Here is a 72,089-nt window from a genome sequence, read left to right on the forward strand (position 1 = left end):
TCTGCCTTTGGCTCAGGGCATGATCTCAGGGTCCTAGGATCGAGCCCCACATCAGGCTATCTGCTCAGCAGGAGCCTGCTTCCCTCTCTCTCTCTGCCTGCCTCTCGGCCTACTTGTGATCTCTCTCTCTCTGTCAAATAAATAAATAAAATCTTTAAAAAAAAAATGACACACTGGATCAGATGGACAGCACAGATATATTCAGAACATTCCATCCAAAAGCAACAGAATATACATTCTTCTCTAGTGCACATGGAACACTCTCCAGAATAGATCATATCCTGGGTCACAAGTCAGGTCTCAAATGGTACGAAAAGACTGTGATCATTTCCTGAATATTTTTGGACCACAATGCTTTGAAATGTGAACTCAATCACAAGACAAAAGTTAGAAAGAACTCAAATACATGGAGGCTAAAGAGCATCTTACTAAAGAATGAATGGGTTGACCAGGAAATTAATGAAGAATTTTAAAATTCATGGAAACCAATGATAATGAAAACATAACTGTTCAAAATCTCTGGAATACAGCAAAGGCAGTCCAAAGAGGAATTGTATAGCAATGCAAGACCTTTTCAAAAAACAAGGAATGTTTCAAATACATAGCCTAACCCTACACCTAAAGGAGCTGGAGAAAGAACAGCAAATAAGGCCTAAACCCAGCAGGGGAAGAGAAATAATAAAGATTAGAGCAGAAATCAATGAAATAGAAACCAAAAGAAGGGTAGGGCCAAATAAACTAGGAGCTGGTTCCTTGAAAGAATTAGTAAGATTGATAAACCCCTAGTGAGATTTATCGAAAAGAAAAAAGGACCCAAAGTATTAAAATTATGAACGAAAGAAGAGAGATCACAAACACCAAAGAAATACAATCAATTATAAGAACATATTTTGAGCAACTATACACCAGCAAATTAGACAATCTGGAAGAAAGGGATGCATTTCTAGAGACCTATAAACTACCAAAACTGAACCAGGAAGAAACAGAAAACATGAACAGACCCATAAACAGTAAGGAAATTGAAGCAGTAATCAAAAATCTCACAATAAACAAGAGCCCAGGGCCAGATGGTTTCCCAGGGGAATTCTACAAACATTTAAAGAAGAATTAATACCTATTCTCCTGAAACTGTTCAAAAAAATAGAAATGGAAGGAATACAGCCAAACTTATTTTATGAGGCCAGCATTACCTTGATCCCAAAACCAAAGACACCATCAAAAAGGAGAATTACAGACCAATGTCCTGATGAACATGGATGCAAAAATGCTCACCAAAAAACTAGCCAATAAAATCCGACAGTACATTAAAAGGATTATTCACCAGGACCCACAGGGATTTATTCTTGGGCTGCAAGGCTGGTTCAACACCGGCAATCAATGTGATACAATAAATTAATAAAAGAAAGAACAAGAACCATATGATACTCTCAACAGATGCAGAAAAAAGCATTTAACAAAGTACAGCATCCTTTCTTGATTAAAACTCTTCACACTATAGGCACAGAGGATACAATATCAATATCATCAAAGCTACGAAAAACCCACACTGAATATCATTCTCAATGAGGAAACCTGAGAGCTTTTCCTAATGTCCATTATCACTGCTGCTATTCAATATACTAGCAGTCCTAGACTCAGCAATCAAGACAACAAAAAGAAATAAAAGGCATCCATATGGGCAAAGACAAAGTTAAACTCTTACTCTCTGTAGATGATATGATACTTTATGTGGAAAACCCAAACTATTCCACCCCAAAATTGGTAGAATTCATACAAGAATTCAGTAAAGTGGCAGGATATAAAATCAATGCACAGAAATCACCTGCATTTCTATAGCCCAACAATAAGACAGAAGAAAGAAAAATTAAGGACTCAATCTCACTTACAGTTATACCCCAAACTACAAGATACCAAGGAATAAATCTAACCAAGGAGGCAAAGAATCTGTACTTAGCAAACTATAGAACTCTCACAAAAGAAACTGAGAAAGACACAAAGAAATGAAAAAACATTCTACACTCAAGGACTGGAAGAACAAGTATTGTTAATATGTCTATGCTACCTAGAGCAATCTACACATTTAATGCAATCCCTATCAAAATACCATCAACTTTTTTCACAGAAATGGAACGAATAATCCTAAAATTTGCATGGAACCAGAAAAGACTCCCAAATAGCCAGAAGAATGTTAAAAAAGAAAAACTAAATCTTGTGGCATCACAATTCCAGACTTCAACCTCTATTTCAAAGCTGTAATGATCAAGAAAGTATGGTACTGGTGCAAAAACAGACACATAGATCAATGGAACAGAATAGAGAGTCCAGAAATAGACCCTCAACTCTATGGTCAACTAATCTTCCACAAAGCAAGAAAGAATATCCAATGGAAAAAAAAGATCAGTCTCTTCAACAAATGGTGTTAGGAAAATTGGACAGCCACATGCAGAAGAATGAAACTGGACCAAAAATAGACTCAAAATGGATGAAAGACCTCAATGTGAGACAGGAATCCACCAAAATCCATGAGGAGAACACAGGGAACAACCTCTTTGACTTCAGCTGCAGCAACTTCTTCCTAGACACATCACCAAAGGCAAGGAAGCAAAGGCAAAAATGAACTACTGGCATGCTCTCTCTCTCTATGTGTGTCAAATAAATAAATAAAATATTTTAAAAAATAAACTATTGGCACTTCATCAAGATAAAAAGCTTTTGCACAGCAAAGGAAACAGTCAACAAAACCAAAAGACAACAACCAACAGAATGGGAGAAGATATTTACAAATGACATACCAGATGTCAAAGGACTAGTATCCAAAATCTATAAAGAACTTATCAAACTCAACACCCGAGGAACAAATAATCCAATCAAGAAATGGGCAGAAGACATGAACAGACATTTCTACAAAGAAGACATCCAAATGGCCAAAAGACACATGAAAAAGTACTCACCGCCGCTCAGCTTCAGGGAAATACAAATCAAAACCACAATGAAATACCACCTCACACCAGTCAGAATGGCTAAAATTAATAAGTCAGGGAATGACAGATGCTGGCGAGGATGCAGACAAAGGGGAACCCTCCTACAGTGTTGGTGGGAACATAAGCTGGTGCAGCCACTCTGGAAAACAACATGGAGTTTCCTCAAAAAGTTGAAAATAGAGCTACCCTATGACCCAGCAACTGCACTACTGGGTATTTACCCCAAAAACACAAATGTACTGATACGAAGGGGCACCTGCACCCCAATGTTGACAGCAGCAATGTCCACAATAGCCAAACAATGGAAAGAGCCCAGATGTCCATCGACAGATTAATGGATAAAGAAGAGTGGTACACACACACACACACACACACAATGGAATATTATGCAGCCATCGAAAAATGAAATCTTGCCATTTGCAACAACATGGATGGAACAAGAGGGTATTATGCTAAGCAAAATAAGTCAATCAGAGAAAGAAAATTACCATATAAACTCACTGATATGTGGAATTTGAGAAACAAGACAGAGGATCATAGGGGAAGAGAGGAAAAAATGAAACAAGACAAAACCAGAGAGGGAGACAAACCATAAGAGATTCTTAATCTCAGGAAACAGACTGAGGGTTGCTGGACTGGAGGTGGTTGGGAGGAATGGAATGGCTGGGTGACGGACATTAGGGAGGGCATGCATTGTGGTGAGCGCTATGTATTGTGTAAGACTGATGAATCATAGACCTACATCCCGGAACAAATAATACATTACATGTTAATAATTTTTTTAAAAAGAGCCTTTTCCATGCTACCCAGGAAAGGGTTCATATGGTGTTGTTTTGCCTTCCTGCCGCAACTTAAAGGGAAATTTTCACAATGTCTGGAGCCCTTGAAGTTCTGCAAATGAAGGAGGAGGATGTCCTCAAATTCCTTGCAGCAGGAACCCACTTAGGGGGCACCAAACTTGACTTCCAAATGAACAGTACATCTACAAAAGGAAAAGTGATGGCATCTATATCATAAAACTGAAGAGAACCTGGGAGAAGTTTCTGCTGGCAGCTCATGCCACTGTTGCCACTGAAAACCCAGCTGATGTCAGTGTCATATCATCCAGGAATACTGGCTAGGGAGCTGTGCTCAAATTTGCTGCTGCTACTGGAGCCACTCCTATTGCCAGCCGCTTCACTCCCAAAACCTTCCCTAACCAGACCAGCCAGGCTTCCAAGAGCTTCCAAGAGACTTCTGGTGGTTACTGATCCCAGGGCTGAAGACCAGCCTCTTACAGAACTGTCATATGTTAACCTACCTACCATCACTCTGCGTAACACATACTCTCCTCTGTGTTGTGTGGATGTTGCCATCTCTTGCAACAAGGGAGCTCACTCAGTGGGTCTGAGGTGGTGGATGCTGCCAGTGAAGTTCTGCACATGCGTGGCACCATTTCCCATGAACACCCATGGGAGGTCATGCCTGATCTCTACTTCCACAGAGATTCTGAAGAGAATGAAAAGAGCAGACCACTGTGGAAAAGGCTGTGACCAAGGAGGAATTTCAGGGTAAATGGACTGCTCCAGGTCCTGGATTCACTGCTACTCCACCTGAAGTCACAGACTACTCTGAAGGCAAACAGGCGCTCTCTGTTCTTATTTAGCAGTTCCCTACTGAAGATGGAGTGCTCAGTCTGCTACTGAAGACTGGTCTGCAGCTCCCACTGCTCAGGCCACTGAATGGGTACGAACACCACTGAGTGGTCTTAAGCTTCTCTTCCAGAAAGGCAAACAAAATGGAAATAAAGTTGACGGTAAATAAACAGTTTGTAAAAGTGAAAAGTATATACATACAAAACTTCCAATTCCTTTGGAATAGACACAATACTCCATAGCTGAAACTTTACACACAGAATTAAGATTCTTCAACCATCAAGTACTGACTATGTCAAATATAAATTTTAAATTTTAAAAACATATCAACTAAATTCATCCAAAGAGCTTACCCAGAGAATTTAGATGGTGATGTTTTTTGATCAGCACATTGGTTGATTTGGGGTTTTAGTTTTTTTTTTTTCCTAATTAATGTTTTGGTCTTAGGCCTTAACTACCATATCAAAAACATTTTTTTAAAAAGGTAATTTATGGGATGCCTGGGTGGCTCAGTTGGTTAAGCCACTGCCTTTGGCTCAGGTCATGATCCCAGCATCCTGGGATCAAGTCCCACATTGGGCTCCTTGCTCAGCAGGGAGCCTGCTTCTCCCTCTGCCTCTGCCTGCTACTCTGTCTGCCTGTGCTCACTCTCTCTCTGACAAATAAATAAAATCTTTTTTTTTTAAAAAAAAAAAAAAGGTAATTTAAAGGGATGTCTGGGTGGCTCAGTCAGTTAAGTATCTGACTCTTGGTTTTGACTTAAGTCATGAGCTTGGGGTCCTCAGATCAAGCCCCGTGTCTAGCTCTGCATTCAGTGGGGAGTCTGCTTCTCTCCCTCTTTCTCTCTCTCTGCCCCCGCCCCAACTCATGCACACATGCTTGCTCTCTCTCTCTCTAAAATAATTAAATAAATCTTTAAAAAGAAAGGTAATTTATAATAACAACTGTGATGGTCTCTATTCTTTTTTAAAGATTTTATTTGTCAGACAGAGAGCGAGAGCACAAGCAGAGGGAGTGGCAGGAAGAGGGAGAAGTAGACTCCCCACCAAGCAGAAAGCCCGACGCAGGGGTTAATCCCAGGACCCCAGGATCACGACCTGAGCCGAAGGTAGACGTTCAACCAACTGAGCCACCCAGGCCTTCCATGTGATAGTTTCTAAATATATTCACAAATTCTTTAATACTCCTCCCTTCAAGAAGTGGAGCTTAATTCTTATCCCCCTGACTATGGGCTGCCCTTTGCAACTAGCTTGTAACAAATGGAATATGGCAGAAGAGACGGTTAAAAAACAGATCATAAAGAGATACTGTGGCTTCCATCTTGGTTACTCTCCAGGATCACTTGCTCTGGAAGAAGCAGGTTGCCACAATATGAGAAGCAATCCATGAGGCAAGGAACTCGGGACTCTAGCCAACAGCCACATATGGGGAACTATCTTAGAAAAGGATCTTCCAGTCACAGTCAAGCCTTCAGATGGCAACAGCCCCACCTGACATCTTGACAGCAACCTTATGAGAGGCCCTGAGCCACAGCCACCCAGCTAAGTCACTCCCAGATTCCTGACATATAGAAACTGAGATATTAAATAAATGCTTGGTGATTTAAGCTATAATGTTTGGGGTAATTTGTTACACAGCAGTAGGTATAATTACAATAAGGCTAATACAATAATGGTAGCCCTTCAAATCGTTCAAGGATTTCCTTTTCAAATTACTCATCTTCCAAATATGTTATTTATCATTTGAGACTTAAACACTGTCAGGGGTATTGTGTGCTGTGCAGCACTGGAGGCTGGCACAACCAAAGGTGTAAAGGGCAGAGGAAAAAGCTCACCAATCTGACAGGTTCTTTTCCAAGCCCCAAGGACAGCATGGGACTTGGGGGCCAGTGAGCACACCGAAGGTTCAAGAAGAGCCTCTGCTGCCTGCGGTGTCTCACCCTGCCCCATGCCAGGCACAGCTGCCCTGCCCCCAGCTGCATCAAGTGGAGGAGGCAAAGGGAGAGGAGGGTGGCATCACATGCCCAGGCCGTACCCTCCATGCCCAGGGGATGAAGACCTTACTACCATGAACAGCCACTGCCTCCACAGAAGGCCATCAGATCAGCTGCTGAAGCACTGGGGTCCTCATGATCCATGTGCATGCTGCGATCCACCACTGCATTGGGTGCTGGGTGGCTATGTCATCAATGGGCACACCAAGGCCATGGTGGTGTCTTACTCAGGCAATAGGCTGGGGTACATAAGGCATACGGTCAATCCCCACAGCAATGGACACTGTATCACCTACTGTATTACCTAAATCAGAACTGGGACATCAAGGTGCATGGCAGCCTGCTGCCAATCTCCCCAGAAGACTGGCCTATAACAACCAACATCAAGCCACTCCTTGATGGGCTGCTCATTTTCTGGACTGATCAGTGGAACCTCCATGAGGTGGAACCAGCTTATGCCACCAGGTATGCCATCACTATCTGGTATTTTGATGCCAAGGAGTGGACAGCAACCAAAGACAAGTTATCAGCTAGCATCCAGAAAGAAAGGTGTCCAAGTACCTGTTACAGCCAATTACACCCACACTGTGACCAGTCCCAGAGCTGCAAGGACAGATAGCCTGCACTGATTTCAGGAGAGCCTCTGGCCCCGTGCTGCTGGCCCAACAACCCACCAGACTCAGTGCCTGCTCCTTTTCTGCCACTGCTGCTGCTTCCAGCTTTGCCTCTGTCCTGACTAGTATAGAGGGCTCAGCCTGACACTGAGGACCAAGGAAGGGAGAGACCTCTCCTGTCCTGTGATGGGAGCTGGGATTATGCCTTGAGAAGGAGCCAGGATTGGGATCTACCATCAGTGGAACTGGGGGCCTGTGGTTTACCCTGTCTGGTTCTGTTCCTCTCAGGTATGGAGAGCTGGAAAGAGCCACTGCCACCTCCCACCAGGATGCAGGCTTGGAGGTTGAGATGCATGGCCTCTTGCTCGTAAAGCATTGTTGGTAGAGTATCCCCAAGCCCCTTACTCCTCCAGCCCAAAATGTGAAGTGACTCTCCAACCCCTATGGCCACGGCACCTTTTGGACTACACTGTCACTGCATGGGCAGGATAAAAGGTGCTGAGGAGCATGGGTGTTAAAAGTCCTATCAGCCAAGAAAAAAAAAGTTTACCCCAGAGCTGGAAAAAAAAAAAGACTTAAACTTTGTGTACAAAGAAAATTTGTCAAACAAATGTGAATCGTGTAAAGTCAAAAATACTCATGGCAACTAAAAGAAAAAAACCATTTACAGATATGACTAAGATGATAAAACGAGAAATAATTTCCTTAGCAGTAAGCTAAATATAAGCACGCAACCACATGAAGAACAGAAAACAGAAACTCTTAAATGAAAACTGAAAGAAGATGTGCAGGAGACTCCTACTTCTCATCACAAGCTCCTCTGTCTACTTGATTTCTTACCATGTTCATGTATATCTTCAAAAGCAAAAACAGCAAAGTGTATGCACTCACTTGCCACTGTTAGCCAGCTGCCTGAACTCCTTCACTGTCATGGCTTTTTTCTGGATGTTGTATTGAGTGAAGAGTCCAGACTGCCCAGTGACCATTTGCTGAATCGGTGCTGGAATAAGCAAATTATCAATGTCATCATAGCACTGCCGTGGCTTCCATTCCCGAGGAGGAATCACCTAAAAATAAAATAATAAAATAAAATATTATCCAGAAAATATTCCAGGTAGTCATTTAGCTTTGATATTCCAACAGAAGAGAAGTGAAGAATTTCTCAGCATTTCTGTAACAAATGTGTAGAAGAACTATGAAGATTCAGAGTAAGGGAAATGCCTTGTATTCTCCTAAATATTCACCTTACTGATTTGATTTTTTTAACAACAAAATTTATTTAGCATTATTCCAAACAGTACTTTTATTAACTTATTTTTTAGCTGATACTAGTAACCTCTCAATTTTAAAAGTAAAATTGAAAGACACACAAAATAACTTGAAATTCAATCATGCTTATATTAATACAATAAAAAAATAAGCAAATATATGTTTAGTCAGTATTTTTTTTTTAAATACCTCTCACACAACATGGCAAATCGCAGAGTGGTGTGCTAGTAAATGTTTAACAATCAGTTTTCTGGGAAGGTGGAGAACACCTTGAATTTGTAGCTCTCGCCTGTTTCCATGATGTAACTACACCCATCATGGCTAATTTGAGCTTACCAACATGTCATCATTGAACAGGAAGTCGAAAAGAGACATACATTATCAATGCTTTTGTTCCCATATGAGGTTGTTCAGCACACCACTCTTTTCCAACAGTATTTTTTTTTTTTTAAGATTTTATTTATTTACTTGACAGAGATCACAAGTAGGCAGAGAGGCAGGCAGAGAGAGAGGGGGAACCAGGCTCCCCACTGAGCAAAGAGCCTGATGCGGGGCCTGGATCCCAGGACCCTGAGATCATGACCTGAGCCAAAGGCAGAGGCTTAACCCCCTGAGCCACCCATGTGCCCAATTTTCCAACAGTATTTAAACACTTAATCATTAACAGTGAAAAGATCAATAAACAGTATGACCAAAAACATATACGCTTATGATTAAAAATTAGAAGGGACAAAGTTATCAAGTCATGATTTATAGATGGAATATATTCACCTTTAGAAACTGTTTCAATTTCTTAAGAAAAACTTTAAAAAATTAATTGCAAAATATAGATAGCACACATCAATAAATGCATGATTACAAATATGTAACTGTGAATTATAAAGCTACACCAGAGTACCTCTATGTGCCCTCCAAACACATTTATCTCTTGCCCAATCACAGCATTTATGGTATGCATTTCCCTGCTAGGGTTTATATGGCTTTTTTGGGTGCCTGGGTATGCATCCCTAGCACCGGTTTTTAAAATGAATGGAAATATAATCATCCATATATACATATCTTCTTTGAGGTTTATCTTTTGTGTTCCACTCAGTATTTTTCTGAGATTCAAATATGATGGTCTATATAGCTGAAGTTCACTGATATTCACTCCTACTGTACTCCCTCATACAAATATTTATTCATAAATGGGGAACCATTTAGTGCTCACTTGTTTTTTTCTGATTATTTTGTTTGTTATTTCTGATTATTCTGTGATTTTGCAAATAACACTGCTATAATATTGTTGTGTGCATTTTCTGCTGCATATAAGCACACCATTCTCTAAAATAAACACATATCTACGGACACTCCCAACAGTGAAATTATTGGGATGCTGGATATGTATAGATCAAATTTAACAGTTATTACTAAATGTTTGTCAAAATGGTTGTACCATTTCACATTCCCACCAGCAATGTATGCAGTCTTTTTCTTTGGCTCCCCATATTCATCATTACTTTGTATTGTCAGTCATTTAAATTTTAGCCTTTCCTAGAGGTTGTGTAATGATAGTCAAGTGTAGATTGAAAGAATATGAAAAAAAAAGTGAGCTGTCAAGTCTAAAGTTAATTTAATTTTCATCAGCGATATAGAGATATTTCACATTTTACTTCCACCAAGGTATGTTAGTTTAAAATGAGAATAGATACAATCATATTATATGCTGTTGAAAACACATACTCAATACTTTAAAAGAATTTGGATAATTGTAACAAATGCATATGGATAAACATACCAAATTGTCTTCAGGACATATTGAAAGGGGAAAAGGTTGTAAATACTAACTTGCTCTTCATCAGAAATAAGTGCAAATAATCCAAAAAATTGAAACATGGATTGATTCAGGCTGTTGTTTAGAAACAAATATATCTATAATCAAAATTAATATTATATTTCGAGTTCAATATTTTCCTATCTGTGAAAAAAGTTTTGTAGCAATTTTCTTTTCTAAATTTAGAGAAGCAATGAATGTAACAAATTTATGAAAATTAAACATTATCTTTATAAATATTTCATGTATGTGTTCATTTATTTTTGATAAAAGTGTTCAGACAGAACTTTAAAAATTTGTAAGTTCAGGTCTATAATAAAAATCTTATTTTTGGACTGTAATTTTAAATCTCAGATTTTCTTACATAGGAAATAGAAGCACAAGATACATAGGACTTTAAAAGACTCCAAAATTAAACTTTTACATACAATGACTCTTTAACTGAAGGAAACCCATTCCTCCTAAAGTTTACCTTCTTATTATATCAAAATAAAAACAAACATTTTATTTTACATCACCATTTCCCCAATCCCAGCCTGCACCCTATACTCAAAAGAAAATTTCTGACTGAAACCTGTAGTTGCCCTACTTATCTTGAAATAAGTTGCTATTATCACCATCTAAATACTGAGGAAGAAGGAATAAGAGGAAGAGCAGTGCATCTTGTAATCTTTCTTCACACCTGGAGGACATAGATCACTGTCTATACTCTCCAGGCTATTCACAAAACTATGTAACGTGCATAACCTATGGCCCAGGACAGTCTATGTCCAGATTACTGTCATGTAATAATTTTACCCACTTCATATGTAATAAAGTTTCCTCATAATCTTTCTCCACGAAAACAATGTAAATTTTACATTTAAAGAGACTGTGATCTTCACCTTGCCAACTTTACAACTACCTTTTAGATAGAAAGTCTGGGGTCAAATCTCTCACTATGGAAATAAAAGTTAAATCTAAAGTATAAATCTTAAAAAATGTTGATAAAAGAAAAACCAAGACAGACTACAATCTAAGGCCAAAGTCACTACTACTGGAACTACTCAACCCTCTTCTCCAAATCATAAATTAAGAACAATTCATTAAATGGTGCATTAACAAAGAGTCTCATGGGTGGCTCTGTCCCCAGGGCTTACTCTCAAAGCAAACTAGCAGCATTAATACAGTTTTGATTTTGACAACTTGATTTGGTGCAATTTTATACATTTGCTCTTGCTGCAAATTCCAGGAAAAAAAGGCAAGTAGGTGAAACTGACTTTATGTGACTTAGTGTGAAAGGTAACAAAAATGGCCCAAAAAACCCACAAGAAACAAAAGAAAACAAAACAAACAACAACAACAAACAGTTCATTGTACTCCTAGTAGAAGCAAAAGAAAATTATCACAAGACTGAATAAATGAGTATCTCCAACTTTGTCAATAAATCTCATTCAAAAAAAAAAAGTCTGGGGCATCTGTGTGGCTCAGTAGGTTAAAGCCTCTGCCTTCAGCTCAGGTCATGATCCCAGGGTCCTGGGATAGAGCCCTACATCCGGCTCTCTGCTCTGCAGGGAGCCTGCCTTCCCCTCTCTCTCTGCCTGCCTCTCTGCCTACTTGTGATTTCTGTCTGTCAAATAAATAAATAAAAATCTTTAAAAAAAAAAAAAAAAAGTCTAGACTCAGGTGTGTTTTGTTCAACATTCAGAAAACTAACTGTGGTTCTCATTAACTTCATTCTGTTACAGAATGCCAGCAGTGGCACAGGTGTACCCTTGGGAGGATGTGTGCTGCTTTCCCTTCTCATGTTACTAAACGTGCCACCCTACCACAGCACACTCCATAATCTCAGTGGAACATAGTAAAATCTATGTTTTCAAGGAACAAAAGGGGAAAAGAGCAAGACAAAGGGCTGCATTCAAAGCCCAGAGAAGGGGACAACCAGTTACCCCCAACTTTCCTCCACTCAAATAAAGCCCAAATCCTTGCTACCCCACTGCTAGTTTATGATCAAAATTACATGTGTTAGATAATCCTGAAATGATAGTCTCTTCAACTCAAAAATGATTTTTCTCAAAGGGGGCAGTAGGGGGATGGTTTTCCTCCAGATCAAAGATACTGAAGTGCTGAGGTTCCAAAAGTGGGTTCTTTAAGAACTCAATAAATAGGGGCTCCTGGGTGGCTCAGTGGGTTAGGGCCTCTGCCTTCGGCTCGGGTCATGGTCCCAGGGTCCTGGGATTGAGTCCTGCGTCAGGCTCTCTGCTCAGCGGGGAGCCTGCTTCCTCCTCTCTCTCTGCCTGCCTCTCTGCCTCCTTGTGATTTCTGTCTGTCAAATAGATAAATAAATCTTTAAAAAAAAAAAAAAGAACTCAATAAATAAGTTAAACTAAGGATCCCTCATCTGAGAAATTCATTATAAACTTCTTAACTTTTCTCTTTGTTTCCTCTTTTATCTTCCTTTTCTGTCGCCCACCCCTAATAAACTTTCACTCAACTTAATATCCCCCAAATTTTAAACCCTTCCTAGGCAGGACTTGAACCATACACAACAAAATGACAGACCTCAGGGGACAGCTAACAGCACAGTCAAATTGGGTTATAAGATGCAGGAGGACTTGAATACTAAAACACCCCTGCAGTTCTGGGACTTCTCTCCTCTGATATCTGCTCTTAATGCTACTGGACATCCCGCTGGATATGGGAATTCCACGAAGAACCCATGACCCAGCCACAGTCGAGCAGGCTCTGGCAGGGCTCAGGATTCATGAGGTAATGCTGACAAATCTACAGAAACCCAGATTACAAGCTTAACGTTTAGAATAATAAAATGAAGTAAGTACAATAAAACATACTCTTCTGAGGGGACTTTTTTCCGTCCCTCACCCCTTAGCCTCTTACGAAGTAAATTTTTAATTGAAATATATTTCCAGGGACGCCTGGATGGCTCAGTTGGTTAAGCGTCCAACTCCTGATTTCAGCTCGGGTCATGATAATCAGGGTCATGGGATGGAGCCCCTTGTCAGACTCTGCACTCAGCATGGAGTCTGCTTGTTCCTCTCCCTCTCCTCCCCTCATTCACACACTATTTCTGAAATGAAAAAATCTTCTTTAAAAAATTGAAAAAGAAATATATTTCCATTATACATGGAATAGTAATCCATCTCAGGTTGTGATCAAAGGATGAGTTATATAGATTATCTCTCTTTCAAAGTTCTAGCTTTGGATCTATGGGTGCAAACCCACAGTGCAATCTTCAGTGCCTTACTATGACCCTCAGCATATCACAACAACCCCTGACAAGACTCCCCATTTCCATTCTGTCAGCACTTTTCCCAGTCTGTCCACTCTGTCTCCCCGCAATATTCATTCTTCATGTAGGAGCCATTGTGACACTTTCAAAATAATGTCACTGGGATGCCTGGATGGCTCAGTTGGTTAAATGACCAATTCTTGATTTCAGCTCAAGTCATGATCTTAAGGTCCTGGGATAGAGAATGCCCTGTGGCTCCTTGCTCAGCAGGGAGTTGCTTAAGGATTCTCTCCCCTGCCCCTGGCCACCTTCCCCCTCCACCACCGCTGACTCATGTGCACCTGCACACTCTCTCTCAAATACATAGCTTTCAAAAAAACAGAACAAAACAAAACAAAATAATGTCACAAAAATAACAAACACACAAATAGCCATCATGTCTTTCTCTCATCTGCTTTAAGCCCATCAATGATTCCCACCGCACTTCAAGTAAAACCCCCAAGGCTTACTAAGCCCAAGCAAGCCCAGGATGATCTGGCCCCTTCCAGGGCTCTTACCTTACTTACCAACCTCTTCCTCTGCTCACTGAGCCCCAAATTCACAGACCACCTTCCTATTCCTCCCACACATGAAGCTCAGGTCAGCCTTCAGGCCTCTGGACTTGCTATTCTCTCTGTCCCCACATCTTGAAAAAGTTGGTTTCTTTATATTCTTTTGGCCTCTGCTTAAATGTCCTTATCTCACCACCCTAAGAAGCTACCTCCAGAATATAAACTCAACAGGGGCAGAAATGTGGTCTTTACTATCCCATCTCCCAGGACATGGCAGTACCCGGTATGTAGTAGGCACTCTCCACACTTGATAAGCAAGTAACTGAAAAGAAAACAGAATACACAAATCTACAGAGAAAGAAAATAGATTAGTGGTCACGTACAGCTGAGGGATAGCAGGGAACAGAAAATGACTGCCAACGAGTACCAGTGAACTGTACATTTTAAGTGGCCAAATTGTACGGTATGTGAATTATATTTCAGTAAATCTGTTATATTTGTAAAAGGGGAAAGAGAGACAGAAACAATTAGAAGGAAAAGAGGAGGGAGAGAGAGGGGAAAGGGAGGAGTTACGTTCCGGTTAATAACGGTCCTCTATGAGAAAGTGACGAAAGCTATGAATACTCTCACCTCTCTCTGGAGACCATACATGGATCTCTTTAGTTTCTAGAAGCCACATGTCTTTAAAAAAAAAAAAGAAGAAGACGAAGAAGAAGAAGAGGAAGAAGAAGCCCTAGAACACGACCTAGCATAAATAGTTAAAAGGAAAAATAAGACAATTATTCTTTGAAGATAATAAATGCTCTGCATGAATTAATGAAAACAAAATTTGCGAATATTCTCTGGAATAAACCATTTCCCATATTATGAAGACTAAGAGCAAAAACGAAAGGCCAAGTGATTGTTCTTAGTTTAAAGGATGTGAGGATAATCACCTTTGCAAGACCTGCTCGATGGGCTCCTTTAGACTCCATGTATGCGAGGTATTTGTTGAACTCCCGGAACTCCTCCATGGAGGGTCTGAAGGTCATGATCTTACAGCTGGGGTTCAAAGGACTCTCCACCTCGGCCACCTCCATGATGGCTGGGGCAGTCTCTGCAGAGGAGATGATGCAGTCATCAGCACTGAATTACTGTGTGCTTAAGGCTGGTGGTCATTTCTCCCAAACAGCATATAAGCACCCCAGTCCCAGCAGAAACTCTTCTCTTTTAGTTACTTACCATTCTCATTAATACCCCATTAAGGAGACTTCCTCATCTCTCCCAAACTCTTGGGAAAAGAACCTGTTTTGAGCCATTCCTCCTCCCAAGTTCCTATTCCTGCATTCAAACACTGACCTGATTATATCGCTCACCTCTTCAAAATCCTTCCTAGTGAGAATGAATTTTCTAACTTTCCAAGTTTACAAAAGGTATTGTTCCTATGTACCAGTTCTGAAACAGACTCTCTCACACACACAACTGTATAAAGGCCTAACCTTTGATGAGTAGTGAATGGACAATGCCCAACATCCCCAGCACAGGATTTTTAAGTGTCCTAATATGCTTTCCTATAATAATTTACAAGCTACCCATTCAGCAAAACTACCAAGTACCAGGCTAAAATACTAGAGATAGAAAAAAGGGTAAGATTTGTCTTCACCATCCAAAGTTACTATCTAGAGGTGGAACAGACTTCAGTACAAAACTGTACACAGGCAGAGGTAATTAACTCCACCTAAATTACTCCAAAATGACTTCAGAGTTAAGACTTAGTAGAAGGTATAGGGGTTTGCCAGATAAGAGAAAGAGCATTCTGAGCAGTGAAAATATCTGGAAGTATTGTTGAAGACAGAATTTAGTTTGCCTAGAGTTCAGAAAGGAAGGATTACAGGATATCAAAGTAGAAAAATAGGCAAAAATATGAACTAAATCTTGCTGACAATAACCAGGATGATTCCCTCAATATGTACTGAACACTTCAGACATACAGAGTGAAAAAATTAGTAAGAAGCACTGGCCTGCCTGCCCCAGAAAGGATTCCTATCCCCATCCCACTTCTAGAACCAATAATGTACCTGGTATCTGACAATCCAAACAACAAATAGTCTCAGAACAAAGCTCTTTTTTTTTTTAATAAATTTAATTTGCCCGACAAAAAAAAAAAAAATTGGGAATAGATGGAATACATAAAGATGAAAACATGCTATGGGATAATAAGAGGTTAAAATGGATCAGGGCTACAGATAAAGACATGATCATCATTCATAAAGGTTTAAATAAGCATTCTCTCACAAAATACATGTGAGAAGAATCAAATTAATCCTGCCACCCACTAGGAACTTAAATATAAAGGAAAAAATCTGCATGGAGGGGCGCCTGGGTGGCTCAGTGGGTTAAGCCGCTGCCTTCGGCTCAGGTCATGATCTCAGAGTCCTGGGATCGAGCCCCACATCGGGCTCTCTGCTCAGCAGGGAGCCTGCTTCCTCCTCTCTCTCTGCCTGCCTTTCTGCCTGCTTGTGATCTCTCTCTGTCAAATAAATAAATAAAATCTTAAAAAAAAAAAATCTGCATGGATATAGATAAGTTAATACATGACATAAAATATTCTATATATATATTTTTTTTTAATTTAAATTCAATTAGCCAGGGAACCTGGGTGTCTCAATCATTAAGTCTCTGCCTTTGGCTCAGGTCAGGATCCCAGGGCCTGCTTCTCCCTCTCCCTCTCCCCTGGCTTGCGTTCCCTCTCTAGGGGTCTCTCTCTCTGTCAAATAAATAAAATCTTTAAAAATAATTAAATAAAAATTAGCCGACATATATTACATCACTAGTGTCAGATGTAGTGTTCAGTGATTCATTAGGTGCCTATAACACCCAGTGGGGTAACTGGGTCATGGGCATTAAGGAGCACAAGGGTTCTGATAAGCACTGGGTGTTATTCTGTATTCTCTTTGCCTCAGGGAGGAAGCATGCAAAAGAAAAAACCTTCCAGGCCACCTCCCCACCCACTTCCCTTCACACCTATATAACAGATGTGCATGCCCAATGCTGGGTTGCAGGATGAAAGTTTGACCTCTATACAAGACACACATAATCCTTTAGAAGCACCTAGATCAAACCTTTACCTAACTATCATGGCCTTGTCTACCACTACAGTCTGCATTATATTTTAAGCTCCAACAACGCTCACTGATTTGTGCTTCTCAAAACAAGTAGAACCCTCTGTGCCTCTGCCTAAATCATTCCCTCCCATCAGGGCAGCCTTTAACTGTCTCCTCACCTGGCAAACTCCTGGCCACTGTTAAGATTCTCAATCCTACCCAAGTAGGCCTAGGTGAACCAGCCTTTGTGTTTTGACTTCCCACCCTATATTCCTCATAGTAGTTGCCTATCACAGTGGTTGGCACTTCTGACCATACACTGAACTCTAAACTCAAGGGAAAAGCAGGCTGTCTCTGTAAACCCTAACTTCCAGTCTGAGATCCAGCCTGGTTTGTAACATCTGCTATAATAACTATTTGCTAACTGAATAAAGAAATAAATGCCAAAATGTTGAAATATTTATACAAAATGATACCAAATGCAGGAAAAAGGAAAGCACTGATCTCACACACAGAAAAGTTACTTAGAAAACAGACTCATTGCTTGACAGGTAAAGAATAATCTGAGCAGTGAGAAAGGAGAAGCTCCCAGACTACCTTTGTAGAAACATTTGGTACCTGGAAGGCAGCTTTACTTTTACCCTGGCCAAAGAACAAGGGTGTCATGCATAGCTCTCCCACAGAGGAAAAAAACACTAAAAAAAAACTCAAAATCCATCCAGTCTCTCGAAGAACCACTACTGAATGCCTAACTGCTGAGTAGGCATTCAGGAGGGAATGAAGAGAAACCCTAACAGGAGGGGAGTGAAGCAAACAATAAATAAGTCAGAAGCACACTGAAGAAGAAACCAAGGAGTAGTTATTTTATATAGGGTAAGTGAAGAAGCATTTCAGATGCCTGAAGGAGGGAATAAATCATGCAGATAACTGGAAGAAAAGCATTTGGACTAAAGTAACAGCAAGGAGTGTCTTGGGCTCTTCGAGGAATAGGAAGGATGTAAGTGTGACTGGAAGTCATAAAGCAAGAGAGTGGAGAAAGGGAAAGGGAGAAAAGGAGTTTGGGGGAAATAATCTGGGACTCTTCCCCTTCTTATACATTCTCATTCTTGATACTTTCAAGAAGATGACAGTGTTTTCTAAGGTAACTCTTCCAGAGGATTTTAAGCAGAGCACTGAGCAGGCTCATCATTCTGACTATTGTATCAAAGACAAGGTTGGAAGCACAGAGACAATTTACACCAATCCAGGCAAAATAAAATGGTGACTTGGACCAGAAGTGGGCAGTGAGAAGTGGTCAGATTGCAGATACATTCAGAACAAAATTTCCTGATAGAAGTGAGAGAAATGTGCAAGTCAAGATTTCTGGTCTAAAATACAAAACAATGGCTCTGACAAGAAACTGATGCAATGAGACTGTTAAGATATGCAGCAAATTAGTAGCAATCAGAATTAAATATCTGCCCTTGACCTAGTTTGCTAACTTGTCTGTGAAACATACTTTGCCTCCTCCTCCTGTCACTATTCGCTGATAACACAAACTGAGTTCTACCTACAAATCAGGTACATACACTAAAGACCTAGTTAACTTATGTTTCAGACCCTTTTCAATCTATAAAGTTAATATATGATCACTATAAAATTTGAAATATGCTAAAATTTCTAAAAATTTAATGTTAATCCCACGACCCAAATCTTTGCCAACATGACAGGCAAAAAAAAAAAAAAAAAAAAAAAGTCTATTGTTAAGTTTCTTTTTTTTTTGGACATTAATAACCGTTTTCATTTTATTTTTGGGTTGCCTCCTTATGTTCTCTACCCTTAAAAGGTGGTTTATAAGTTCACTATTCCTTGAGTTTTTCCTAATCCACATTTATCACTATTAAGCCTAATCATGGTGCTACAATCAAATTCCCAGTCACCCTTCTTTCTTTTACCTTTAGTTCTCTGAAGCAGAAGAGTAGGTTCAAAATGCTTTTGCAGTGTTTCCTACTCAGAGAAAGACTTATACTTTGGGGAAAATATACCTGTGATTTTCAGCTGGAGGTGATGTAATTAATAATAATTTTTTTAATGCCACACCTCTTACAGACAGTCCCCAAAGTGAGTGACAACAGCTGATGACAACTTTATTGTTTTGCTTCTAGAGAGCGAGTCGTCAATGATTTTTCAGACCACCTAAACCAAACAGCCAAATTTATAGTAAGCACCCTAAGAATTTTTTCTTAATTAAAGATCTTTTTCAGCAAGTGAAGGAAAGTGTAACACTAATTCATACTTATAGAACTCTCCCAAGCTTCTGTTCTGAAAAGTTGTACTTTATCATGAAGGAAAAACATGTGCTCTTTTTATCTTAATCATATATCTTTATTTGGCAATTGAAAAGAAACTGAAGTAATGCTTTGCTGCTAAATGTAAATCTATATCCTATATAACTTTCCTGTGTACACTTATATTTCCAAATTGTGTTCTCTTATTTAAGTAATTTCTGCGGAAAATGTAAAAACACATGATTCTCATCTTAGGATTACTCGTTTCTTAGACAATGCCTGCCACAGAACTGGTATGCACTGCTTATGGCCTCTGAAGAGAATACTTAAGGATCAACTATAAAGTACAACCCTGGGAGATAAAGCACTCACCATTTAAGCAGATAATATATTAAGCTAAAAAGAAAATGAACCAAGGCACGATTACTAGCTATGCCAGTGTTAGATGAGAACATTACCCCCATGATTCCTCATATGGACCTGCTGGAACCCTGGAGGCCGTCCTTTCCAGTCCTCACTCACTCCTACTTCCCCTACAGTGAGATTTTAGAAGAAACTGTCCAGCCAAGGCCCAGATGTTACAGATATGACTACCTTGCTCTACTTTCAGTAGAGCCAAGTGCCACGTCCACCAGAGTGAGGGCTTGGACTTTGCCTGAGGTAGCTGGAAAGCTGGCATTTCTATTCCAACACTGTAATTCACCCAGTTTGGTCTCACAGTGAGTCAATAAGCTTCTTCTTACATAGTGCTCAGTCAGGCGTTGTTATGAGTTTAATTGTGTCCCCCAAAAAGATGTGTTAAAACCTAAGCCTTAATACAGGTGAATATGACCTTATTTGGAAGCACAGGTTTTGCAGATGTAAGCAAGTAAGATGAGATCATGTTCAACACCTCATCCAATATGACCGGTGTCCTTATAAAAGGAGAAGAGTCAGAAAAAGAGGGAAGAATAATGTGAAGATGGAGGCAGGCAGACGATGTCACACAGCTGCAAACCAAGGAATGTCAGCCAATACACAAGGCTAAGACAAAGGCACAGATCTTCCCCCGGATCCTTCAGAGAAAGCATGGCCATGCTGACACTTTGATTTTGGCTTTCTACCCTCTAGAACTGTAAGAAGATAAATTTCTCTCATTTTAAGCCATCCAAGTTTGTGGTTAGTCATTATGGCAGCCCTAACAAACTAATACCGACATCAGGGATCAGACTGATGGGACCCTGGTAGACGGCCACATTCTCCAACCCCAGCTTCACCAATACTAAAGCCTGTAATACTCTGACCTTCCATCTGACTCCATCTTTCTCAAATGGGTGGGAAAGTGGCGGAACACTCTAAAAATGCCACATTAACCATTAGCATGTCTATCCAGGAACTGAACCACAACAGGGTCATCTGGCTTTAAAGCCTGCCCTTTTCTGTCATCCCAGGACTTCACAGGCCTGGATCCCTAAAATGAAAATGAAGACAGCAAAGAAAAGCCCTCAGCCTATTAATCATTTTTTGCCTGAGCTAGACTCATTCCTCTCCCAAAAACCCGGGCAGCTCTTCTTGAATCATCTTGGTCCCATTCAACCTTGCTTCACCAGCCTACAGAGACCAGAAGTAAAAATGGGAAGGTGGACTCAGGGAGATAGTTCTGGGACAGAAGAGCCAAGGCAACAAATGAATCTGTACAAAACTTTCTTTTATTGCACAGATAATATATGGGTCCCAGGAGAAGGTTTCTAAAGAGAGATGATCCAAGTAAACATCTAAATTCTCTCCAACAATCTGTACCGGCCAAATCATAATCCTGATCACACCCCTCTTACACCCTTAGTGGATGGGAACAGGCAAAAGTCATCCTCCTGGGCAAGGCTTCTCCTCTTGATCACCAAAGATCTGGCAAGATTAACAGATACTGGAGCACTGAGGCTGTCATCTCCTCAGACTTAAGTATGCAATAGAGTGTGTTGGAACCATTAAAGCTGGCAAGTATTCACTCTTGGCCCCACCTGGCAAGACATTCCTTTCCAGGGTCACACTATAGCCAGGTCTAGACTTCAGTGGGTCAGGAGAAGAAATTTTCCTTTCATGAAATGCTCACAATGTAATTAATTCTAGTTGCAAACCCCAAACTTCTCAGCACTAAATCTTACAGCATATAACATCTAATTTATATGTCCCCTTCAGTCTTGCAACAATTTTTCAAATGCACTGAGTCAGATATTAATTACATATGTCATTTCTTGGTTTTCCTTTCTCTATCTCTTAAACTTCCATAGTATCCATTAATAGGGGTCTGGCTGAATCCATGTATTACTTCTGACAACACAGTATAGGCAACATAAAAAGAATGAGAGAGATCTCTAAGTAAAGATCTGGAGTGATTTCCAAATTACACTGTTAAATTAAAAAAGCAAAGTGCAGAACAGTTTATAATATTCTACTTTTTGTATAGGAAGCAAGATCAAACCCATAAAAATGGTTACCTAAAGGGAAAAGAAGACGCAAGTAAGGAAGCAAAACTTCTATGAGTATAGCCCTACATATAGTTTTAACTCTGAAATCATATAAATAATTTACAAAATTAAAAAGAAAAAAAAGACCTCAAAACTGAAAAACAAGCTAATTACATAATAAGTCAGTGGCATAAGCAAACAAGGAAAAGAACTGCTTAAGTAACTGTGAGTCAAAGTGTTTAGGCTATAGATTCTAACAGGATATATTTTGGGATATAGAACAATTTTTAAAGATATATATAAATTGTATTTATTTGTCAAATTGTTAGTAGTAATATTATTGGTATTGGGTCTTTTTTAACTATTACAAGTATACTATAAGATACAGCAAATAAGTAATAATGCTAATGTCATTGGGGACCAAGATTTTCATTATAAAGAGATACCAATATAAAATTCTTGATTAAAAACTTAATCTTTCACTAGAATTAAAACAGCAATATGAACTCAAGATTTTTTTCTCTCAAAATATTTATCTCCTAGTACTGCCCACTTAAAAAGGCATGGAAGTAATGACAAGACAGTAGCAAAAACTACACTTTGCACAAAAATTATGGTCTCTAAATACCATATCTCAATGAAAAGAACCAGGGATCTTTGTAGAAAAGGCTGGTTCCAAGTTTGGGACAAGAAATATATAAGATGTGTCTAGAACTTGTTTGTGCCAGCAAGCTATCAAAGACTACTGATGATACATATCACTTCAAAATTAACATCACTACTAAGAAAATTAGATATCATGTTCCTCCTGATAAGATGTACTAAGAAGGATACATCTACTTATATGGCTATTCTACCAAAAGTAAATAATTTATATCTAATCATGAGGAAACATCAGGAAAGGCCAAATTAAGTGATATTCTTACAAATAAGAGGTTATACTCTTCAAAAATGTGAAGGTCATAAAAGACAAAAGATTAAAAAGTAGTTCCTGATTTTAAAAAGACTAATGAAAGATGTGATCCTTGGATCCTGGACCAAAAAACAATTTTTTTCTCTTTTCCTATGCTACAAAGAATATCATTGGGATAAATGGTGAATCTGAAAAAGATCTGATCAGATAATAGTGCTGTGTCAAATTAATTTTCTGATCTTGATAACTATACTGTGGTTAGAGAATGCTAAAAAAATTTTATGTTTTTAGGAACATAAAATGATGTGTTTACAGTTAGAGGGGCATTACATATATAAGTTACTTTCAAATGGTTAAGAAAACATTATGCACATGCACACACGCACACACACACGAAAGAATAAATAAATAATAAGCATAGAGAAACTATAACATTTAGGAAATCTGTATGAAGTGTATGGGGAACATCCTGTTCTCTTTTTGGCAAATTTTCTGTAAGTCTGAATTTATTTCCAAATAAGTCAAGAAAACAAAAACAACTAATGGGAGTCATATCAAAAGGACATGGGAACTTTGGAGAAAACAGTCACAGTGGCCCCAGGCAGGTGTTAGAGTCTGAGTGGATGAAGAGAAAATCCTGCAAGCACAGCAGTAGCAACACTAGGAGACCGGATACATACTGGCCTATAACAGGAGCCAAGTTCTCCCCATTGGAGAAAGGAATTTACAGATATGGAGGGGGAGGAAATTAGAACTGACCTTTGGTAATAGATTAGAATTTGGGAGCACAGGTATAAGCTCGCAGTGTGTATGTATGTATGTGGGTAGATATGTGAATGTGTATACATACATGTCCATGAATATGTACAGATACTTCCTTAGCTCTGCCCACTGAGAGGTCTTGGGAGCTGTAATACCACAGTAACAATGAGCTCTCAAATCTTGGTTTCTAAATACCACCATCCACTGAAAGGAATCAGGGCTTCTTGGACTGATTCCAGGGCTGGTGAGAGAAAGTACAAGGTAAACCAAGAACATCTTGTTGTGTGCCAGAAAGTAAGGAAACACTCAAAAAACAAAAGGGAACATGTCTAAGGACATAAAAGCCAACCTGAAAGGGCTTCCATTGGCTAAATCTGGGGGAAAATGAGCATCAAAATAAAGGATAGTAATCAATATAATCAATTAAATAAAATAAGAAACTATGAGTCCACAGTGAAGTAAATATAATAAAAAAGTTATTAAATCTGTAAGTATATGATATTCCTTTTTTAAAAAAGCATCATTCACCATTAGAATATATCAACATACTATTCCAAAAATGTATAAATAAAGAGAAGGAAACAAGCACTTATCTTGCTTTTTCTGGAACAACTGCTATTTTAAAGTAAAGAACTGATACCAGAAAGTTCTTCTTTACAGAAAAATTCCAACTAGTAAATGTAGTAAAAATGACAGAATTATATCATCACCATTTTTTTTTACAATCCCTAAAAAATAATCTAGGGAAACATCATCACTGGCTGCTAAAATCATGAGATGACAAGTTAACAGGAAGCTTTATAATGGAGGAATCAGGCTCAGGCTCATTAATCACTGGAACAGACAGACATGACTTGAAGCAATGGAAAATACATAGCATCACCTATTAATTGTTTTTACCTTAAAAAAGTAAATCTGAATCTAAACCAACCCATTAAACCATTGACTCTTATCACCAATTGTCAGGAAATAAGGAACAAAGTAAATACCACCACAGGAAAATAATGTGCCAAATCTGGAATATGAGACAGCCTTCATTCCAAATGCCAATAGAAAAGAAGGAGAGTAACGTAAGGGTTGGGAGCAAGGGACTGTTACAGAATAAAAAGGACATCATACATATGAACAAAAACTATATGCATCAACAACTGTTCACCAGAAATTTTTACAGAAAAGCAATAGAATAATGTAACAAAGCAGGAAAAAATAAGATTAAAAAAAGCAAAAACAAAGAGTGTGCCTTGCTGGCTCAGTCAGTGGAACATACAGCTCTTGATCTTGGGGTTGGTCCTGAGTTCAAACCCCATGTTGGGCGTAGAGCTTAATTAAATTAAAAAAGAATATTATAAATGAGCAGTACAGTAACTAGAATAAAGAGTCTTCAATATGCTTTATATGTATGTATACACATAACTATATTGTTATAAACCTGAGAATTTATGTCCTCATTTGAAGATTTTATTTATTCATTAAGGAGGACACAAGTGCACAAGCTTGAGCAGGGGGGGATGGGCAGAAAGGGAAGGAGAAGGCTAAGGACAGAATCTCAAGTAGACTCCCTACTCAGCAGGGAGCCCCACCCAGGACTTCATCTCAGAACCCTGAGATCATGACCTGAGTAGAAACCAAGCGTTAACTCAGCTTAATCAACTGAGACACCCAGGTGCAGGGAGAACATCCTCATTTAAAAGGCATGAACTAGAACATTGAAACTTTTAAAGTCAATGCTTAAGACTTTTTCTAACTGCCTGCCTTATTATTTTTACCTTGCAAAGTTCAATGGCAGAATGTCAGAGTTCTTTTAACAACAGTCTGATTCCACTAAATAGGCAACTATTAGAAAATGGGAGGTGGGGGAGCGCCTGGGTGGCTCAGTGGGTTAAAGTCTCTGCCTTCAGCTCAGGTCATGATCCCAGGGTCCTGGGATCGAGCCCCACATTGGGCTCTCTGCTCGACAGGGAGCCTGCCTGCCTCTCTCTCTGTCTCTGCCTGCCTCTCTCTCTGTCTCTGCCTGCCTCTCTGCCTACTTGTGATCTTTGTCTGTCAAATGGATAAATAAAATCTTTGAAATAAAAAAAAGCTTTAAAAACAGGAAAAGAAAATGGGGGTGAAAGACGGGGAGACAGACTCTACATTCAGTCATATCATGTGCAACAAAATAACCACCTAATTGTTAGAAATCCTACTATCCTTTGCCCTTGGGATAAAGTTTCCATTCATCTCTACTAATAACATGATCACAATCATATTGGTTTATTAGTCCATGCCCAAATCCTTAGGCTGAAGCACTAAACAAAAAAATCACTATAGCCAATAATAGTTACTTAGCTTCCCAGCACTTAAACTAAATTTACATCATAAAGGTAATCTCAACCAAAGAGAATAACATTTTATTAAAAATTACTCTTGGGGTGCCTAGGTGGCTCAGTTGGTTAAGCGTCTGACTCTTCAGCTCAGGTCAGGAACTTAGGGTCCTGAGATTAAGCCCTTTGTTGGGCTCTGTGATCAGCAGGGAGTCTGCTGGGAATTCTCTCTCTCTCTCTGCCCCCCTCCGCTCACTCTCTCTCTCTCTCCCTCTCTCTAAAATAAATAAATCTTTAAAAACAATTACTATTACAACAGGAGTTGAAGAAAATCACCTTGTATATTTCTCTCAACTACCCCACTTAAGCAGCCAGGTAGAGGAAAGATCATACCTTAGAGCCAGATGGAACTGGGTTGTTGTCTTTTTTAGTAGGCACCATGCCCAACGTGGGGCTTGAACTCATTACCCTCAGATTGAAAGTTACATGCTCTATAGACTGAGGCCGCCAGGTTCCCCAAGAATTGGATTCTAATCCCTCCTATCTATCTCCCCCTCTTAATGAGTGACCTCTGGAAAGTTACTTGAACTAGACCTCTATTTCTCCATCAGTATAATGGGATACCACTCCTCCCCCTACAGCATTGTGATAGGGACTCAGTAAGTAGCTAAATATAAGAGACTAGTACATTGTCAGGTTATATAGCAAGCACACAGATGTTGGCTTAAAAAAAAAAATATTCAAATTAAATCCCTTCTATTACCTTCTTCCCCACTGCTTATATACATGCTCAAATCTCTCCCATGTAATTTTTTAAAAGATTGTATGTGTTTATTTGAGAGAGAGAGCACAAGCCTGTGTACATGCAGTTGCAGAGGGGACAGAGGGAGAGAGAATCTGACCCGTCACAACCTGAGCTGATACTAAGAGTCGGCTGCCAGACCCACTAAGTCACCAGGTGCCCCTCCCATGTGATTTTTAAAGGTTCTCTGTACACATTCTCCCCCCACCCAGAAAGACTCCAGCTACAGCATTCTCTCTCCAACCCCTCATAGACAAACCTCAACAAAGAACAGCCCACACTCATTTTGTCCACTCCATCTATTCTGTCATTGACATCTCCACCCACCAGTGTGCTGAAATCACTCTGGAAAAGTTTGCCAGTGACTTTCTAACTGCTTTATACTATATGTTGTCTTTAGTCCTCTTATCAGTCTCTTTGCAGCATTTAAAACTGGATAAGCCGTCCCTTAGTACAGCTTCTGTAGACTGGGGAGAGGAGAGTGGGGAGGTGGGAGGACAACAACACACATACACCATCCTCCACTCACTCTATTTCAGTTAACTCTACCCTCCACCCTGAACTTCCTTCTGTGCTCCTCCAGAGCTAAACCCTTCAGTACTGATATACTACAAGATTATTGCTATAGTTGTCTTTCCTTTCCACCAGACACAGACACCATGGGAAATTTCATCCAACTATCCTTATCAATGGCTCAGAAATACAAAACAAGGACCTCTCTCCCCTAAATCCAAGTCCAATAAATCTAAGCACCTACTAGGCAGAGCCATTTGGAGATGATCCTCAAACTCAACAGAGACAAAACTGAATCCAAAAGTTAATAGGGATAAAAAGGAACCTTTGCTCCAAAATCTGCTTCTCTACCCAACAGTGCCAATCCTGGTTCATTCAATCCATCCATGGTCCTGCACCAATCCTCAAAGAGCTTACAAGTGCAAAAGAAAGCAAGTATACAGATGGCTCTAATACCACAGGCCAGGTACTGCAAAAAACGGAAGCACACAACACCACCATGGCCTTTAGAACAAGAACAGAAGAATCCAACCCTTTAACAGGGTAAAGGGTAGAAGGGGAAGCAGAAAAGGAGAGCATCCCCTACACAGGCCCTGACCTCCACTATGTGGCCTGCATCAGAATCCCAGGAGCCATCCTCAGCCCTGCCTCACCACATCTGTGTGGGTACCAATTATGGTCTATGTGACCTCCTGAACATCTTTTATATCCATTCTCTAGTATTTCCAAAGTTACTATCTTAAATCAAGCTTTTCTCCTTTCTTTCCTAAACCACTCCTGTAGTCTTTGCTCATTTACTCACCTTTAGTTCAACTCCCTCAATTCTCTTCTATACATCCACAAAAACACAAAACTTTCCTTTTTTTAAGGAGATTTTATTTATTTATTTGAGAAAGAGAGAGAAAGAGCAAGCACACCAGGCAGGGGAGCGGCAGAAGGAGCGGGAGCAGTAGACTCCCTGCTGAGCAGAAAGCCTGCCTTGGGAATCAATCCCAGGACCCAGAGATCATGACCCAAGCCAAAGGCAGACCCTAAACCAAATGAGCCACCCAAGAGTCCCCAGAACAAACTCTCTTGACACAAAATGGATCATGCCATCTTTATTTTATTTTTTTTTAAGATTTTTCTATTTATCTGTTTGAGAGAGAGAGACCGAGCGAGCATAAGCATGAGGCAGGGCAAAGAAAGAGGGAGAAGAGACTCCCCACTAAGCAGGGAGCTGGATGGGGGGCTCGATCCCAGGACCCCAAGAACATGACCTGAGCCAAAGGCAGATGCTTAACCAACTGAGCCACCCAGGCAACCCATACCATCCTTATTTTAAATCCCTTAGTAGCTCAGTACTATTTCAGCATGGAAGCTACCTCCATGATCTAGCTCCTCCTTCTCCCCCCAGCCTCAAAGATCCCTTTGCCTTGCCTGAAACCTTTGCTTCATTCTAACCAAAGTTCCCAATTGGTGCCAAGCTATTTCCCTCCTTCAGTGTACTGTACAGACTTATGTGTCATATGTATGACACTACTGAGTACTTCCTGTGAGCTACATATCTACAAAGTACACCCTCTTATTTAAACCTAATAGCTCAAAATAAACAAATAAACCTAATAGCTCCATTGAAAATGACCATAAATATCTTTATGTCACCAATAATGAAGACTAAAATGCTTGTACAGGGACCTATAGCAAGAGCTAAGGACAAGATCTGAACCTAATCTGAGATTCTAACACTTATATTTGTAACTACTGCACTATTTTCTTTGCCTTTCCTCAGTAAGTTCTAGCAAAATCCATCTTTCAAAGTTTATCTCACATGTAGACTGCATTATGAAGCCTTTCCTGGCAACACTCCCTACAACTAACAGTGTCATTTCTTTAATGTTCTCCTCACCCTCTTTCCATATATACAGTCATCCCTCATTATTCCTGGATTCAGCATTGGCAAATTCACCTATTTCCAAAATTTATTTTTAACCCCCAAACCAATAATGGTGGCATGTGTATGGTCATTCACAGACATGCACAGTGTTGAAATACTTGTATCACCCAACAAGCACATCCCTTCAGCAGAGGTCAAACAAGGCAAAAATATACCTTTGCAGTCTATTTAGTGCCAGTGGTTTTTGCATTTTTGTGCTCCTACTGGTGATTTAGCTGCTTAAAACAGCCCCCAAGCTCCTAAGTACAAGAAAGCTATGATGTTCCCGATCACAAACACACTTTGTGACATAACTTTAGGCATCAGTTATATCACTGCTGGCATGAGTTCGGTGTTAATGAATCAATAATTATATATTAAATAAGGTATCTTTAAAACAGAAACACACAGGGGCACCTGGTGGCTCAGTGGGTTAAAGCCTCTGCCTTCGGCTTAGGTCATGATCTCAGGGTCCTGAGATCGACCCCCAGATCAGGCTCTCTGCTCAGCGAGGAGCCTGCTTCCTCCTCTCTCTCTGCCTCTCTACCTACTTGTGATCTGTCAAATAAATAAATAAAAATCTTTAAAAAAACAAACAAACAAAAAAAAAAAAAGCAGAAACACACATAAGGGGCACCTGGGTGGCTCAGTGGGTTAAGCCTCTGCTTTCAGCTCAGGTCATGATCTCAGCGTCCTGGGATTGAGCCCTGCATGGGCTCTCTGCTCAGCAGGGAGCCTGCTTCCCCTTCCCCCTCTGCCCGCCTCTCTGCCTACTTCTGATCTCTCCCTCTCTCTCTGTCAAATACATAAATAAAAAAAAATATTTAAAAAAAAAATAAATACACATAAAACAAGGTGATACACAGATCATTTGAAAAAATATGTGATCAAAGCCTCATAGGCACCTAATCCTACATTTCCCTTCAGAGCAATGGTTCAGTATTCACTAATTTAGTATTCTCAGTGACTTTACAGAACATAACTACCACAAATACTGAGAATCAATTATATCTTAGCCCTTGTAATGAGACCATTCACAAAAAGCCCCCACCCCTCAGCCCATGGAAACCATCTTCCTCCCCACCTCAAGAATTTCTCCCACTGACACCCAGGAGTCCAGGCAGTCAATGCTTCATACTGCAATTGACCTACACTCTCCACTAGCTCAATCACTCCCCCAGGAACTCAGAATTGGAGAACAGATGAAGCCCTGAAGGGCTGGGGCAGCCAAGGTCCTCCTTTTGCATAAACAGAAAATGGCTGAAGGAAGGACATTAGCAGATAGAAGTATCATACAGAGAATACACAGCCTGAGAGAGAGAGATGATTTGAAAGGGAAAAGGAAAGGAGGGGAAAAAAAAAAAAAAAAAAAACAAGCCTGTCATGCTAAGCATAATGCAAGTCATAAGGTAAACACCTGAAGAGTCTGCATCTTCAAGAGACTAGATAGTCTGAAGAACTGAAAGCTACACTGCAACAGGCGTTCCAGATATGATTTAAATTTTTCCAATGAAGAATGAAGAGACTTGAATTCAGAAGTAGGCAGAGTGTGGAAAGAATTGGCGACCACAAGGTATTTTTCTTGCTGGAACGGAGCTAGCACAGGTAACTTAGCTCTTAAGAATAGTCCTACCACTGGGCGCCTGAGTGGCTCAGTGGGTTAAGCTGCTGCCTTCGGCTCAGGTCATGATCTCAGGGTCCTGGGATCGAGTCCCGCATCGGGCTCTCTGCTCAGCAGGGAGCCTGCTTCCTTCCCTCTCTCTCTCTCTGCCTGCCTGTCTATTTGTGATCTCTCTCTGTCAAATAAATATTTAAAATCTTTTAAAAAAAAAAAAAAAAAAGAATAGTCCTAGCACTATTCCTGATCTCTGTATGAAAACTAAGATGGCATGTTCATGGAACAAACAAATGCAGCAGCAACTTCAACTTCCTGCTCCCCAGATTTCTGCCACGGTGCTATGATCCCAGACTACGATTCATCAGTTTCCCATTTGTAGCAGAAATGGCAGCTCTCTGGGCAGCACCTCCAGCAGTGATGTTCTGGGAGACATCCCATGGGATGAGTCCCTCAGGACCCAGCCAAGAGCCTGCTCTCCAACTTTCAACAACTACAGGATCAAATCCCTTTTTACTTAAGTTAAGCAGGGCAACAGCCATTACCTGTAATTGAATCATGGCTGATGAAATTATCAAATATAAACCAATAATAATGATGAATGGAAAAGAAACCTGATATACAAATACCAGTAAATCAAATGAAGGTTTTATTCATACCTGTTTGCCTTTTGAGTAATCCTTTCTAACCACCAGTTCCTTGGTGCATCTTCTTAAAATTAATTTGAATGACTCAAAATTCATTTTGTAACATTGAGTAGAAATTACTGAGCCATTAAACAAACTAGCCAGCCACCCAGAGCTACTTACTCTTACTGGCCTACTATAGGAGAAGCTCCCAATAACCTACTTAACAAATTTACCAGATAAGGGATACATACTATATATTCTCTCTGAAAAACACCACTGCTACAAAAAATACAACACAGTGGAGACTAGCAAACTCTGTTTATTATGTCTAAGTACCAGTTAAACTACAAGCTTAGCAATCAAGTGTTTATTTGCAATCCAGTTTATGCCACTTTTGCCAATTATCTGATATAATTAAATAGATGAAGTGTGAATACAACAGTGTTATTGTTTCTATAAGATTTAAGTTGAATCTTTTGGAAAGATCCAGTAAAATGAAATGACATTTTTAAGGGGGGGGGGGGGGGGGGAGAGGGAAGAGGGATGTCAAAGTGTGGGAACTACAACATAAAAGATTAGGGGATAGAGGGATTTGTAAAATCTAGGATTCCAGTTCATATTACTTCAAGTGTTTAACTCTCACTCTACTTAAAAAAAAAAAAAAAACCACCAGAAACTGAAAGTGGTAGCTGCTGTATTGTAGATGTGGTTTATGCCAAAGAGGAAATGCAGGACTCCAATCTTTATTCAGAGAAAAGGGCTCTGCCCTACAACAAAAGATAGGCAAATGATTGTATAAGTTTGTTTTTTTTTTTAAGATTTTATTTATTTATTTTACAGACAGAGATCACAAGCAGGCAGAGAGGCAGCCAGAGAGGAAGGGAAGCAGGCTCCCTGTTGAGCAGAGAATGCTGTGCTATATCCCAGGACCCTGGGATCATGACCTGAGCCAAAGGCAGAGGCTTTAACCCACTGAGCCACCCAGGCGCCCGATTGTGTAAGTTTTAAGTAGAAATAAAAATAATAAATGTGTGTATCGTTTTTTATGATTTACATCTTTAACAAAAATTAAAAACTATTCAGTACCTTGGGAAAGAATCATTCTGTGTACTTTAATAATGAAAAGACAAAAATTGTCAAAGTCCTTCCCTGTGGCTAAACATAGCTCTTTCCCTTCTTTCTTCCATACTACCAAGCCCTCCATTTCTGCTTTAGGAGAAAGTTAAATCAGTGAAGGAATGTAATCTGAGTTAAAGAAAAACACAAATTTTGCGGGTTTATTCTTTTATTTGTTGATAGTGTTATCTTTTCTAACTTTTCTTTAGAAAAAATTTCAGGGACACCTGGGTGTCTCGGTTTGTTAAGCCTCCAACTCTTGGTTTCCACTCAGGTCATGATCTCTGTGTGATGCAATCAAGCCCAGCATCAGGCTCTGCCCTCAGCAGGAGCCGCTTGAGATTATCACTCTCCCTCTCCTTCTGCCCTCGGCCCCTCCCACCAGGCTCGCTCTCTCTCTCAAATAAATAAAATCTTAAAAAAAAAAAGAGAAAGAAAGAAAAGAAAAAGAAAGAACTTCAATCTTATAGAAAAATTATTGTACTAGAAAACAATTTAAAAGCCTGTATACACTTTACCCAGATTCATCTATTAATCTTCTACCCTATTTGCTGCCTTATCAATTTGCGTTCTCTCTCTCTCTCTCTCTCTCTCTCTGACCCACAATTTGTTTTTCTGAACCATCTGGGAGTAAGTTACATATATCGTGGACCCCTAAAAGTTTTAATGTACATTTCCTAAGAAAAGGGGTCTTCTCTTACATAGAGACAGTGAACTTTTTAACTCCAAAAAATTTACAGACACAATACTTGCATCCAATTTCTGTGTTCTAATTTTGTCAAGCAACTAATATACATGATACCCTTCTTTGCCCTCTAGTAGGAAATTCAGTCTAGAATTAGAAAATGCATGTGGAAAAAAAAAGAAAATACGTGTAGCTGTCATATCTCTTTAGTATTCTTTCATGTAAGAGATTTCCAGAGCCTTTGTCTTTAATTTTTTAAGAATTCAGTCATTTTAACATTTAAATAGAACATGTATTTGTTTTAAGTAGAACATTTTCCATTTTGGTATAATTTTTTTTTAATTTTATTTATTTATTTGACAGAGAGAGATCACAAGTAGACAGAGAGGCAGGCAGAGAGAGAGAGAGAGAGAGAGAAGCAGGCTCCCTGCTGAGCAGAGAGCCCGATGCGGGACTCGATCCCAGGACCCTGAGATCACGACCTGAGCCGAAGGCAGCAGCTTAACCCACTGAGCCACCCAGGCACCCAGTATAATATTTTTTAAGCTGAGAGTTTTTCCTTTTGTTACTGGCATATAAAAATATCATTAATTTTTTAAATTAATCTCATATCCAGCTACCTACTTATAATCTCTTTTCCAATAATTTGTCTACAGATTCATTAATGATTCTTTGTAGACTATCATGTGAAAATTATCTGAGAATAATGCTTTTTTGTTATTTCCTTTACAATATTCTTTTTATTTCTCTTTCTCATCTTACTGACCTATCTCAGACATCCTAACGCTATAGAGAACTAGTGACAGGGGAATGTCTTAATATACAGGGAATGAAGCACTACATCACTGTTAATGTTAAGTCTTAGTAACCCTCAAACTTAGGAAACCAAACAAATTCAATGTTCCTAACACTGGTAACAGTAAGTCCACTAGCCTTCTGAAAACAGGAAGGAAAATGCTCTGGTTTTTCATAAAGTTCCAGCTTTTATTCTTAGAGAATCCTTTCTACTTTGTTGATGTTTTTTGGATAGTAATAGTAGTAAGTTTTCTTTGATACTTTTTATTTTAGGAAATTAAAAGTTGACTGAAAAAAGGAAAGAAAGGCCTATGTCAGTTCAACTGATTTTTTCAAATCCATAAGTCTGGGAACCAGTAAAATACATGATCTCTGAGTCCTTTATGGCCCCAGTGTTATAAGTGAGAGAGACAAAGGAATAAAGTGTAGAGTGATGTAAGGCACTAATTATTTACATTAACAAAAATCAAGTAACTTAAGTTCAAGTCTTTATTTAATCAATACCTTTCTGATTTCTAAGCTTTTAACTGCACCATGCCCCCAACTTCTACTTAAATAGATAAATCTTCAAAATGTAACATTCTTACTGAACCATTCTCTCAGTAAAAATGGCTTCCAATTGCAAATCACTGTAACCTCAACACGTGATGTAAAATTAGTCCCATCCCATCGTTTTCTTTGAAAGCATGATTCAGATCTTACTACCTACTCCTTCTATCTAAATCATTCATTCCTTCAAGTGATGTTCTGTTTCTATAGCTAAATAGAAAGATTAATCAAAGAAATTGCCTAATAAAATCACTTAACTTCAAGGACCTGGAGACAATAAGAAAGAAGAAAAAACAACTCACTTATCTTAGGTTAAAATAAGAGAGCCATCTCAAAATGCAAAACACAGGAATTGACTCCTGAAAGAGCCACACCCACACCACAAAGGTAACAGAAGAGATCACAAAGTCGTCCAAACTCTGCGCATGAATCCCTAAAGAGGTATCCAAGGCAAAGCAAAAGAAAGATCTCTCTATTACTTAAAGGCAGTGGCAGCAAACAGCACTTAACATATCAATCAAAAAGATAACAAACTTGGGGTACCTGGGTGGCTCAGTCAGTTAAGTATCTATTCTTGATCTCAGGCTCTTGAGATGGAGCCCTACTTCAGGCTCCACACTGAGTGAGGAGTCTGCTTTTCTCTCTTCCTCTACTTCTGCCCCTCCCCCCCACTCATGTGTGAGAGCTTGAAATACTCTCTCACATCCTCTCTAAAATAAATTTTTGAAAAATCGTAACAAACTTAATCAAAGTCATATAGTTTTGAAAAGATAATTATAGGCATAACTGAGATTTTGCTATAGTGATTAAATAGGCAGGAAGGGAGAAAGGGAGGTTTTGGATGCTTGAAATATGCTTCCATCTAACTCTGGGTACAGAATCTAAAAGCAAAAAGAACTCCTCCCAGAATAACTGCCTACTTTACCAAAATCAGAAGGAAAACGCCAACAGTAATAAAGATTGTTCAACTGACCAGGAATTCCTTCCCCTTTGTCAGAAACTGAAAATCCAGAAGGCTAAGAAATCCTAGCAAAATTGACAATACAAGGCAGTATGTATCTCGGAGCTAAATTCTAGGTACAAACATAAGTGTTCTAAGAGTTCCTAGGAAAAAGAAAAGACTACAGATGGGCACTGCAGGAAAGGGCAGAGTGAAGAGGTGAGTGTGAGACGGTCAATGTGTGAAACCAGCAATGTCTGTATTTTTATTCGTCACAACCAGAGGACTGCTACTGGCATCTAGTGGGTATAGACCAGGGACACTGCTTAACATACAATGCGTAAGAAGACACCCACAACAACAAAGAATTATTCAGCCCTGTCAAGTGTGCAGAGGTTCAAAAACTCTGCCATGGGGCCTAAAGAAACCATAGTATATGTTCAATAACAGACATTGTATGACAATGTTCACAGTAGCATTTTTATAACAGCTAAATATCAAAAGCAACTAAAATGTCCATTTACAGGAGAATCAATAAATAAGAGTATATTCAACCAATTCACAGCAGTGAAAATGAAACAAATGAACAAACCAAAGCTATTCTCAATAATAAACATATGAACCTCAGAAAGTTTAGTCTTAAACTACTCAAAGCACATGTCTATTTTTACAAATCCAAAAAATAAAATTTAATCTCTTCTTAAATGATAAATGCATATAAAATAAATCCATCTTTCTAAAGCATGGGAATACTGGGTTGCCTGGCTGGCTCAGCTGATGAACCATATGACTCTTAATCTTCAGGTTGTGAGTGTGAGCCCCACACTGGGCAGAGAGTTTTAAAAAAATAATAAAATATTGTTATGTGAGATCGAGCCCTGCACCAGCTCTGTGCTTAGCAGGGAATCTGCTTGGGATCCTCTTCTTCTCCCTTTGCCTCTCCCCGCATAGGCAGGGATTCTTATAAATCTTAAAAAAAAAAAAAAAAAAAAAAAAAAATTAGATAAAGCAAGGGAATACAAACACAAAAATCAGGACAAGATTGCTAAAGGAAAGCAGACGGGATAGAAGAAAATCAAGTAAGTATATCTGGGTGAATCCATAAGACTGTACCATGTCTTTTGTGCACCTCAAGCATAAAATAAAATTTTTAAATTGATGAGACAACCAATACAAGTGATAAATTTCTGAAAATACCTAGTAAATTGAAATATACTTTCAATTAAACTACAAAACTTTAACTTCTATGCTAAAACTATTCTTTAATACAACCTTTCTGTAATACCTAACAATTACTTCCAGCTTTTCATTTTGATAATTCCATATTTTTGTATAAATGTACCAAATAGGACCTGCATGGCCAATGAAGACTCAACACAGGGCTTCAAAAGTTGTTTTCTAACTATATTTTGTGACATTATTTTAATTGAAAGTCTGTGATTGGGTTATGTATTTGTATTCAAATACTTAAAACGGCAATAAATTGCTTCGGTCTCCTCTCCTTAGTCTTACTCTGTTATACCACCAATAACATAACTATATAACTAAATATCTTTAAATTTAAAGATTAAATGAGCGAACACTCAAGTATGGCTCCTTCGGTAAAATAACTGACTTTTAAATAATCATCAATTATAACACCCACAATGATTTTAGCATTAAAAGGTAATTTGTGGGGCGCCTGGGTGGCTCAGTGGGTTGGGCCGCTGCCTTCGGCTCAGGTCATGATCTCAGGGTCCTGGGATCGAGTCCCGCATCGGGCTCTCTGCTCGGCAGGGAGCCTGCTTCCCTCTCTCTCTCTGCCTGCCTCTCTATCTACTTGTGATCTCTCTCTGTCAAATAAATAAATAAAATCTTTAAAAAAAAAAAAAAGGTAATTTGTGTAAAAAAATCATTTGTACACTAGGATAAAAATCTTCTCTAGCTGTATGAACTATGCATCCTACCAATACCCTTTGATATGGGAGGAAATTTTTACATAAATGCATCATTAACAGCAGAAGAAAAGAAAATTTACAAACAGAAGTAATTCTAAGTAATAAATCTTTTTATCTAGAAAGTAGTTTGTAGTGTTTCATAAAAGCAATTTCTCACATTGCAATGCAAGGAAATTTCGTATCAGATCTTACTATTTAATTGTCAAAGGTACAGAGAATATAGTCAAACAAAAAAAAACTCAGTAAGTATAAATGCATACACTTTTGAAGTAAAAAATAAATTCTAAATATGGATACTACATGGAATCATAAATTACCTGATAGACAATGATCACAAGGCAGAGAAAGGATTATCATGGCCTTAAATTTATTTTTTAAGAATGGAAAATACTAATTGTTTTAATTCTTTACTCCTGGACTCTTTCTAAATCTAACTATTTTAAAGCCAAATATAATCTCTAACCCGTTATATCAATAAAACATCTAAGCATGGAACAAGAAAATGTTTGGTGGCTTAGTGGATTAAGCCTCTGCCTTCAGCTCAGGTCATGATCCCAGGGCCCTGGGATGGAGTCCCACATTGCACTGGGCTCCCTGCTCAGCAGGGAGTCTGCTTCTCCCTCCCCCTGTTCTTGTGCTCTTACCAGGCACTCTCTCTCCCGCTCCCTCTAAAATAAATATATTTTTTTAAAGATTTTATTTATTTATTTGACAGAGAGAGAGATCACAAGTAGGCAGACAGGCAGAGAGAAAGAGGGGGAAGCAGGTTCCCCACCAAGCAGAGAGCCCAATGAGGGGCTCGATCCCAGAACCCCAAGACCATGACCTGAGCCAAAGGCAGAGGCTCAACCCACTGAGCCACCCAGGCGCCCCTAAAATAAATATTTTTAAAAAGTTATGAAAAATTTAAAAATCATTTTTAAAACATGCAAATTTGTATCTGATTGAGATTCACGACCTTTATGAAAAGAGCTAAGAAGAGAAACTACAGAATTTTCTAAAATTTGAGTTATAAAAGAAAACTTCATTCCCTATTAATGCCAACTTTAGGAAAATCATGGAACTATACTAAAATATGGGTCCAGACAGGAGCAAAAAATTATGCAATCAATGCCAACTAACATTTCTGCATGAATAGGGAAAAAAAAAAGACTGTTCTCCTATGACTGTGAATTTAGAAACCTCATTTGTTTTCTAAATCCCTATTATTATGCAGGGTGATTGATAAGGACACTCAAAACAGCCAAACTTGCATTGCACATTAATTGTGAGTTCCTACCAAGAAGTCTGCCAGGCTTGGATTGTCTCCTCCCTTAGAAGACCTGGGAAAGAGGAAATGCTCCCTGGCACAGGCAAGACCTACCGGAATCTCCAGGTTCCAATACCCAGACTCCAGCCACCTATTGCAGCATAATGACAACCACAGGCCTGCGTCACCCACTGCGCACCCCAGGACCCCGTGGAAAGCTTGCTGGCCAGCCCCTCACCTGGACTTTCGGACTGTACCACCTGCCCCATCCCTGGAACAGATAAGCTCAGTGCCTGCGATGGAACCCATATCAACTACCATCAGCTTTACAGTGAAGCCCATTTCACATTTACAACTGAGATTACCTACACTATCTATCAGAAAAACTCATGAGAAGCCAGGTAAGTCACTTATTACTATTTTCAAGCATAAGATGTCTAAAATTTGAAATATTTTGAAAACACATTTAAATTTAATTTTGTATGAAAACTTTGAAGTTATTTCTAAAGATTCATAATCACATAAGCCATACATAGTATCAGCTATACTGAGAGGGAAGAAAAAAGGGTTGGAAAATATCAACACACAATAATCTGACAGTCCTTGCTTATTCCATTATTAATGAATGCAAGGAACACTATTTTAAAGAAATGTGACAATTTGCACATTTTTTGGTAACTACCTGTCCAAAAAAACAAGCTTGCTGGAAAAGGATTTACTATATTCTCATCCAGTATGCAATGTTGGCATAGTACCTTGCATTGGTATTTGTAAATCATTTATTCTTTTAATCTTAATACCAATACAGGGTTTCTTTAACATTCGAACTGCATCTATAAACACATGAAAGTATTTTCAACATTTCTTTAGATGAGTTTACCTTTCTTTGAAATCTCAAATACTTAACCAAACTATAATAATCACAAATATAATCATGATACGAACACAAAGGAAAATCATTATGTTACCCCATGCTTCTCCTTGATTTAAATTATGATTTTAATAAATATAAGACCAAACCCTCATTAATGTTCATGAAAATAAACTCATCACATTTTGTTTGTTTGATTCATAACTTTTCTTTGTTGTTTACAGCCTGGTCTTTTGCAGAGTAGTATGGGCCATCTGCACGAACTCTTTCAACAGTATTATACTAAAGATGATCCTCACTGACAACTCTTTGAACACTGAAATCTTATTAAATGAATCTTTTTAAAAAACTGCATCTGTTTTGGTTCTTTATTGTGCTGTAACATACGATACTTCATTTTCATTCTTACTAGTTTTCTGTGCTATTAGCCAGCTGTGATTATTCCCATTTGAGAGATGATGAAACTAAGGCTCAGAAATGGAAATCACTCCCCTGAAGTCAAACAGCAAGTAGATGCTATGAACTGACGCACATTTAGTATCCCAGACCCCAAATATAAATGACCTCTTTGCTAGGCTCTTCAGCTACCATAATAAAGCAAACCAAAAGCCCACTAAATAAAGAATAAACTTGCAGTACCAAGCCCAGATGGTTTCACAGAATTATGCTCAATGTTTAAGAAACATAATCCAATGTTATTTAAGCTATTTCTGAGCACAAGGGGAAAAAAAAAAGCTCTAAAGTCCTTTAAGAAGCATGCCTAAATGGGTAACAAAACTTGAAAAACGGCCCAAGAAAACTGCAGAACAATTTTAAGAGTACTGACGAAAATTATTTTTTAAAATGAGGAAGCAGGCAACCCTCTCAGGCCCCCTTACTCTTCAGGTGCTTTGTGCTATTGCTCACTATCACTCAACAAACTTTGCTTTGCAGCCCACCACAAAAAAAAAAAAAAAAAAAAAAAAAAAAGAGGAAGCAAAATCCAAAAGCACATTAAAATAATAACCATGGGCACCTGGGTGGCTCAGTTGGTTAGGCGACTGCCGTCAGCTCAGCTCATGATCCTGGAGTCCTGGAATCAAGTCCCGCATCAGGCTCCCTGCTCAACTGGGAGTCTGCTTCTCCCTCTGACCCTCCCCTTTCTCATGCTCTCTTTCTCTTTCATTCTCTCTTTCTCAAATAAATAAAATCTTTAAAATAAAATAATAAAATAATAAGCCATGACTAAAAACTCATTCCAGAGTACAAGAATGCACCAATACTAGTATATTTGTTATATAATTTTTGTGTGTGTGCATGTATATGTATGGATTAATATACATAAATGTGTATCTGAACATACACATATTCTCTAGCTTGGTTCATTGAGAAGGCACGGGAGCAACATCCCAATATCAATAACCACCTAGATCCTGGCTTCTAAATATTTGGGGTAAGAAAAGTTCAAGATGAGCCTGCATATCTCACTGTGCCCAAAAGGGAGGGAATGCTCAAAGAATGATAGGACATGTCAAAAGCAAACAGAACCAAACATAAAGGATTCCCATTGACCAAACCTATGACAATTTAAGTGTCAATATAAATAACAATATTAACAGATTATAACTCATTGAATAGAACAGGAAACCATAAATCCTAATTGATAAAAATAAATTTAAATTAAAACTTAAGCAAGTATTTACATAGTTTTTCAAAACAAAACAAAACAAAAAAATAGAGAAGCACAGAAGAGTCTAGCATAGAAGATCTTAAGCAATCAAAGTGAACATTACCAATACCAAAACAAAATGAAATTGTGTACCACCTGATAAGATGTAATAAAAAGAATAGAGTTCCGGGGCACCTGGGTGGCTCAGTGGGTTAAAACCTCTGCCTTTGTCTCAGGTCATGGTCTCGGGGTCCTGGGATCGAGCCCCACGTCGGCTCTCTGCTCAGCAGGGAGACTGCTTCCTTCCTCTCTCCCTGCCTGCTTGAGATCGCTGTCTGTCAAATGAATAAATAAAATCTTAAAAAAAAAAAAAAAAAGAATAGAGTTCCACCTCTGTGATATTCCTGCCAATGATGCCTCAAGATTCTAATCACAAGAAAACATTAGAAAACAAAAATTAAGGGAGAGTCTATAAAATAACTGGTCTGTAATTCTCAAAGCTATCAATATTATGAAAATCAAGTGGGACAACTGGGTAGTTCAGTGGTTAAGCATCTGCCTTTGGCTCAGATCATGATCCTGGGGTCCTAGGATGGAGTCCCGCATTGGGCTCCTTGCTCAGCAGGAAGCCTGCTCCTCCCTCTGCATGCCACTCCCCCTGCTTGTGCGCACTCGCTCTCTCTCAAGTAATGAAAATCTTTGAAAAGAAAAAAGAAAAAGAGGGGTGCCTTGGTGGCTCAGTGGGTTAAAGCCTCTGCCTTCAGCTCGGGTCCTGATCCCGGGGTTCTGGGATCAAACCCCACATCGGGCTCTCTGCTTGGGGAATCTGCTTCTCTGCCTGCCTCTCTGCCTACTTGTGATCTCTGTCAAATAAATAAATAAAATCTTTAAAAAAAAAAAAAGAAAGAAAGAAAGAAAAAGGGAATCAAGGAAAGACTAAAGACTACTTGAGAATGAAGGGATGCTTAAAAGACCTCAGAACAAGAAAATGTAATTCATCATTCTGGAATGGATACTTTTGCTCCAAGAAACATCACTATTACAATAGTGATATATTAAAAAAAAAAAAAAACTAAAGATTGGGTGAAAGTACTTATTGGTGGTAACTTCTTGATTTTGATGGAAATATTGTGGTTTTATAGGAAACTGCCTTTTTGGAAATATCCATTGAAATACTGAGAAGCAATAAAGCATGAAGTTCTTTGTACTATAACTGCAACGTTTCTAAAAGTTTGAGACTGTCCAAAGTAAGGTAAGAAAATTATTTTTAAAATAAAATAAAAAGGAATAAAATTTAAGAAAATATGCAAGATCTGTGTAAAAATATTTTTTAAATGTCCTTTCTAAGGACTTAAAAGAACATTTAAATGGAAAGGCATACCATATTTCTGGGCAGGAAAAGTCAGCATCTGAAAGGTATTTCTCTAAGTAAGTCCAAAAATGAAAGACATTCCTAATAAAACTATCAATAGCTTCCTGGAACTTGACAAATTGATTCAAAAGTTAAATATAATGAGGGAAAATAAACAAGAACAGCCTGAAAAGCCCCAAAAACATGTTATAAAGCTTCAACAATTAAAACACTGAGGTTAAAATAAAAAAAAATAAAAAATAAAACACTGAGGTAATGGTACATAAATAGACCACTATATAGAAACAGAATCAAGCTAAATGACTTTTAATATTGCACTGGTTAAATAAATTATGGTAGATGCATAAAATGTAATTACTGTGGGATCATTTTAAAAATGAGCTCTACATATATTCGTATTTTTAAAATCACATTCGAGGGAAGCCTGGGTGGCTTCATCGCTAGGCCTTCAGCTCAGGTGGGTCAGGATCCTGGAGTCCTGGGATTGAACCCTGAGCCCAGGCTCCCTGCTCCGTGGGGAGCCTGCTCCTCCCTCTCTCTCTGCCTGCTCCTCTGCCTACTTGTGTGTGCTCTCTCTCCCTCTATCAAATAAATAAATAAAATCTTTTTTAAAAAATCACATTCAAGTTACAGTATTAAATGAAAAAATATTCAGAACAAGTATAGACACCACGATTTGTATTAAAAAATGTATACATATACATATACAAGCTTTACAGAATATCCTATATAGAATATGTAAAATATCTCTGAAAAGCCCTAAAACTGTTTAAGCAGTTAACCAAAATGAAGAAACTGGCTGTCTGATGGCAAAAGTGAGAATATGCAATTTTTACCTATTTATATCTTCTCTTTTTTTAAGATGTACTTATTTATTCGAGAGGGAGCATATATTGGGGAGGTGGGGGGAGCCTCAGAGGGGAAGAATCTCAAGCAGTCTCCCTACTAAGTGAGCACAGAGCCAGGTGCAGGGCTTGATCTCATGACTCTGAGATCATGACTTAAGCCAAAAGCAAGAGTCCAACACTTAACCCACTGAGCCAGCCACCCAAGCACTCCCCCATTTATATCTTCTAAATTGTATATGTTTTTGTATACTTTGCATTGCCCATTTAAAATAATATTTTAATATACATTTATACTATAATGATTTTAATAATTTACCTATCTCAGGTCCAAATTCCTCCTACTAATGCAAGCTGCCCTGAATGTTGAGAGTTCTCAGTAAAGTGCCAAATATCAAGGTGATAGTTCCTTTTGAAAGTTAAATTAAAAACAAAATGGGTGAGATAAGCAGCCTGGGGGGGGAAAAAAAAAAAAAGACTGTACCATCAGACTTCCCCTCAAAGGAATACATGTGTGCTTTCTAAGTCTCTGATGCATTTCCAAAACACAACAGAAGCAACAAGGCTAATGTTGAATCAGAGACAAATACCCTTAGGACTGGTATTTAAACAAATGTCTGAGAAACTAGTTAGAAGAAGAAGATAAAGACAGAGCCAAAATAAAGAATTTGACTTATTTAACCTCATTCAACAGGAGAAAATGTACCTGCAGGAAGAATATTCTGATGAGAAAGGTGAATACTCTCAAGGGTCAGAGAAGCCCCACAGGTAAAAACTAGTTTAGATTACTCCCCAACGGGGGCACCTGGGTGGCTCAATCATTAAGTGTCTGACTTTGGCTCTGGTCATGATCCCAGGGTCCTGGTATAGAGCCCTGCATCGGGCTCCCTGCATTGGGCTCCCTGCTCCGTGGGGAGCCTGCTTCTCCCTCCCCCACTCCCCCCGCTTGTGCTCCCTCCCTCAATGTCTTTCTCTCTCTCTGTCAAATAAAGAAATGAAAATACAAAATAATTAAAAAAAAAAAAAAAAAGATTACTCCTCAACACTACCCATGTCCATCTGCTGGGATCTGCCTGTCACTAAATGATGTGCTTTCCCAAGAAGCAAGACTTCCTAGAAAGAGCCCTGAAGAATGGACAAGCATGCTTTGTATCCAGGTCCTAGTTCTTATGAGTCTAATTACGGAGTGACACTGAGAACATTAGTCCTTTAATGCCTGACATGGTCTAGATCAACTGGCAAAGTTCAGATTTCTGAAATTCCCATGCTAAAAATGAGAAGAGAACTATGAAATCTCCTAAAAGCACTATCACTCACACACACAAACACACACATCCCCCCACCAAAAGTCCTATCTGTCCAACAAATTGTCCATACTTAGACATTTCTAATTTCTAAAGCTTCCAATTCCTTCTCTAGAAAATAGTAAATCAATAGTTGGTATAACTATTTTGTATGGCTATCAAATACATTCAAATGCATAATTTACTAAGGTTTGAATGCTAAAACACTGAACAATTTCAAACATAGGTTTCGAAAAATTTACTGATGCGTGATGATTATACATTTAAACTATCACTACAGAGGTGCCTGGGTGGCTCAGTCTTTAAGCCTCTGCTGAGGTCATGATCCCAAGGTCCTGGGATAGAGCCCCTCATTGGGCTTCCTGCTCGGCAGGAAGCCTGGTTCTCCCACTCCTACTCCCCATGCTTGTGTTCCCTCTCACTGTCAGATTAATAAATTTTTTAAAAATCTTTAAAAAGGGGCACCTGGGTGGCTCAGTGGGTTAAGCCTCTGCCTTTGGTTGGGTCATGATCTCAGGGTTCTAGGATTGAGCCCCACAACCGGCTCTCTGCTCAGCGGGGAGCCTGCTTCCCTCTCTCTCTCTGCCTGCTTCTCTGCCTACCTGTGATCTCTCTCTGTCAAATAAATAAATAAAATCTTTAAAAAAAATTTTTTTAATCTTAACAAAAATAAACTATCACTATATGTTTCCTTCGATTTTGTTTGTTAGATCCCACTATAATTCAACAAAGTTAACAGAAAGAAGACATCCCTGCATAATCCCTAATTCATCCAAAATCCTTTCTATCCCTTTAATTCATGCCACACAGCAGGATGTAATAAGGGATATTAGGATTTTCCAAATTATCATGCTATGGGCAACCATCAGTTAAACATTCATTATCAACATGCATAAGTAGGGCATGAAAAGATACAGTTCTATTTCAGCAATAAAGATGAAAAACAAGGTAAGCTTTAATAATGTAGACAGGGAAGAAAAAAAAAAAAAAAAAAAACAGACCAGGAGAGGAAACATGGATCACTGTGCAGTGGAAGACTATAAAGATTGTGAAGGCGAAATGCACATCCCACTTTGACAGGGGTCCCCAAAACACAGCCACTAGAAATCTGGGCTCTATCCAGCATTTAATAAAGGTATTATTTTTCCTATTTTCAGTACCTAAATTAATGTACAGGAAATTTGCTTTTCAACTAGTATCCCTAATTATAAATGCAACAATGCTCATTCTAAAAAATCTCTAAGAAGGAAAATAAAAATTACCAGTAATTTCACTATCAAATTAGCATTCTGGTGTATTTTCTCTAACATATGTACATTTATAAAAACACAATGAAACACAACTAGGGTCGTGTGATGTATAAAATTTTGTATAATTTTCTTTCACTAAACATAAGTTTGGAATAATTCTAACATTTTCAAATATTCATCCAAGATACAAATATCACATCACAGTGTGCAGTTAAATAGCCCTTATGCTAGATATTTAGGTTATTTCTACTATTTTGTTAGCAAAATAGATAAGAGATCAGTATTTCATTGATGGAGACCAAAGAGCCCCAAGCCTTCCTTGCAGAGGTTCTGGTGAAGTGAATAAATGAGAACCACAGATCTAGTGATCAGCTCTTATCTACTGAACATGACGTGACATCCTTACCAAACCAGGCTCCTTAGTTCAGCCCTTCACAAACACTTGTTTGCCTTGATCCCTTTGTTACCATTTTTGGAATTTTGTTTGGTTTGAAACAAATTGAGAAAATAAAAGTGATTAGAGGCCAGCCTTAAAATCCAGTGACTTACCACACACCTGCAGTGAGCTTTGCCAAATAGGGTAGAAGAGTATTGGCTGTCTGTGGCCTAGAGAAACCTAGAGGACAAGATCTAAGGTAGAGTCTGACTTGGATTTTTCTCAACCTGACCTTAAGCAACTCTCCTTTGAGACCAGGCCAGAATTTCTAAGCAGAACTAGCTTTCAGGGATATAATAGGAAAGGTATAGGATAGCTATACGCACTTGGACTTCCAATCAGACAAGAATTAGAAAATAGCAATTGTGTTTCAAAAGGCTGGGGAGGACTTAATGTAAACGAAGCATTCTCCTCATGTGTTGTTCATACTGCAGCCTGCAATCCTACCCAATCTGGTGGATTATATCAATATTTTTATAATATGTGATATGGAACAAGACAGAAAATATCAGAGTACAGCACAGTGTACAAAGCAGTATCCTGGACTTATAGAAGTGAATGAAAATACTTGGGTCCCTGCCCTTGTAGAATTCTTACAGTCTAGAAACTATCAAATAATCACATAAATAAAGAGCAACAGTGTAATTAAATATTCACGCTCAAAACAATCCTTTTCTTGAAACGTTGGGAATCACTGATCTGTTGTATTCATTGCTATATGCTTAAGTGTTGTGGGAGGAAACAATTAGGGAATTAAGATAGATTATCATTAGGAAAGCTGATTTAGATTGGAGGAGAGGTGCATGTGACAGGTCAGGATTCTTTAAGCAAGTATATGCAAGCAGAGACTGGAATGATGTACCAAAAAGAAAGTGGGAAGAAAGTCTGACAGAAAACAGCACCTTCAGCAAGGGCCTGTACACTTTAAGAAAAAGAAAAGCCAAAAGCCAACGGGCAGAGAGGAAAACTAAAACCATCTAGATAAGGTTTGGAGGTTGCTTCCTTCAGACAGGAAGAGATAATGCAGGAATTTTAAGTCTCCCCAGAGCAATGAGAATGATCCAATTTGCATTTTAAAAGATCATGAATGGAGCAGAAATAGGAAGGAGTCTGGAGTGGCTACTGAGATGATGCCAAGCAGAGACTAGAGGACAGATCTAATATATATTTTGGAAGCAGAAATGATAAGGTTTGGCAACAGTCTGGATGTGATGAGGGCTGAGAAACCATGAGATACCTGGGATAACTCACTGGTTCCCCCAAGTGAGCAGTGAAATGGGATGAGATCCATGAGAAACCCAGAGAAGCAGTGCTGAGAGGAAAGATTCCAGTTCACCTAGTTACAGTTAACAAGTAGAGATGTCAAATTAATAACTATTACTGGATGGAGATCTAAAAAAAGAAGTCAGAATCAAAAGGGTTTTATGACACATGATTCCGCTCTGTAAGTATTTACCCTCAATAATAAATAACACAAATGCAAAAAAATCTAAAATAAATTTTAAAGATTCTATGTAGCAACAGCTTATAAATACCATAGTAGCTGAAGCCACAGTGTATCTGAAAATGTAGAGCAACAGTGTAACAAAACATTCATACTCAAAATAATCTTCTTCCAGGAAATGGTAGAGAATCACTTGTCTATTGTGTTCATTTGCTGTATGCTCCACATCTAACATAGCACATGACACACAGTAGGTGTTAAAATACTTACTGAAGAAATATACCCACTATTAGACAGAATAAACTACCCAGCAAAAATAAGACAGTGCAAATAACAAGTAACTGTGCAAGGAAAAGCTCTGTACTATGAAGCATACAAATGTGATAGAACAAAGACATTTCTCAGGGAAAAAGGAAAATGAGTTATTTACACTATCATAGCCTAATAGTATCAAAGCTAGATTCTGTTCCTAAAAATCAGCTTAATTTCAATACCAGAAATTCCATCACTAGACAACCAATGGTAAAATATGCTCACCATTCCCTATCATCCCTAGATATGAGAAAGAATTAAAATGTAATAAAAGTTTGATATTTAAAGCTATAGTAAAATCTCACCTAGGTTACTAAAACAAGAGATTAGAAGGAATTTTATTAAAATAAAAATGGCACTTACTGATGATTTTTCTTTATTCTCTTGTTCACAAAAGTCATACCGATACATAGAGAATTCAGAAAATGCACACAGACACAAACGAGAAAAATTACCCATAAGTTCATCACCCAGAAGTAATTAACCACTTAAAACATTTTGCACAGAACTTCTTCTGTGCATACATGGTGGTAGAGAGTAAACAGTAATCCACAACTAATCATATAATTGTTTAAGACTATGAAGGAGATTACAAAATGCTGCTATAGCTAGTGTACAGTATAGAGGGGAGACCAACTTGAAGAAGTAACAACTGAGCTAAGTAAGCTATCTGAAGGATGAGATGGAATTAACCAGAAAAGAAGAACAGGTCAGGGTAGCAGTCAAGGTAGAGGGAACAAGAATGTGAGCAAGATACCAGCCCCACCTAGCCAGGAAATGGGGGGAAAAATTTGGCTGGGCAAAGCCTTACTGAGAGAGCTGAAAGGACTTGATTCTCAGGAAAAGAAGGATTGGATTGTTCCAAAGGGCATGGAGGGTGGGGAAATGAGAATCTTTGAGGGTGTGCAATACAATACTTTAAAGATAATAACACAATATTTTAAAATTTATATTTTAGTTTCCACAAAACCTTCTAGATTGGTAGCAAGTGAAGAAAAACAGTGACTTTAACTCTTGCACAACTCCCAAAAAATTCATATTAGAAATGGAGGTGGGCAGAGGAGTGAGTGTGTGTGTGTGTGCGTGTGTGTGTATATAAAATATAAAATATATAAAATAAATTTATATTACTTTAAAAGACCAAAAGACCGGCATTAGACACTGAGTTTAATGATAGTATGGAATACACCTGTTTTATCATCTCTAATAAATATATAACAAATTAGTATCAAGGGAATAATAATTTGCTGTATGAAGAAAAACTGGCTAACATAAAAGGATGATCTTAAAGACACCCAGACAAGAAAAAAAATCACTATCCATAGGACAAAGCACCACACAGAGACTTCTGGCCTCCAGAGAAAGGGACCTGGTGGTGGAGCAGAGCAGGTCCCTCAAAGGCCTGGAGAGAGTATCCCTCAACCCTAACTACCCATTCTTCATCCATCTATTCACTCAAGAAAAAGATTTAACCCAGCAATTCTTACTAGGCATATATCCAAGAGTAAAGAAAATCACACATACATACTAAAACTAGTTTGTGAATGTTTATAGCACATTATTCATAAAAGCCAAAAAGTACAAGCAACTCAAATGCCCATCAACTAATGAATAAACAAAAAGTGATATATCCATACAATGGAATACAAATCAGCCATAAAAAGGAATAAAGTACTGATAGATGCTACATGATGGATGAACATTGAAAACATTATGCTAAGTGAAAGACTCTAGTCAAAAAAACCCACTTATTGTATGGTTATACTTACATGAAATGTCCAAAACAGGTAAATTCATTGAGACAGAAAGCAGATTAGTCACTGGTTGGGGCCAAAGTAGATAGGAGCTGAAGAGAAAGGGACAATAACTGCTAACTGGAACAGGGTTTCTTTGGAGGTGATAAAAAAAAGTTCTAATATTGATTCTGATGACAGTTGCACAATTCCATGCAATACTAAAACCACTGGATTGTAAACTTTAAATAGGTGGATTATGTGGTATGTGAGTTATATCTTAATAAAATTGTTACTTAAAAAGAAAGAGGATATTTTATTTTAGCACCCCCAGGAATTATGGTAAATTGCTAGAAATATAGCAAAGGAAAAAAAAAAAAGAACCTGTTCTCAAAACCCTAACATTCTAAGGGGGGGGGGGGGGGCCGGGGGACACCAGTCAAGATACAAAGACAAAACAATGAGAAAAAGAAAGAAAAGAAATCACAGACTACCCAAGTTTAGTTAGGCACCTAACTTAGGCCTGGGTGGTTCTGGTGTCAAGAAGAGAACTCAAAATACCAGATTTTCATCCTTTATTTGAAATTTAAATCTAAGTAACCTTTTAAAAATTATGTACCTATTCAGCTTATTAAAATCTTCATTCTTATAGAAAAGTTAATAATGGATTTTTTAAAAGCATTTGTGCACCTACAAGGTTTAAAACATATTTTTAATTTTAGACAAGCAACCAATTAAAATCTGTTAATAAAACGAAACAAATCTCCAATTTAAATTGTATTGTACCACCAAGTTCGTGGAGTGTTGTAAAGATTGTATGCAAACTTTTCATAATGCCTTAAATTGGGAGAAAGAGGGCCTAAAAAAACGGAATAGCCGTGTAATACATTCCAAAACAAAGCATGGGGGGGGGGGGGTTGGGAGGAGACCAGCAAGGCAGAATTTGAGTAATGATCATAAAGGAGAACTAAGTGTTTCATGGCAAAAATGGACCTTTAAGAATTAAAGCCACTAATTTCCAGCCACAACACTTAGAAATTATATTAGCAACTGTTACCATAGAAACGGTGAAGCCGAATTTCCCAAGATGAAAAATAAAAATTCCAGCACATTCAAGGGAGTGAAATAGGTCAAAACTTGGTCCGAACGTAGGTGGAACTGAGCCTACCATAAACTGAACACCGAGATAGGGTGAACCAACGCCAACTTCTAACCCACATTTCCAAAGCAGGTCTTGATAAACCGCCTTGCGGGTAATTTACCAAGTTTAAAAAAAAAAAAAAAAAAAAAAAGTTTGTCCTCTCTACTCCTGGAGCAGAAACCTTACAAAACCTTCCTGAGCAACGCCCACAACCAAAGCCAGCCCTTGCAGACCTGCACCGGGCAGTGTAGGGCAAGGCTGGCTCCGAGTTCACCCGGAAAGCATCTGAATCTAGCCCCGTTGGTTTCATCGGCTCGCCTGGAGGAAAAACCCAAGCTCGAACCCGGAGCTTCAGCCTGCCTGACTCCCCGCTTCACATCCCCACCCTTCGCCACGTCCCGCGCGTGCCTGGCATTCCACGCGGAGCGATCCAACTCATTTATTAAGCTCCCACTGTCTACACCGCATCGTGGTTTCAGGCACTGCAAGAAGAGATGGTCCCTTGCCGAAAAAAAACAAAAGAGCAGCAAGGGGGCTGCGGACGAACCCGGGGAGTGGCTGCCTGCCTGCGGCGAGATGTTCTGGAGAGGAGCCCCTGCTTTCACCCCCCGGGTCGTGACAGTTCCAGAGAAGAGACGGCACCGAGAGCGAAGCAGGCCGTACCTCCCTGGAGTCCCCCGCAGACCAGGCTGGAAGGGGAATGGAAAGGAGTCGGCATCTCTGGACCACCCGCGCGCTCCTCTGCCCGAAGGAGGGGGACCAGACTTCGACCCCTGGGAGAACGGCGAGCGCGGGGACCGAACCCCCGAGAGGGCCGGAGCGGACTGTCACTGGCTCCCGCCTCCCTCCGCTGCGACTATGGCCGGCCACTCTCTCCCCAGCATGACATCGGCGGCGGTCGTGGACCCAGCGTCTCCAGCGCCGCGTCTCCGCTGCCCCGACCGCCGCACCCCCAGCGGCTCGGAGCAGAGGGGAGCAGTGCCGAGAAGACGGCCCGAGCCCCTCCCCCCACCATCCCTGTCGCCCGGAGTCCGGAAAAGCGGTTACCTGGCGCGCGGGGTGGACCGGGATACCACCCAGAGGAGGAAGATGAGGAGGAAGAGGGTGGCCTCCGGCCCAGGGAGATTTGGGAAATTTGGAAGACTTGTTCCGCACTGGGTGACAGCTGTTCGCTGCGCACGCGCACCGGACTCCACACGCCTGATCACTCCGCCGCTCCTCACCCTCCCGTCGAGAGGATGGGAGGCAGCGGCGAAGGCGCGCGCACAGAGCCTGCCGGCTCTCCCTACGCGAGGGCGCGCGCGGTGTCACGTGACCACTAGGGCCCGACACTCAGTGGGTCACGTGAACTTCTAAACAGTTTAAAGATGCCTGGCACCTTCTTGCTTTGGGATTAGTCTTCCTCGCTGTTCTTAATGTAGGTTTGCTGTGGTGCATCTTGTTCTCCGGGGAGGGGTATGCCCACTTTTTCCCAGACGGGAAGACACTAAAGAAGGAAGGAACAGGTGCACAGAACCTTGCCCGGAAGTGCCTGCCGGGTTCCCGCAGGGCTGGACCTGAGGGAGTCCACGCGCCACACGTCGTCCTGTGCCGCGACGCGGGCCTATGGCGGCCTCCGGCGCGCGAACGTCAGAGTGGCGTTGCCATGGGTGGGGCTTCGGAATGCTCGGCTGAGCCTGGCTAGGATGTCGGGACTCGCTGCTGGGCAGCAGTGACAGCGTCTTACTCACCGGGGCTCCTGCGCCTCCCAACAACAATGGGAGATCCCTAGTGTGCCAAGGGGTCCACCGATACCTTTTAGCAAGCAACTCCCAAGCAGAAGTCCGTGTTCTTTGACTAGAAGAGCGAAACTGTTCCATACTCCCAAGCACCTAGGTGGAGCCCATCCAGGTGTGCGCTGGAGCTGAGGGGAACCAAGCGTGGCCACAATAGGAATCAAGGCTGGGGAAGCTCTCAAAAACTAGGGATTGACAGCAGTTTGGCCTGAACTGTAGTAACAGAAAGTGCAACTGTCTCCGGATCCCTGAACGTACTTAAATTAGCTTGCTATTTCTTGTTACTACGGTGCTGTAACTCCGCCATCCAAGGTGTCAGAAGGAACCGCATAGACCTTTTAAGCCTTTGTACTGCCAAAAACAGATGGTTAACACCAGATGTTTTGCAAAGCTCAACAATTTTTAACTTCCTACAGAGTACCCAGCTGGGTCCCTTGTAGCGTTTCCCCTAACGCCCTCTTAGCTAAGACTAGGCAGATCATTACACTTCTGAGCACCCGTGGACTGTCTAACGTGCTGAGGTTCCTATTACAATCCACTGATTTCTCCTTTTTAAAGTATCTCAGCAGGTCCACGTACCACACCCTTGAAGTCTTTTCTCCCTGGGAAGAGCATATCGAGGTCAGATGAAATGTGATTAATTAAGTAAGGCTAGTGTGATTATTGGGCCACCACATTTATTTAGTTATTAAATTAGAAACAAGGTTTATGCTCTATTACCCATATACACGTCTGACCTTGCCTAATAAATATACTCAACTAGGAATTCTCCAAATGTGTATACTATGAGGATTCCAACCGTCCTTACAAGTCAGTTGGATATGCTAAAACAATAAATATATAACCCAGCATTTATTTAGAGCTTACTATGAGCTTGACACTGTTTTAAGTGCCTCACAAATATTAACTAAATTTATCCTTATAGTAATTCAATGGGGAGTTATTGTTATTATCTCCTTATTTTAGATACTAAAACTGAAATATACAGGTTAAGAAACTTGTCAAATAGCTACTAAAATCCAGGGTACTTAGGAAGCCATATGCTGTATCAGACTGGCAACCTGGTACACCAGAATAAAAAGTCTGGAAATCTGAATTCCAGTCCCTTTACAGTTTGCAGATGTATGATGTTAAACAAATAACATTTGTGAAACACAGTAAATCAAATTTGGAGGCTTTTTTAAACTGAAAAATTAGAGTAAAATACTAGCCTTGCTGACTTCAAGCATAATGAACATCAAGGAAGATAATGTAAAATGCCAAAACACTTCAAAACCTGCAAAGCACTGTTAATTTATTAGAGACAGTTTTGGGAATTGAACTGAAAATCAAATGGATTCATGGCACTGTTGAGTCCCTAAAGTATCAAATATCTGTATATTGTGAATTACAATAATAATTAACATTCTAGCCATATAGTAGATTAACTTATTTAGATCCAGTTAAAAACTCCAATTGCAATAAGATGGGAGTTGTATAATGGATACAAAGATTTCCCTTGAAGCTTATATGTTATGTGAACTACTATTTAGATCACTTCAGAGATAATAGTTGTAAACTTCTTTATGTATAATGCAGCAAACTGATACACTACAAAATTATATCTAATATAATTAAATTATATCTAATATCTAATATTGAAGTCCATTCAACTTCTGCAAATGTAAGGAATTAAATAATAGTAATGCTCATTAACATTTATATTTACCCTATCACATATGTATGTTATTTATACAGGTATAATACAAATCACAACCAATAATTAGATATTTAGATGATGTTTTAAAGAGTCATGGTGAACAGGAAAGGAAGTAGCTAAAAAAATCAGAAACCTTGGTGTCTGTTCTTCTCTATGTCCTGTGCTGTGAGTTTAGGCCAATTTATCTCTTACCTGGATTATTATATAATGGGTTAATATTAAATAATTCTCCTAATGCTATCTCTACCTCCAGTGCTTCTTCACCTACCCCGTTCCCTTCCAACTCACCTTCTATAGTGTAAGTCAAAATTATCCTCCTAATGTAAAAATGGAATCATGATTCTACCCAACTGAATCACTTCATTAATTCCTCATTATTATCAAAGATTTTTAGACTTGGCTGAGAAGAGTATGGTGGCCAAGGGTATGCAGATAGACTTTGAAGTGACTCAGGCATCCTATGTAAGCACAATATTCAGTCTGGATACTTTTTTTTAATATAAGATTTTAATATATGTGTTTGTTTTAATATAAGAAAAATACCTAAATTTTTTAATTTAATTTAATTGTTTAACATAAGAAAAATACCTAAAATTACTTGGCAATTAAGTTATTTAATTTTCCTACCAAAGATCTGAATAAAATTAAAGGGGAGATATGTCTACTTCTCCCTGGGTCATTGCCCTAAATTTGCACGTGTATGTGTTTGGGAGGGTGGGTGTCAGGCGAACAGGTGAGGTAGTTTATGGTTTTCACATCAAGGAAAACATTGGAAATGATTTATGATACATGAATCATAACACCATTTGAAAACTATTCATTTTTAACAAATAAAAGTAAAACAATAAACATAAGCTGAAGATGCAAACTCTGCATGTAGTTGTTAGTTTCAATCCTCATTTTTATTATTGCCATTTATTATTATTTATACTATGTTTTATGGATAGTGATACAGATATGAACAGGACAGATGTGAAGTTGCCTTCATTGAGCACACAGTCAAGCCAAAATGAGAACCAACAATACACAACCAAAACATGGCTAAAAATAAAAAGACAGAAACATCAATGGAAATACAGATATTATATGCATCAAAGACATATAGAAGAAAATTTGTAGCAGCATTAATTGTGAAGTCCCAAATTGGAAACAACCCAAATAGCCATCAATAGAATGAAGATATAAATGTTGGTATATTTATACAATGGAAACAATGAAAATAAATGAACTAGTGCTATCTAAAATTGTATGGCTAGAATGCCTGGGTGGCTCAGTTGGTTAAGCAGCTGCCTTCAGCTCAGTTCATGATCCCAGGGTCCTGGGATCCTGGAATAGAGTTCCACATTGAGCTCCCTGCTCAGCAGGGAGTCAGCTTCCCCTCTAACCTTCCCTGATGTTGATGCTCACTTGCTCAATCTCTCTGTCTCTCTCAAATAAATAAATAAAATCTTTTTAAAAATAGAATGACTAAATATCACAAATACAGTGTTAAGTGAAAGAAGCTAGACACAAAAGAACACATGCTCTATGATTCCATTTATATAACATTTAATGATAGATAAAATTTATCATATGATGTTAAAAGTCAAAGTAATGGCTACATTCGAGGAGGAGAAAGGGGGCAGAGCAACTGGGAGGGAAAAGATGGGGAACCTCTGGGATGTTGGTTATGCTCTACTTTTTTTACCTTGATGATAATACTTGTGATAATTCATCAAGCTGTATACTTATGATGTGTGCACTTTTCTCTTTTATGTGTGGCATTTAAAAAACTTTTCAGGGGCACCCAGGTGGTTCAGTGGGTTAAAGCCTCTGCCTTTGGCTTGGGTCATGATCCCAGGGTTCTGGGATCGAGCCCCGCATCAGGCTCTCTGCTCAGTGGAGAGCCTGCTTCCTCCTCTCTCTCTGCCTGCCTCTCTGCCTACTTGTGATCTCTATCAAATAAATAAATAAATAATCTTTAAAAATAAAAATAAAATAATAAAATAATTTTTAAAAAACTTTTCAAACATTAGCATGTTAATTTTTGTATTTTTTCATATCAACTTTCTTACTCACCTTTTGACAAATGGACCACCCAGGTTGATTTAATTTGATAAACCAAAAGGTAAAACTTCCGAACCTTCCCCCCCTCCTTTTCCATAACAATTTTTGTAGTATTAGAAGTGGAAAACTTGAAGACAAAAACAAGTGGATGGGAAACCGAGCTCCTTTTTCCTTTTGGTCCTATTGACCCATAAGATTTTAAGTAACTGAAAAAAAAAAAAAAAGAAAGAAAAGAGAAAAGAAAAAGAAAAGAATGAATTTCTGTAATTGAAAGGGGTTTTTCTCTTTTTAAAAAAATCTTTATTTCTTTCAGGCAGGCATTTTCCTTTTTTTAATCAGAGTTGTCAATAACTCAGAAAGAAATGTAACACTCCATTACAATAATTTTATTAGGATAAGTAATTTTTTAGCTTTTCCAGCCATGTTACAAACATACTAATATTTCAAATCCTTTTCAGCTGCAGGCAATTGTTATATTAAAATTGAAAAATATAAAGCAGACGATTTTGTAAATATTTTCTTCACCTTAGTTTGCTGAAATCATTTCAGATAGTAAAGAAGGCAGCAGGTCCATTTATAACAATTTATGACAGCATATGATAATGCCATCTGTGTGTTAACCAATGATGTTAGTGTGTAGACCAGAGGGTTTACTGGGGAGAGGCAGTGGCTTACACGTGGAAGCCCCAGGACAAAATTATCTGGAGTACTAAGTAACTTATCACATACTTAACCATTAAATGCCTTATAATTTCCAGTGTATTGAATCAGTGGATTCCAGAGTATTAAACCAATCTATAAAGAAGACCTATTAATTATCTCATTCAACTTTTATTAGAATGTGCTAGGAGATATTCTCATATATTCTCATATGAATTATAGAAAGGAAAGTGTTTATTTGGCGGAGAAATAATTGTGACTTCATCCCATTCAGAATCAAAACAAATTCTAATGGTTTTTTAATGCATGCGTATACTTTGTTAAATTTTTTCAAAGGTTAATTCTTACTTCCCATAAAAAATTGATTTGGGGTCTTTAGCAAGTTAATCTTAAATGAAAGACAGGTTGCTCTTGTTTAGGTGTTTAACTATCTTTTAAGTACTTACTACCACTTCAGAAAATTGGCATTACCTGCTCAAATTGAACATACGCATACCCTGTGACCTACTGTTTTCCCTTCTAGGTATATACCTAACAGAAATGCATGTATATATGCATCAAAATACATATTAAGAGCAGCATTCTTTGAAATTACCAAAAACATATTGCCAAAGATAAAAGGTTGAAGTCAATGTTTATAGCTTTAAAACCATGGAACAAGGCCATTATTTCAGGTAGAGGCCAGGTATATTTATCTCAGGCCTGCAGTGGAGGCCTTCCATGAATAAGGATTGAAGTAAAGTTTTATGCTCACGAAGTGGAAGAAAGGTGGTTCAAACTGACCAGGAGGAGACAGAAGTCCTGCTGGTAGTAGTTTGTGATGGGCATACCTGAGAAGGGTTGGGATTAGTAACCAGAGTCTACCAAGCTAACCATTGTGAGGGATGAGGAGGAATTTTTTTGGACACTGATCAATACTACATCAGGGTTCCGGAAGCACATCATTTCCATTAATGGTCATAGGGTACCCGTAATTTCACAAGATATCCTTCATCACCAAGGGGTACTACACCCCTCCACCCTTAAGCAATGAGCTTAAAAGATCCCTTCACTAAGGGAGACATGAGCTATTGTATTGCTATTTTTTATAAAGTCTCTCATTACAATAGAAAACAAAGCACTTGACATCTTGGGAATGAAATTAATGTATTAGTTGGAAAGAGACCATAAAATGTCTTCTTGGAGTTGCTTTAACAATCCTTGACTTCCAGAGTATTACCAACTTCTTTTTACTTGTTCCTTTATTAATTTCTGTCTGGCTTGCTTCATCTCTCCAGCAATAGTTCTTTGTATCACAAACAAGGATCCTTTATCATGGGTATTCTTGTGCAGAATAAAATGTTGCCATATATTTTCATATCCTACAGTTCACCTCTATTTTATTGATTTACTGATTTTAATATTTTCCTTTCTCTGTACCTGACTACTCCTAATCCTTCTTTTCCGCTCAATTCCTTCCAGTAAGGTATTCTGTCTGATGAGTGAGTTCACTTCTCAGCTTTGCAATACATTTTCTAAGGGTCTTGCACTCACTGCAACTAACAAGTACTGTGTGCCACCTTCCGTAAGTTCTCTTTCAATCATGCATAATTGACATCTATCACTCACCTAAAGTTGTAAATGGTTTCTCTCCTTGAACTAATGTTAATGCAGTTTAGGCCTTTGTCATTTCCATTCCCTGTTGTGATAAAATGCAAAATATGATGGCAAATTCCTCCCATGATCCTACGCAATATGACTTTACTCTTCCTCCTATCAAGAGGTTGTTTATTTCCTAGAATCTGGGCTGATCTTGTGACCTGCTTTGGTCAACAGATTGTGGCAGGAATGATGTTATGTGACTTCCAAAGCCAGGTCTTAAGAGACACCGCAGCTTCTGCTTTCATCTTATAATGCTGCCCTGACACTATCATATAAGGATGCCAGTTTAGCTTACTAGAGAATCGGGGATCACATGTAAAAGAACTGAGGCTCCCAATGGATAGTCAGCAGCAAACGCCAGACATGTAAATGAGGTCAACTTCCAGCCCAACCACCTTTCAGCTGAATGCAGGAAACACCAGCAGATAAACTTTCAGCCAACTCAGAAAATCGTGAAAAAAATAATAAATCATCAATGCTTTTTTTTTTTTTAAGATTTTACTTATTTATTTGACAGAGAGATCACAAGTAGGCAGAGAAGCAGGCAGAGTAGCAGACAGAGAGAGATGGAGAAGCAGGCTCCCCGCCAAGCAGAGAGCCCAACGCGGGACTCCATCCCAGGACCCTGGGATCATGACCAGAGCCGAAGGCAGAGGCTTTAACCCACTTAGCCACCCAGACGCCCCTAAATCACCAATGCTTTAAACCATTAAGTTCTGGGGTTATTATGTAGCAATAGATAACTGATAGAACTGTCTCCTCTTTGCCTTTCTCACCTTGGTGATTCCCTGATTCTCCATTATCTAATTCAGAAAATACAATTTGGGGGTACCTGTGTGGCTCAGCTGGTTAGGCATCTGACTCTTTGTTTCAGCTCAGGTCATGATCTCAGGGTCCCAAGTGGGGCTCCGAGCACAGCACACAGTCTGCTTAAGATGCTCTCCCTCTCTTCTGCACTTCCCTGTATTCATGCCCTCATTTTCTCTCTAATAAATAAATAAATAGATAAAATTTTTAAAGAAAATACAATTTTATTCCTATTATTTTCTTCCTCAGTTTCAGAATCAATCTGCATAAGACAATTATTCAAAACTTTAGCATCATAACTTTTATAATCAAGAGATTATTTCTTCTGTTTCAGAGACCTCAGGTACACTTTCAGGTTTTCCTGAGCTTGACATTTTGATCATTCCAACTTCCCCTTCCTGTAGCATGACAGGGCCCACACTTAACTTTCTCTTCAATAGTTAATAGCTTCATTAAGAGCTATCTTATCTCTACGAGGTTTAACAATTTTTTTTCAATATTTATGAACTTTTTGTAAAAACTACTTTATTTATTTGACAGAGAAAGAGCACAAGCAGGCAGAGGGAGAAGAAGAGGCAGGCTCCCCGAAGAGCAGGTGGAGCCCAATGTTGGGCTCAATCCCCAACTAAGATCATGACCTGAGCTGAAGGCAGTTGTTTAACCAACTGAGCCACCCAGGTGCCCTGGCTTACCGAATTCTTACTCATTATTTTTCTATGAACTTAAAAAGCTTTTCTACAGATTTCTTTTCATTTTCTTCTTAGTTTACACCATAGCAAGCCTTTTTTTCCCACTGGCTTTATATTATTTTTTCAATGTTTCTTGATTTTAGCCAGCAATTCATCAGAATGCTTAGATGCATTCTTATCTTGTTGGCTGTTCTCTTCAAGTGAATTCTTGTTTGTGAAGATTTTGTTGATATTCTGACGCCTTTTCAGGAATTTGGGTTTTTTTTCCCTCCAATTAAGTTTATTCTCTTCAGCAACTAATATTACTAGGTATGTTCTGCTCTTTCTCTTTTTTGGGGGGGAATGAACAGCCCAAAGGCAAATGTTATAGCAAGAAGCAATGAAGACAACACCCGAGAGCACTACTTGTAAATTCCACAGGTCACCACTATCTAGATTGCTCCAGCAGTGCAGACCCTGCTCTGGGTTCCAAAGGGCTCTTGACTAAATTGTTGAAGGGAAGGCCCTGTTTCTAAACTAATTTTTGGAGTAGTGGTTCTTAAAGTTGAGAGCAAAGACTCTCAGAAGTCAGCAAGATTAAAAAATTTGTCTTACTGTCTTTGTTTTGGTTTTGGTTTTTTATTTTCCTTGAGATTTTATTTATTTATTTGACAGAGAGACAGCGAGAGAGGGAACACAAGCAAGGAGAGTGGGAGAGGGAGAAGCAGGCTCCCCACTGAGTCTAATCCCAGGACCCTGGGATCAAGACCTGAGCCGAAAGCAAATGCCTAATGACTGAGCCACCCAGGCGCCCCTAAAAGTATTTTCTTAATAATACTAAGATTTTACTTGCCTTTTCCACTATTATTAACTCTCATTCACAGGGGAATTTTCTGAGGCTACAGTTAGGAGTGATTTCACTTCACTTCACTTGGGAAGGCTAATAGAATGTGTGTTTCTATATTATCATGTTTAAAATATTTGTCTTAAAATCTAATATAAATATTGATGAATATACTCACAAAGATAGTTTTCAAGAGTGTTAAGAGGCTCCTGTGACAAATACTTTGAATGCCACATGAGTAACAAACATAGAGTAAGAAAGACTAATTTTCCTTAACTCTCAACTCAGGATATTCCTTTAACAATAGATCCCTCCTTGAGGTGCCCACCTTTCCTTCCTTTGTGTGTTTTTAAGGTCCAGAATTGCTGCTGCCAGCAGTCCCCAGAGTAGGCTGCTCCAGGCACACCAATGGGGTCAAAGGAAAAGGGGCAGTGAGGGGCAAGTGTAGGAAAAGGAGGGGCTGGTCTCTCTGCCCTGGGCTAGGGCCACAGGGTCCCTCCTCCCCTATCCTCCCCAATCTTCCTGGGCGTTACCACCTCTCTGCCTCCTCCCTGCTGCTGTCTCAGGGTCTCAAGGACTCTCCTGCTAACCCTCCTTCATGGACAATAGGGATTGCCTTGCAGGGGCGGGTAATGATGTAGTGTGTCTGCTTATTTTTAGTAAAATAAAAACTGAGAAATTGCTTTTCTAATTGCAGGAGTTTCAGTAGTAACTCCAAATAAGCATTCCAAAAATGATCTCAAATTCTGCACAACTGAGGACTCTGGGGGCAAACAGGATTGAAGTACACCACTTAGAACCTATCCAGAGCACTAACAATCGGGCTGCTTGCACAGTTAAAATTCCTCTGGAGTTTGTGGCTGGCTGGCCCCTTTAGTGGATCTGGAATCTCTTAGTGGATCTCTGATAAAATAAATAACCCACCCATTTTTTTTTCCAACAAAAAGAGGGCTTCTGTAGAATTTTCAGCTTTTTCTTGAAGTCTTCTTACATTATAAGGTTTTTCTTTAATTGCTCCCAAATATTAACATGCAAAGAAAAATTCCACTTGAACACTATTATTATACTGGCATGGGCCTATTTATCAATGACCTATGAGCTAATCCTTGCTAAGGAAACAAAGTACACACACACACAATAAGAAAAGAAAAGAAACAAAGCACAGTTATAGCAGAAGAGACTGACACTTCACAGTTTGCTTTCTTCCATTTTCCTGCACTCCTCTTCCCCAGATCTTTTGCCAAATATTCTCTATTCATTTCTCACTTTGCAAAAGTTAAGCTGCTCCTAGTCTTTCAAGGAGGTCACATGTGGACTAGATCCTGAGTTCTTCTATGTTTCAAAATAAGTTTTTCCAAAGACTGTCCTTACTGAGACAGCAGAAGTCGGCCTGCTTCCCCACTCCCCTCCTAGAGGTGACATAATCCATTAGGTGAAGCCACTCTTTTAGTGGTCAGACTTGGAGAGGATTTCATGTTAATGAGTCTCTTAGCTACTAGGTCCACCCCCAGTAGTCAGATGAACAAAGATTGGCCACAGAGTCCATATAGAATACAGAAAATCTTGGATTTTCTCTTGGTCTAGCTTCCTGTTAGTAAAAAGTGCAAACAACAAAATAAAATAACTGTAAGAGTAAAGATGAAAACTCTAGGTAATCCTTGTCACCAATTAACTCAGTAAACAGATATAAAATGAATAGTCAAGAAGCCCATGATAATTGTATATGAGGTAGGTATGGCTTGCCTGCACAAATTACCACAGTCATGCCATTGAAAAGGCAGGAGCCCCCACCACTGACAGAACCATTTCTGTCGACCTAATTTCATTAGCTATACTTTACATAAGAGGATTAATTATCTAGCAGCTGTATTGTTTAGTCCTCTTGATCCCTTGTTATTTTCATATTGGGTAATCCCTTGTCAACACCATTTTTTCTACAAGAATGTTTCTTGATGAAAGCTATATCCATGTTAGATGCTATTTCAGCTTCACTAGTCTTTTTCAGATCTGGATGTAGCACAGGCTCAATAAAACCACTAGGCTATATGTTCCAAAAAGGCTAATGTCATGAAAGACTAAGAAAGATTGAAAAAGTGTTCCAAATGGGTGGCTCAGTGGGTTAAGCATCTGGGATCAAGCACCGAGTCAGGCTCCCTGCTCAGGGGGGCTAAGGGGGAGCCTGCTTCTCCCTCTCCCTCTGCCCCTCCCCCAATTCATGTTCTCGCTCTTACTCTCTCTCAAATAAATAAATAAATAAAATATTTAGGGGCACCTGGGTGGCACAGTGGGTTAAAGCCTCTGCTTTTGGCTCAGGTCATGATCTCAGGGTCCTGGGATCGAGCCCCACGTCGGGCTCTCTGCTCAGCAGGGAGCCTGCTTCCTCCTCTCTCTCTCTGCCTGCCTCTCTGCCTACTTGTGATCTCTGTCTGTCAAATAAATAAATAAAATATTTAAATAAATAAATAAATAAATAAAAATAAATAAAATCTTTAAAAAAAAAAAACCTGGAGGGGCAGCACCTGGGTGGCTCAGTGGGTTGAGCAGCTGACTGGTGATTTTGGCTCAGGTCATGATCTCATGGGTTGTGAGACTGAGCTCTGAGTCAGGCTCCCCGCTCAGTGGGGACTCTGCTTGAGATTCTCTCTCCCTCCGACTCTGCCCCTCTTCCTGCTCATGCATTCTCTCTAAAATAAATGAATAAAAATCTTAAAAATAAATAAAAACTACAAAAATAAAAGAACTGGAAAAAAACACCTAAAAAGATATATACCAATTTACATTCCAAATACCTTTTCTAGAAGGCCCTTTAGTTATACGTATCAATATCCCTAAAAATGTGCATTGCCTTTAAACCAGCAATTCTACCTTAGGCATTTTTTGTAAGGAATCAAGGTAAGAGTCAATTATGGTTATGAGACCTTATCCTTCCATTATTTTAATAGCTAAACATTTTTTTGAAGATTTATTTTATTTTTTATAAAGATTTTATTTATTTGACAGAGAGAAAGAGGGAGATCACAAGTAGGCAGAGAGGCAGGCACAGAGAGAGGGGGAAGCAGGCACCCTGCTGAGCAGAGAGCCCGACGAGGGGCTCAATCCCAGGACCCGGAGACCATGACCCAAGCTGAAAGCAGAGGCCCAACCCACTGAGCCACCCAGGTGCCCCTGAAGATTTATTTTAGAAAGAATTAGCACATGCACACACACGCACACACACACACACACACAAGCAGCGGGGAAAGCCAGAGGGAGAGGGACAGGGAGAGACAGAATCCTCAAGCAGACTCCCTGCTGATTGCGGAGCCCAATACAGGACTCAGTCTCAGGACCCTCAAAGACCCTAAGTCGAAATCAAGAGTTGGCTGCTTAACTGAGTGAGCCACCCAGGTGCTCCAATAGCTAAAATATTTGAACAGTAAATGTTCAGAGTTTTGTTCTGACTAAATATAGAATTCCATGCAGCCATTACAATTTTGCTTAAAAAAAAAAGCTTGCTGTAATGTATAATATTTAGTGTCACAAAAAACACTAGCCAATATACTATGTTAAAGAAGAAGTAACAAAGCAATATCTGTGTTTCAACCTTTATTTGAAATTTGTACATACTTACAAAGAACAAAATTTTAGAAACACAAATACCCAAATTTTAACAATGGTTCCTCTCATATGTTAGGATTACAGAGATTTATGTTTCATTTTAGATTTGTGCTTTTCCATCTGCCTTCAGCTCAGGTCATGATCCAGGGGTTCTGAGATTGAGCCCCACATCAGGCTCCCTGCTCAGAAAAGAGTCTATTTGTTTCTGTCCCTCCTCTCACTTGTGCTCACTCTCTTTCTCTCTCTCTCTCAAATAAATAAAATCCTTCAAAAATAAATATTAAAAATGTGTTTTTATTTTTCAAAATCTCTGAATTCCATATATATTACTATGGTGATTAGAAAAAAATTATCCCCATGATACTCTGTGATATGGGAGTTTGTATGATGGTTTCATACTTCACACAGTTAATGATATAGGGTTGCTTTAGGAGAAAAAATATTAACATTGTTGGTCATTTCATGTAGTAATGGATGTTTAACAAATATGCATAAGTTCATTTGTATAAAAAAAGACACAGTGAGTTCAGGTTCAGGGTGAAAAGGAGTAAATACACTCTACTATGTTTCCTCCATTGATCTAACTGAAAAAACGTAGGTAGAATGTATGGAATAGTCTGAGGACTATGAAAAGTAAATAATACCAAATAATACCAGGAATTGGGAAAGAACAGAAATCAGTACCAAAGAACTGAGTTGAGTTTGCTTATCACCTGCCCCTCCCGGCCCCTACAATTACATCCCCTGAAGCCGAGTCTCAACACAGCCCCAAACCAGGAAAGGCTTGTCTATGTGGACAGAGATAGCTCTAGAAGTCCTCTAGTTTCAGCTAGTGAAGAAGGAAAGAACGCTCTTAACAATGACAAGTTGCAAAAGGCACCTAAAACCCTGAGAGAGGTGAAACTTGCTCTCCAGTTGGATGATATGTGGTCCGAATAGATTGGAACAAACCACTGTTGCTTTTTCCTTTCTCTCTCTCTCCCTCTCTCTTTCTTGCCAGCAGCTGATTCTGGATAGCTCAAGGAAAGTATGCAGGAAGAGTAAGGTAAATAAAGCCCTGCTTTCTGGTGAGGAGACCACAATGGGATCTAGGCAACTGAAAAATACTGAACAGATCACAGAAGAGGAGAATTTTGGAAAAATGACCCCCAAAAGTGTTTCTGAACTCTTGAGCTCACCCCTGGGCTGTACATGAATGGATCTGATTCTAAATGGCATTGCAAAATCTTTGACAACTAAAACAAGTAACAGTTTTCTGCCTGTGCTTCATACTGGTCACATGCAGGACAGATCCACACTGCATTGCAAAGACTTTGAAAATGGAACTGACCTAGAAACTATAACTCACAGGTGCACCTGGCTGGCTCAGCTGGTAGAGCATGCAACTCTGGATCTCAGAGTTGTGAGTTCAAACCCCACGTTGGGTATAGAACTTACTTAAATAAAATAAAATTTAAAACTAAATTAAATTAAACATTAAAAAAAGAGAGAGAGAGAAACTACAACTCACAGAAGGTTAAACTGAACTTGTAGTCTGAGCCAAACTGGGTAAATTGCCCACTAAAACAAAAATATCAACATGTAGAATTGAAATAAGACACAAAGTCTCAATGTTATATTTCAAATGTCTAGGATACAAACTAAATTTACTTGACATATGAAGAACCATGAAAATCTCAGTTTACATGGGAAACAACAACGAATATATACCAAAACTGAGATTACACAGATGTTGGAGTTATCTGACAAAGATTCTAAAGAAGCTATCATTAAAAAGTTTGCCAATAAGTAAGGGCAAACACTATTGAAATGAATTGAAAGGTAGAAACTCTTAGCAAAGAAACAGAAGATATAAAAAGACACTAAATAAAAATTGGGGGGAGGAGGATTTGGGAAGAGGGTGAAGGAACTGGGGATATATTGTTGGTCAAAGGGTGCAAACTTACAATCACAAGCTCAGTAAGTTCTGGGGATCTAATACACAGTACTGTGGTTGTAGTTAACAGTACTATGCTATATACTTGAAAAAGTTGCTAAGAGACTAGATCTTAAATGTTCTCACTACAAAAAAAGAAGTGATAATTATGTTGCATAATGGAGCTGTTCACTAATACTATGGTGGTAATCGTATTGCAATGTATACACTACCAAATCAATGCATTATATGCCTTAAACTTACACAATGTTATATGTCACTTATATCTCAAAAAAAAAGAAAAGAAAAGAAAAAGATGAAGAGGATAAGTTTTAGCAGGTTCTCCTGTGAAGTAGTCATTTCCCAGCCACCCTCATAACCAGAGAGCAACAGCCCAACCGTTCAAATATTAGAGAATTATAATTTATCAAAAGGGTAAGAAATTAAGGCTCCTGATGATGTATAATGAAATTTGAAGTAAAACTGAAACATATTCCCCCTAAGTTTAAACTGCCCTAATGAAATACTTATATTTAAACATCTCAGAAGAGATTTAAACTTTGAGAAGAAAGATACACGGATAGACATTTCAGAAGAGGTGAAAAATTACAGAAAGTAGAGGGAACTTGGGGTAAATTCTTTACTGGATGTGATATTTCACTTAAGCACAGCCTTTGCCATAGCTAATGCCAGCTGTGGCTGGCAGACAACTTTGCACCTGCCCAGCTGGGGTAGTGGAAATGGGTCATGAGACATAGGGAAAAAGAGAAACTGACATGTTAGTTAGTTACTCATAGAAAAAAGTTACTAGTTACTCATGAAAAAAAACAAATATTCTAAGATAGTACCATTCTTTAAGCAAATTAGGCAAAATGTTAATAAAAAAAAAACGTGAGAACTGAAAATATGATAACAAACAAAAACACCTTACAGAAGAATGTAAATGATGTGGGAAAGAGTCAATGAACTTAAGGATGGATGAATAGAATTTACACAAATTGAACAACAGAGAAAAAAAAAGAGATCCCTTCTCAGCCAAAAATGAACAGAACCTCATAGGTCTATGAACAGTACCCAAAGGACTAACGTTCATGACTAACATTCATGTCATTGGAGTTTTAGAAGAAGAGAAAAACTGCCTTACTATATATAAGTATAAAAATTTACAAAATTTGGCAAAAGACAGTAACCTAAAGATTCAATGAGGTCAGTAAACCCTAAATAAAAAAACACAAATGAACGTGAATTTAAATTAAAATTGCTGAAAACTAAAGATAATCTTAAAAATAGTCGGGGCTAACAATGCATTGCTAACAGATAACAAAGATTCAAATGACTGTGGAGGCAAGTATAAGATTTTAAAGTGGCAAAAAGAAAAAAAAAACAGAAGAGATGTCAACTCAGAAACCTATATCAAGTGAAAGCCTCCTTCAGAAATACAGATGAAATACAGATTTACTCAGATAAACGGAAACCAAGAGAATTTGTTGCACAAAAAAACCACTTTAAAAAAATTTTTTTTAAGAAAAAGAGAGATTTTAAGAAAAAGAGAGAGCTTGCACAAGGGGGGAGTAACAGAGGGAGAGGAAGGGAGAGAATCTCAAGCAGGTTCCATGCCCAGTGCAGAGCATGACAATTCAGGACTCAATCTCATGACCCTGAAATCATGACCTGAGCTGAAAGCAAGTCACTTGCTTAACTGATCTACCACCCAGGTGTCTCTTCTCTAAACAATTTTTTTAAAGATTTATTTATTTATCAGAGAGATAGAGAGGACAAGCAGGGGGAGTAGCAGGCAGAAGAAGAAGCAGGCTCCCTGATGAGCAGAACTTGATTCCAGGATCCTGGGACCACAACCTGAGCCAAAGGCAGACGCCCCACCAACTGAGCTACCCAGGTATTCCTCTAAATAATTTCTAAGGGAAGTTCAAACATAAGGAAAATAATATCAGATGGAAACAGGGAACATCAGAAAGGAAGGAAGAATAATATAAGTGTGAACTGAATAGATTATTATTTTCTTGATATCTTTAAAATATGTTTGATGGTTGAAAGCAATAATTAAAACATTGTCTTCTGAGTTAGTTGTCTTCTGTATACAGATGTAATGTGTAAGATAACTATAACATAAAAGAGGAAAGGTAAAAGAATATAAATGATGGGTCCATTTGCAATGATAAAATGCTGATTCTAAGGAAACTGAAAAGTGAAGTACGTACATCATAATCTCTGAAGTAACAACTTCATAAAACTGTATGAAAAGATAAAGCTGAAAATGCAATCAATGTATAATGGAATACCAAAAACTGTTCTCATTTTCTAAACGATAGTTGGAACGGAATGAGACAGGAATGAGAAACAGAGAAAATAAATAGATAACAAATAATAAAATGATAAGGAATTGAGGAGCGCCTGGGTGGCTCAGTCAGTTAAACAGCTGTCCTTAGCTCGGGTCATGATCTCAGGAGCCTGGAATCGAGTCTGGAATCTGTCTCCTTGCTGGGCGGTGAGTCTGCTTGTCCCTCTCCATCTGCCTGCCATTCCCCTTGCTTGTGTGTTCTCACTCTGTCAAATAAATGAATAAAATCTTTAAAAAAAAATAAGGAAATGAAATTTAAATATCAATAATTATATGACTCCAAGTGCTCCAGACATATCAATGAAAAGATACAGGCTGTCATAATGGATTAAAAAAAATGACCCAACTATATGCTGTCTACTAGAAAGTCACTTCACATATAATGATATAGGTATGTTAAAATTTAAAGGGTAGAAAAAAATGTAAACACTAATACAAAACAAAGCTAGAATAGCTATATTCATGTCAAAAGTAGACTTCAGAGCAAAGAAAATTACCAGGCGGGTATATTAGTTGCCTCTTGCTTTATAACAAATTATCTCCAGAATCAGTGTTAGGGTTAGGGAAAGGTCAGCTAGGCCTGTGGTCTCATTTGAAGTCTTAACCAAAGAAGGATCTGCTTCCAAACTCACTCATGATATTGTTAGCAGGATTCAGTTGTTCCCAGGCTGTTAGACTGAGGGCCTCAATTCCGCACTGGCTGTTTGCCAAGGGCCAGCCACCCGCTGTTCCTTGCCATATGAGCCTTTCCATAAGGTTGCTCACAACATGGCATCATCAGACTAAGTGCACAAAACAAAAACAAAATCCAGAGAGAAAGTGCAAGCAAGAAAAAAGTCACAATATTTTGTAAAACTAATATTGGAAGTGATCACCCATTATTTTTGCCATACTCTGTTCCCAAGAAATGAGTCACCAGGTCCAGCCTATATTCAAGGGGTGGGGATTACATAAGGGTGCAAGTAACAGGAGGTGGGAATCATTAGAGTGATTTCAGAAGCTCGGTACCACTGAAAAACATGACATAATAATAAAAGACTCAATTAATCAAGAAAACATAAACAGCCCTAAATCTGGGTAAACCTAACAACAGAGCTTCAAAATATATGAAGTAAAAACTGACAAAACTGAAAGGAAAAATAGAAAAATCCACAACTATAGTTGGAAGTGTCAACATTCCTATCTTATTGATTGATAGAACCAGTAGACAGATATTCAGCAAGGATACTAAAGAACTGAACATTATTAACCTGGATTTAATTGACATTTATAGAATACTCCAGCCATCAACAGCAGAGTATACTTTCTTTTGAAGTGTAAGTGAAACATCCATCAAGAGAGACATAAAATTTGTGATAAAACAAATTTGTATGCATGTGTGTGATAAAACAAATATTAATAAATTTCCCCCCACACCTTCCCTGCCCCCAAATCTTAAAAAAATTAAAGGAATTAGAATCATTCAAGTATGTTCTCTGGCCATAACAGAATTAAACTAGAAATTGGTAACAGAAAGAGAACAGAAAAATCTCTAAACACTGGGATATTAAACAACATACTTCTAAATAATTCATGTATCAAAGAAGAAATCTCAAATTTAAAAAGATCTTAATTTGAATGAAAGTGAAATTGTAAAGTATTTAAAACTAAATAAAAATATGTGATAAAATTTATAGAATGCAGTTAAAGCATTGTTTAGGGGAGTTTTATAGCATTTACTGCCTGTATTAGGAAAAAAGAAAGGTTTAGTATCAATATTTCAAGTCTCACGAAAGTTTAGGGAAAAAACAGAAAAATAACAAAATAATCCCAAAGCAATCAGAAGAAAATAAAGAATAAGAGCAGAAATAAAATTGAAAACAGAAAAATACAGAAAATCAATATAACCATAAGGTAGTTCTTTGAAAAGATGAAAACAATCGATAAACATATAAATAGCAAGACTGAAAAAGAAAAGAGAGAGAACACTTGAATTACCAATATCAGAAATGAAAGGGGATTACCATTACAAAATGGAGGTTTGTACACAATTTTCAGCATTTCAAAAAGTGTAACAGACAGTATGGAGTAGATGAAAAAGCAGGAGCTTTGAAGTCGACAGCCATGGTTACAAATCCTAGTGCTTTTATTAACCAGCTGTGGTATTAAAGCCAATTACTTCACGTTCTAGGTCTCAATTTTCTAATCTGTAAAATGTGTATTGTAATATATTTTTAAAGATTTATTTATCTATTTGAGAGAGTGTGTGAGCAGAGGACCAGGGGGAGGAGGAGAGGGAGAGAGAGAATCTCTCAAGCAGACTGTGCAGAGAGCGGAGCCTGACTCTGGGCTCGATCCCACCACACTGACATCATGACCTGAGTCAAAACCAGGAGTCAGACGCATAACCAATTAAGCCACTCAAGCGCCCCAGGTATTGTAATATTTTAATTCAAAAACCAAAAGATGAGGTTTAAAACAAATTAAAGTAGGTAAAGAGTCTAGCACAATAGAAAGTACTAAACAACAGATAGTTTTCTACTCACACTTTCCTATCAGGAATGACACTTACCAATAATAAGGAAACAAGGGGGTTATGTTTCCTTATTTTTATTACCAATTATGAAAATTTATTAGATAAGTTTTATATTCAAAGTTTTCCTGTACCACTTTACCATGCTGATCAAAAGCTCTATTTTACATATCAATGTCTACCTAGCATCTCTGTCTCTGTCTCTATCTCTATACATAAGTAAGATTCAAATCAAATGGGAAACCAAATTTAATGCTACTTTCATCATTTTGTTTCATAATTCAAAATTACAAATACTGTGTCCATGAGGGAAGTGGTAACAATAGGATTAACACGTCCAGTAATATGTAATTTACAAAGCCCACGCTAGATGGCAGATTTTAGACAGGATTTTCTGGCTCACAAATTATTCAGGGTTTTTCTACAATCCTGCAGCCTAGACACTTGATACAGAATCCCGAATTCCTCTTTGTAGGCGGTAGTTGAGATATTTTGATAGTTAAGATATTTGGAAACCTCATTGCCAGGTAGCCAAATTAGAAGAGGCAAGTATCTGTGAAGGTATTGATGGGGGAAGAAAAGGAATAAATACATACCAATCACTGAAAT

The 72,089-nt window shown here is 38.7% G+C and overlaps 1 protein-coding gene and 1 pseudogene across 2 annotated transcripts; one reads left to right on the top strand and one right to left on the bottom strand.

Annotated features, from left to right (window-relative positions):
* The first annotated feature begins 3,851 nt into the window (after positions 1 to 3,851).
* Positions 3,852 to 4,799, top strand: LOC116859868 (annotated as a pseudogene).
* A 2,882-nt stretch (positions 4,800 to 7,681) lies between these two features.
* LOC116859869 (lysine-specific demethylase 4C-like) lies at positions 7,682 to 52,140 on the bottom strand. Of its 2 annotated transcripts, XM_032845570.1 has the most exons (5): positions 52,005 to 52,116; positions 51,621 to 51,646; positions 15,020 to 15,180; positions 8,110 to 8,289; positions 7,682 to 7,691 (listed from the first exon to the last, which is right to left on the bottom strand). In XM_032845570.1, exons 3-4 carry the CDS (start codon positions 15,161 to 15,163, stop codon positions 8,110 to 8,112), a joined length of 324 nt encoding a protein of 107 aa, XP_032701461.1. In that variant the 5' UTR covers positions 15,164 to 15,180; positions 51,621 to 51,646; positions 52,005 to 52,116; the 3' UTR covers positions 7,682 to 7,691. The 2 variants fall into 2 exon arrangements, with proteins under 2 accessions (XP_032701461.1, XP_032701460.1); XM_032845569.1 differs by lacking the exon at positions 51,621 to 51,646 and having other exon boundaries at positions 52,005 to 52,140.
* Positions 52,141 to 72,089: the final 19,949 nt, after the last annotated feature.

Source organism: Lontra canadensis, unplaced genomic scaffold (genome assembly GCF_010015895.1).
Source record: "Lontra canadensis isolate GAN:19392208 unplaced genomic scaffold, GSC_riverotter_1.0 scaffold165, whole genome shotgun sequence".
Lineage (NCBI taxonomy): Eukaryota > Metazoa > Chordata > Mammalia > Carnivora > Mustelidae > Lontra > Lontra canadensis.

Coding starts and splice junctions, on each gene's coding strand:
- LOC116859869 (XM_032845569.1), bottom strand. CDS start 15,163: ATGGAGGTGGCCGAGGTGGAGAGTCCTTTGAACCCCAGCTGTAAGATC. Junction 8,290..15,019: donor ATCGAGCAGGTCTTGCAAAG/GTGATTATCCTC, acceptor TTTTATTTTTAG/GTGATTCCTCCTCGGGAATG.